The sequence below is a fragment of the Cupressus sempervirens genome, chromosome 10 (genome assembly GCF_028749045.1).
Source record: "Cupressus sempervirens isolate cs-2001-9-10 chromosome 10, ASM2874904v1, whole genome shotgun sequence".
Classification (NCBI taxonomy): domain Eukaryota; kingdom Viridiplantae; phylum Streptophyta; class Pinopsida; order Cupressales; family Cupressaceae; genus Cupressus; species Cupressus sempervirens.
Genome location: NC_143127.1, coordinates 881,007,122 through 881,079,210, shown reverse-complemented (window position 1 = coordinate 881,079,210; position 72,089 = coordinate 881,007,122).

Below are 72,089 nucleotides of genomic sequence, written 5' to 3'. Positions count from 1 at the left end.
ATTAAGATTAAGTTGCAAAATGGGAATCATTGGCTACTACATGAGGTAAGAAATGTTCCAAAGCTGAGTAGGAATTTAATTTCAGCAGGGCAACTCAGTGATGAGGGTTGTGTAGTTACTTTTAATGATAAAAATTGGAAGGTTTCAAAAGGTTCCCTTGTAGTAGAAAAAGGTGTGAAAGTAGGCACCTTATATCTTTGTATAGGTCATATTGTTCCTTCTACTTTGATTGTTTCAGAGAAAAATGAATGTTCAGGAACAATTGCTGCAGTTGAGTAGGGAGACCAAATAGCTGTTGTAGATTCTGATACAACATTTTGGCACAATAGACTTGGGAACATGAGTGAGAAAGGTATGAAAGTACTTCATTCAAAGAAAGTCTTACCAGGTCTAAAATGTGTGAATATGGATTTCTATGAAAGTTGTGTGTATGGAAAACAAAAGAGAGTGAGTTTTGTAAAGACTAGGAAGGAAAACAAAAAGGAGAAATTAGAGCTTGTGCATACAGATGTATGGGGACCAGCTCAGGTATCTTCCCTTGGTGGCTCTCACTATTATGTTACATTTATAGATGATGCAACTAGAAAAGTATGGGTTTATTTCCTTAGAAAAAAATTTGATGTATTTCCAACTTTCAAGAAATGGAAATGCTTGGTTGAAAATGAGACTGGTAAGAAATTAAAATGTCTTAGATCTGATAAAGGTGGTGAGTATTGCAGTCATGAATTTGAAGATTATTGCTCCACTAATGGTATTCATAGACAAAAAACTATTCCAAGGACTCCACAGGAAAATGGAGTGGCTAAACGTATGAACAGGACTATAATGGAGCGCGCAAGGTGCATGAGGTTGCATGCTGGGTTGCCCTTACACATGTGGGTGGAGGCTATCAATATTGTAGTATATTTGATTAATAGAGGTCCCTATACTCCTTTGGGCTGTGGTATTCCAGAGGAGGCATGGACTGGGAAGAAGGTGAGTTATTCTTTTCTCAAGACCTTTTGTTGTGAAGCTTTTGCTCATGTAGATGCTGAAAATAGAACCAAGCTGGAAGCTAAATCAAAGAAATGTGTCTTTTTTGGATATGGAATTAATGAATTTGGTTATAGGCTTTGGGATTTTGAAAATTTTAAAAGTGTTAGAAGCCAAGATGTCATATTCAATGAGAAAGTGTTGTACAAAGATCTATTGCAGCAACATGAGAAGAAAGAAGATGATTATGTAGTGCTGGATGATACTCCAAAAGATGATGTTCTAGCCATTCCTCATGATGTGCAACAACCACAACAACAAATATCACACACACCAGTGAATGGTAGATGGTCAATGAGGCAAATTAGAACTCCACAAAGGTTTTCTCCCTCTCTGCATTCTATTTTACTTACTAATGCTGGTGAACTTGAAAGTTATGATGAAGTTGTGCAAGTGGATACTAAGATTCAGCGGGAGTCTGCAATGAAAGATGAAATGGACTCTTTGCTGAAGAATAAGACATCAGATTTGTGCAAGTTTCCTGTAGGTAAAAAGGCTTTACAGAATAAGTGGGTTACAGGTTGAAAGAAGAGGAAGGAGGTCAGAAAAGATTTAAGGCCAGGTTAGTTGTAAAAAGATTTGCATAGAAAAATAGAATTGATTTTGATGAGATTATTTCTCCTGTTGTTAAAATGACTTCTATCTGTACTATTTTAAGTCTTGTGGCTACTGAAGATTTGCATTTAGAGCAGCTAGATGTTAAAACAACCTTTCTTCATGGTGATTTGGACGAAGAAATATATGTGGCTCAACTACAGGGTTTTGAGGTCAAAGGTAAGGAGAGCTTAGTGTGCAGATTGAAGAAAAGTTTATATGGCTTAAAGCAAGCACCTTGGCAATGGTATCTAAAATTTGATAGTTTTATGCATGAGCATGGATATAACAGGTGTCATTCAGATTATTGTATTTATTTTAAGAGATTGGATGATGATAGCTACATTATTTTATGTTTATATGTTGATGATATGCTTGTAGCTGGGTCTAACATGGATCATATTAAGTGGCTAAAATGCTAGTTAGCACATGCATTTGCTATGAAGGATTTGGGGGTAGCAAAAAAAATCTTTGGTATGAAGATTTGTAGAGATAGGAAGAATAGAACATTGACGCTATCTCAGGCTAATTATGTTGAGAAGGTGTTGCAATGTTTCTCTATAGAGAATGCTAAAGTTGTCAGCACACCTTTACCTGGTCATTTGAAATTGAGTAAGGAGATACATTGCCCTAAGACATAGGAAGATGAGGATGAGATGTCCAAGGTACCCTATGCTTCAGCTGTAGGAAGCTTGATGTATGCTATGGTATCCACTCAACCAGATATTGCACATGTAGTGAGAGTTGTTAGCAGGTATATGAGTCATCCAGGATTTGAGCATTGGAATGCTGTCAAGTGGATTCTTGGATATTTGAGAGGAACATCCAATAAGTGTTTACACTTTGGGGGCTCTACTACTGATTTACAAGGCTATGTTGACTCAAATTTGGTAGGGGATATTGATACCAGGTGGAGTACTATAGGTTATGTCTTTACTATTGGTGGAGCAGCTGTGAGATGGGTTTCTAGGTTACAGAAGATTAATGCTCTATCCACTACAGAGGTAGAGTATGTTGTTGCTACAGAGGCAGCCAAGGAGATGATATGGCTTTAGTTCTTCTTGGAAGAATTGGGACATCCTCAGAAGAATAATTATTTGTTCACAGATAGTCAGAGTGCCATTCATCTTGCCAAGAATTCTGCTCTACATTCTAAGACCAAACACATACAATTGCAGTAACATTTCATTCAGTCAGTTTTGGAGGATGGATAGTTAAAGCTGGAGAAGATACATACAAATGATAATCCAATAGATATGTTGACAAAGGTTGTAACAAGGGAGAAGTTGAACTCTTTTTCAACTTCAGTTGGTCTTTTAGACTGAACATGAATAAAAGAACAACAGAATCCAGGGTGGTTTGATCTAGTGGAAACCCCATGTGGTAGTGGTATTGCTACAAGATCAGTCTCCAAGTGGGAGATTGTTGTTTAGTGTGGAGCCTGATCAGTCCCCAAGTGGGAGATTATTAGATTATGGTGACTGATTAGGAAATTACTTTACATACTTCATAAATAGTGGGGTTTAGGGCATTGCCCCAAAAAAAAAATTTGGGCCGTGTCTGACATGATAGCCGACATAATATGACTGACATGTTGTAACCCTAAAATGAATAAAATACCTTCATAAAAGGGTTTAGGGTTAGGTATTTTTCATTATGTTGTGATGTGAAATTGGTTCTTGCAGCGGTATTGAGCTGTAAGGGATTGTGGATTGTAATTAGGTTGTAATCACTGGATTGTAATAAGATCAAACTTGCTATTTGGTGGATGTAGCCCAGGGATTGGGTGAACCACGTTAAATCTTTGTGCCTTGTGTTCATTTCTATGTGATCTATTATTTTCTATTATTGGTTATATTTGTATATAGTTTTATTTCTATCCATGGTTTATCCTAACAGATACAACTTTGGAGGATGGATTACAACAATGGATTGATGACCAAGAGGATGAAGGGGATGATGTCTTTTAGATGTCATATTTTAATTTTGTGCCAGTAGATACTAAGTTGGCAGGCGACAAGATAAGGGATACTCCAACAAATCAACCCCCACAAGATTATTGGATTCAATTTCCACCTTAGTCACTAGGACCTTTAAGTGCTCCACCATCATCAAGTCAAGATTTATCTTGCTTGGACAAAGGTTCAACTACTCCTCTTCCTCTGGATATTGAAGAATAGGTACAACCTGAATAGGAAGAAGAGCCACAACAAATACCCATTGATGAAGTGTCGAAGGAAGGGAAAATATATGAGGAACCTAAACAAACTTCCCAAGATACAGATTTGAGGACTATGGGCTCAAAAGAAATAGAGATGCCTGAGGTGGATCTCTCACAAAATGAGAATATTCCAAAAAAAAATGATAGGGGAAAAAGCCTAGAGGTACAAAATCCTTCTTCATCTAATGGAAAATATTTAATGGAAGATACTCTGAGATGGATGAGAAAAGAGGTGATGATTAGTGTAATGCCCCGCCCGGAGATCCTTGGAAATAAGGATTCAAATCAAGCCAAGATAATTCTTTTTTTACAAGTATGAATGCACATGTAAACATCATACAAGGATCACAAAGATCACAACAGAAGACTTCATCACAATCCTAACAACCAACAAATCTTCGAATGCCATTACCAAACTAACACATGCAAACAAAAGCCAACAACCACCACAAACAAGATAAGGGCATAAGAAACAACCACTCATCAACAAAATACCAAGCTGGAGTAAAATGCAAAATCCTAAAATTTGGGTAAGCCTAAAATCTTAAAGCCCTGAAAATTGGCTAAGTCTAGATTTTTGAAGCCTTGAAATTTCCTAGAATCTATAACTTATCTCCGAGAGGTCTGAAACCTATCTCAAAAGGTTCATCGCATATATTAAAATATATCTTAATTATAAGGAATTCTTATACTTAAACGATATATATTTTAAACCCCAAGAGACTAACTACAGAAACACACACAACAAAAAACAAAAAGCAACACCAAGGAATTGAAGAACACCTAAGAGGGTACCCCAAACCATCCCTAAAAAGCTCGAAACAGACCGAAAAGTGCCTGCTGCCCACCCACGCAAGTTTCATAAAAATCATGCAACACTTTATCAGCATTGTGCTATACTTTACCAGTGTCGTGCGATATTTCTCTAGGAGGGTGACACAATCAGGGGTTGGGCGATACTTCTCCAAAGGGTGTGTGATACTAGAAGTGTATCGTATGACATTTCTTCTAAGGGAGTGTGATACTGTAAAGTATTGCACAAAAAAACTCCAAGAGGAATGCGACACATACAGGGTGTGCACGAAAGAGTTCAAATGGGCATGAGGCACTTTATTGTATCGCACCATGCTGACACATGGTTGTCCAGGAAAAGACAAGAAGACTAAAAAGGAAGAATGTTAAGCCAAACAGAGTTATAACCTCCACACTGGGGAGTACCAAAACCACAATTCAAGGTAAGAACACAAGATAAAAGTTGAAAGATAGAAAGCTGGAATCTAACCATCTAAACAAACATCAAAGGAAATGACATAAAGAAACATCATAGAGAACATAAGCAACATCACAATAAAAAAACAACCAAATTAAGTACGTGGTTCCTCCCAAGTATCAATAGTATCATAAGACCATCATGGATCCTAGCCATCCCCTACGTGTAACATCCCAAGTCACCAATCGGATCATCGGTACTGCCATAATAGGGATGTCACTACTAAACATGCAAATAACCAAAAGCATAAGGAAATCTAACATGCTAGTAGAAATGCATAAGATAATCTTACAGTAGATAACATCACCCATCACATGCTAAACATCAATAAGCAATAGATATGCCACTACATCAATTCACATCATCGAATCATATGCTAAACATCATAATATGGGAATGCGTCAAATAAACTAACATCATCTAAACATGATATTCAAGCATTCCAATGAAAGTATAAATCACAAGAAAGCATACTCTAGAACTCGAAGTACCAAGTGAAAACATCCAACAATAGTCGCAGTAGGACAAAAGACCATCTTTGTACACTGGTCCCTAGTAGTGGTATAGGTAGCTATGCCTCCCAACCATGTGGCACCCATAAGTCCACACCTACCATGTTAAAAGAGATAAAGATCCAACCACAAACACACAAAAAGCACAACATCCAAGGCTAACACTCATGATAGATAGTATGATGGTTGTAACCAAGAACCTAAGACAATGCAAGGAGTACAGGTCCCGGTCAGACACTCAATAGGCTACTAAGTAGGGACTGACATCATTGAGAGCCACTTGGCATTGACAAGCCCAAGCTCAGATCATGCATTTCAACTCCTCAATGGAGGGCTCTACAAACATTTTATTATCTTAATTTTTATTACCAATCACACATTTTCTTTAATTATCACTTATTTAAAACTTCCTATCCTTTGCCAATCCTATGGGAGTAAGGTCACCAGGCTACGAGATAGAAGCCCCCTCCATATGCTACCCTACCCTACCCATGCTCATCCTATGACAAGTACCCATGGGCATGCATACTCCCATCCCAACCCCAATGATCATAACGTTCAAAAGTACCATGGAAGATCAAGCCTGACAAGTCACCCAAAAAATGTATGTGCACGTACTCGTGTGTGGTGCACCACCATCACAAAGATCACAACACAAGGATAGGATGAGAACATAATGCAAAACAAAACACCCAACCAAAAGCAGCTCAAGAGGATGGATTCTACATGAATCCCAAAGCCAATAAAACCATACATCATAAAATCACTCAATCGGCCTCAATCTGAGAGTATGGATTCTACACGAATCCTAATGATGTAACAAGACCAAAAGTCATGAACTTACTCAAATGATCTCAATTTGAGAGTATGGATTCTACATGAATCCTAGCATCCATGAAACAAAGCAAAGCTCTAAAATAAATAATAACAATAGGTATAAAATCACTCAACCGAACACAACATCGGGAGTACGGATGCAACATAAAAGTGCAGAAGTGGTCTGACTAATATCCAAATGGATCATCCAAGTCCATGACCCACATTGTGCCAAGAAAGCTCGAGAAAATAGGACAGCACGTAAAATGAGGTAAAAACCCCAAATTTTAGAAAAATTCCAAAATCAAAACCCATTTGGCCTTTGGGTTCAAAAACCCCAAATATCCAAAAATAAAAGGAATCGAACACCATATGCAAAAATGGCCAGCATAACGGCGTAAAATCTCAAACCCTCATCTCAAAAAATAGGAAAATTTTCATACTCGCCAAATCGGGTAGAACTAACATACAAAAATGAAAGGGAACACAAGTTCTCACCCTCCAAACAAATGGCTACTAAAAATAGTAGCAGAAACAGAGTAGAAACAATAAAACAAGAATGCCTGACCTCATAGCCAAGAGGGCAAAATGAGAATCTGAACCATAAAATAAATATCTCGCAGAAGTAGTTGAAAATAGTGGCAATCCAAGCTTTCCCTAAGCTGGATCCAACAAGCCCAACCTCACAATGATCCCATGCCCATAGCTCCCACAACGAACAAAACAATAAATCCTCATGAAGAGGATTTTGGGTTTTACTCTCCAACTTTCTAATTCAAAAGTGAGAAGTGAAGAATTAAATTCCTTTTTGGATATTTATTCACTTTTCAAGTGAATAATCGATTAGGGAAAATAACCAGCCAACCTAGTTAAACCTCAAATCAACCCAATCAAAAATAGGCTATTCCTATAAACAAGAATTCACCTATGGCAAAGCTGCCAGAAATTAAAATAAATCAATTAAAAAGCTCGAAAACCCAAAAATGTAAAAATCTCCTTAAGAACTTTTGCAACAATACAAACCTCTAAATGCACAGACATGCTTACTAGTCTAATCACATAATGCAAATGAGTTCAGATTTAACAATCACTGAAAGTTTTAATTTAAACATTAATAAAGGATACGTTGACCATATAAGGATGACATTGGTAAAATATAAATGGTTGAATCACTAACTCCATGTGCCACTGCCAAGGATATAATTCTTGCACACTAAACAACATGATCAAGTGCAATTACATATAACAACATAGCCGAAGAAATAAATGCATTAAATCACCTAATTAACCATTCATTTAATTATATTAAAGTAATCTATTTACATCACTCACATTCGCATAAAGCATAACAATGCAGGAATGAAGTAAATAACCATAGCATTAAATCCATCACCTAACAAAATCAGAGGTATGTCCAAATACCAGATAACCAGATATCATCATGCAATAAGATCATAACAAGGTAAATGTCAACAACGCATAACCAAAGAATCCAACATGAACAATCCATTCTAATTACTTAAGCATTTAATAATAATTGATTACTCTGCATTACAAAGGCATTTAAAACACATAAACAACCATAGTCATAAACATGGCTAACCACTACTATAGGAACCTAGTCTAGTGTAGCATGGTAATAGTACATATTGCAATCTCTTCACACATCTCAAGGTAATTAAGGAACAACCTCATGATACCACAACAATCTTGGTAACCACTGGCACAAACCTCATTGAACCATAAATCACATCATAATCTTATAGATCAATCAAAAGCATAATCAAAGAAACTGATATAGAAACATAAATCCAAACACCTCAATGGTGTAGACCACTCAGGGTCACAATCATGATCTCATCTCAATGAAAGATCAGCAAGATTGCATCCATCAGGATGACTTATAAAAGTCAAATGGGAGAGGCACTACATCATCCCCCCTAAAGACTAGGCTTACTCTTGGAAGCCTACAATCCAAGAATATAAACCAAAACACACAAGAACCAAAATCCAAAATTGAGCAAAAGGAATGACTCATCAAACTCTCCACAAGTCAAACTAGATAACTCCAACATTCTCAAACAATCATGTCAACCCCCAAATATGTTAACCACAAGAGAATGGGTGTCACACAGACACAAGGTCCTCCAACAAGGAGCCTTCTATGTGCTAGGAACACCCCATCTAGCCATAAAGTCAATAATACAAGGTAAGGAATAAGCCCCTCTACCTTGTCTACAGGTACCCAAAAAAAAACATGCACCTACCAAGCGACCGCAAAATCAGGTCAAAATAGTATGCACTTCGAACAAAAGTTGGAATCATGGGGAAAAACCATCCCAAAATTCCCAAGAATACTATCATGTCACACATGATCATTTTAGAATCCACATAAACTCACCCTTAGAACAAAGCGGATAAAAGTTTACCAAAAAAAGGACACACTCTAAAAGATTACTCACCACCAAGTGTAGGAGCACAATGCCTCTCCAAGGTACAAAAGCTCAACTATCACTGGGAACTAGGGTAACACAACCCAACTAGACAAGATATCACCTTTCCACAAGGTTGCACAGACTTTCATCAGTGGACACAATCATGAAATATCTGTATACCAACTCATAAGATGGTAACATGTGTCCAGTGATACCATGTCCCTCTAGCACCAAGCTAGGAATACCACCCCCAACCTACCGCTAAACTCAATTTCTAGCCTCAAGTCACTGGTCAAAGAGCAACTTGATAGAGGCAAACCACATGAAGATATAAGCTTAGGGAGAAGGATAGTACAAAGTATAGGACTGAGAGGGAGTAACTCTCAACCTCTGCACAAAATCAGCCTAAGATGCATTAGGGAACCTCACAATTCCACCAACCATCAACATACTCAATAGAAAAAACTAATTGAGCTTGTGGCATAACCACACTAGCTTACTCTCTCAAGAGAGAAAGATTACGGAGATGCACCAAAGACAACATCCAAAAAGGAGAATCTAAACTCATCAAAGAACCGAGTCACCCCCAAATGACAAGGCAACATCATCCATGAGAAAGGAATGCTCACAAACCCCACTTCACCTCACCAGGGTGGGTTAGTGCAAAAGGAAACACAAAAACCCAAGCATGAACTCCAACAAGTACCGAGTAGATTATGAAGACAAGATAGCTCTTCCATTATGAATAACATGAAGAGTTAAACTTCTCCAATGGCCATAAATATGATATGTCATGATTGAATTGGCCTCTACTCGAGAAGGTACTCAGAACATTGATTGGAAACTCCAGAAGCCAAGAGAGACCTAAGACCTACAATCTGAGTCACCACTCAAACAAAAACCACAAAGGAAAAAACAACAGTCTTGGCCACCAAGACAAATGGTAGACAAAATGTCCAAATCCACACAAGAGCACACATGCCCAAAACAACATAAGACATGGAATGAAAGACAGCTCACACATTGAAACCATCATTACTTATCTCCCAAAATTTCATTAATTAAACATAACATAAGCACTAATGCACAATGAAATTGAAAGATTTTTAAGCAAGGGTTCAAGAGTCACCATAAAACAAGTTCATACCTTTCAATAATTAACATTAAGTTTAATCACCATTTAAACCATTTAACTACTTTAACAACTTTAAATCTAACAAGGACACACTAGCATGTTCTCCTTGATATTATCCCTTGAATGTACTACCAGAAGTTTGAGATGAACATGATAGAGTCACAACACACAACTGGGTAGTAGTGAAACACATCTAGAATAGTCATCATGAAACAAAATCAAAGAGCCCAAATGGGGGAAATTTTTGATCCCAACAGTAAGTACCAAAAAGAGCTCATTTCAACAATAAGTCAAATGTGACAACTATCACAAAGAGAGCGATAGATAAAATTTGATGACTACTCCAAGAGAGGAAAATACTGAAAACTAATGCTAGCCCAACAACATGAGGAAAGCACCTCCAGCCAAATAAAATAAGGCATCAAACAAATCACATTACAGGTGATGACTGAGTACAGTCACACAAGAGGGATAAATCATCGTACAATGCTAAGGAATACATCATCCCAATAGTGTTAGAGAAAACACTCACACACATCAAGTAGTATACCATTAGTAACCTCATTAATATGAAAACAACATTAATTTCCTTAATTATTTTCCATGCAATGTAATATTTAAATATCCATCAAATTAATACAATTTTACATAAGCTTAAGAAGTAAACATATTGGGGACTTAAGTCATTAACCCAAGGATATAATGCAAATCTACTACTTTGCAATTATTCACAATAAACATTCATATTCAATGAAAGGAACCATTTCATCATTATAACAACAAAATAAAGAATCACAAATAAGATTCATCTATTTAGTTGCAATAGGAGAAAATAGGGAAATAATGCACCTTTCTCCACAAGGAGAAATGAGAAGAGGCACACAAGGCCAACATGGGGACACCATTTAGTGGTTCCATCCAAAAAGGGTCACACAAGCAACCAACCAACCAAACAAGGTACATCAATTATGCTTACAAAAATAAGAAGACTCACTTCCTTCTCCACACACTTCTCTAGTCATATATACTAGACAAGAAAATCCATCCCAAGTAGATAATGAAGAAACAAATATCATGAGTTCTCACCAAGACATTCACACTCAACCAACATAGCAACAATTACATGGGCAACATAAACATAGAGATCCCAATGTTTGAACTTGGCTCTGATACCAGATATAATGCCATGCCTGAAGATCCTTGGAAACAAGGATTCAAATCAAGCCAAGATAAAAAAAAAAATTTACAAGTATGAATGCACATGATAACATCAAATAGGGATCACAAAGATCACAAAAAAAGACTTCATCACAATCCTGGCAACCAATAGATCTCCAAACACCACTACCAAATTGACACACATGAACAAAAGCCAACAACCACCACAAACAAGATGAGGGCACAAGAAATGATCACTCATCAACAAAACACGAAGCTGGGGTAAAATGCAGAATCCTAAAATTTGGGTAAGCCTGAAATCTTGAAGCCTTGAAAATTGGCTAAGTCTGGATTTCTGAAGCCCTAAAATTTCCTAGAATCTATAACTTATCTCCGAGAGGTCTGAAACCTATCCCAAAAGAGTCATCTTATATATTAAAATATATCTTAAGTATAAGAAATTCTTATACTTAAATGATATATTTTAAACCCCAAGAGACTGACTACAAAAACAAAAACAACAAAAAACAAAAAGCAACACCAAGGAATTGAAGAACACTGAAGAGGGTACCCCGAACCATCCTTGAAAGGCTCATAATGAACCAAAAAGTGCCCGCTACCCACCTGCACAGGTTTCATAAAAATCATGTGACACTTTATCAGCATTGTGTGATACTTCACCAGTGTCGTGCAACATATTTCCAGAAGGAGGGTGACACAATTAGGGGTTGGGTGATACTTCTCCAAAGGGCGTACGATACTGGAAGTGTATCGTACGACATTTCTTCTAAGGGAGTGTGATACTATAAAGTATCACATGACAAAACTCTAAGAGGCATGTGACACATACAATGTGTGCATGAAAGAGTTCAAATGGGCATGTGACACTTTATTATATTGCACCATGCTGACACATAGTTGCCTAGGAAAAGACAAGAAGACTGCAAAGGAAGAACGTTAAGAAAAATAGAGTTAGAACCTCCACACCGGGGAGTACCGAAACCACAATTTGAGGTAAGAACACAAAATAAAAGCTAAAAGATAGAAAGCTGGAATCTAACCATCTAAACAAACATCAAAAGGAAATGAAAAAGAAAAATCATAGAGAACATTAGCAACATCGCAAGAACAAAACAACCAAATTAAGTTCGCGGTTCCTCCCAACCATCAATGACATCATAAGACCATCATGGATCCTAGCCATCCCCCAAGAGTAACATCCCAAGTCACCAATCAAATCATTAGTACTGTTGGAATAGGGATGTCACTACTAAATATGCAAATAACCAAAAGCATAAGGAAATCTAACATGCTAGTAGAAAAGCATAAGATAATCCTATAGTAGATAACATCACCTATCACATGCTAAACATCAATAAGAAATAGATATGCCACTACATAAATTCACATCATTTAATCATATGCTAAACATCATAATATGGGAATGTGTCAAATAAACTAACATCATCTAAACATGATATCCAAGCATTCCAATGAAAGCATAAATCACAAGAAAGCATACTCCGAAACCCGAAGTACCAAGTGAAAACATCCAGCAACAGTCACATTAGGACAAAAGACCATCTTTGTGTAACGCCCCACCAAGGGATCCAAAAAGAATTAACCTAGAGTTTCACTAAGTTTGCTAAACATTTTTCTTTTTTAAAAGGTAAGAATGTATAACATACACATCAAACACATAGTACCGGAAGCAATAACATGTAATCATCAACAAACATACATCACAAGTTACATTCCTTAAGGATCCCAAGACGTTGAGTCACATTTAAATTTAATTAATTCTAAGTCTAACAACTACGACATACATATGAAAGAATAATTAGAAAGTCCAATGTCCATAATATACATTTTCTCCGAATGCCTCTTGGCAAATTAATTCGGAATGCTCAATCATCCACTGTACATGTCACAGGGTATGAAAGGCTTAAAAGAATATACATATGTAAAGATAAAGATACATCATCCTCAAATCCATGATACAAAGTACAGTAGAATAAATGAAACTAATAACATACCTAATACATCCATACATCCATAATGATAAAACATCTATCATAAAATCTAACCATCCATCCTAATAATCCAAGAACATAGTGAAGGTAAATGCCAACCAAGAAAGCTCCAGCCACGGTGACCACGGACGCATCTCAATGGTAAGAGTAAAAAGCACTACCACCCGACCACATGGAACCTAAATGGTCCACTCCCACCGCGCTGAGGAGATAGTCTCAAGTCCCAAACAAGGTATCAAAACACAAAACACAAGTACTCTCTAAGTCTAGGAAATCCTAAAAGTATACTAACTCAAAGGTTCCAACATAGAACGACATCTAGACCCAGAGGCACCACAAAGACATGTAAGAAACCTACTATGCAAGCGGGAAAGTGTCATCACAAAAGTCACGTAGAAGTTACCCGAGCAATCCCTTAGGAATCCCGGGTCCCTAGTGATCCCTGCGGCCACTAGTATCTTTTTGTACTGATGAGGCATACTACAGAATGCAAGGTCGTAACCAAGCATTCTCTCTACCCCATCCTAGCCTGTACTAGCACTCAAGGCATGGGAGAGAACATACAATTATCTTATTAGGTTCATTTAAATCAGTATTTAGGTGAGATGTTTTCACTTGTTAAAACAACTTACAATGGGTTACTCCAGGCAGCCTCTTAGGGCCTCGATCCCCATTGCAAGCCACTTCTCGACACTACACATAGATAACCTACCCTAGGCTCATGAAATCACAAATCAAAGAATCATAATAAAATCACCTCAGTCCTATACAAGAAACTGAAAAACATCATAAAAGATAAGCCACAAAAATTACATCAGTTCTTCATGAGCAACAGTTAAGCATCAAATAATAATCATATGATCACAACAATTCTTTATCAGCAACTGAAAACATCAATGATAAATCACAATACTGATCAAAGACTCCAAAATGGTCAAGTCAACACATGACATCATCAAGAACATAACAAACACTTCAGTCCTCTCAAGCGACCGAAAGCAATCCAAGTGTAACTGATCGAGACTCAAAAATAGTTATCAAATATAACTGATCGATGACTCAAAAATGGTTATCCAATATAACTGATCGATGACTCAAAAATGGTTATCCAATATAACTGGTCGATGACTCAAAAATGGTTAAGTCAGGTATCTTATATACATACACTTCAGCTTCACACCAGGAAACTGGAAAGCAATAACAAACAATAAATACAATCATGTCATAGAGCACTCCATCACATTACCATGGTCGGGTTAAGAAAGATCAAGACCAAATCATCATGACATCACATTCACAACCTCGAGCCTCTAGTAACAACCTAAACTGGTCAATACTAGAACAAACCCCAAAACCTCAAAACATAGACAACAAAATAATCTCATAGAAAACAAGTCATCACATAGTTGGATCTGAACGATAATATACTGTTGAGTTAGGGTAAGATTTAAGTTCCAGTTTAACATCTATTTCAAGTAACTAAGTTTTCGCAACTACCCCTCACAATTAACCCATTTCTATAATAACCTCCATTAAATCAATAATCTAAATCTACAATTTAATCAAATAATATCTATTAATAATAACTTTAATTCAACTGATTCTAATTAAGTTAATAATTAAATTTTAAACGATATCAATAATATTTAATTTATTATTAATATATATTAATAAAATTTATTAATATTAATAATTAATAATTTTAATTCATTATAAACTAACTTTAATAGAATTACTAATTTATTTCTAGAAATTAAATACAATTTATTAATAATACTATTTTTAATAAATTGTATTAATTATAATCTATTTTTAATAATTTAAAAAAAAAATTCAAAGTCATATTACAAAAAAAACTAACCCCTAAATGTCTTTTTTTTTTATAAAAAAAAAAACGTATTATATAAAAAAAACGTTTTAGGCCCACCGGCCAATGTTTTAGGACCGTCGGCCGGCAAACTTCGGTCTGCCACAGCAAGGTACTGCTGCGTCAACAGTACCTGCTGCCATAGCAGTACTACTGTCGCGGCAGTACTTGTTGCGACGCGGCATCATAGGAAGGGGCGGTGGGGGGGTGATGGCCTCGCCTCCCCAAACAATTAATTAAAAAAATTTTTTTATAAATTTTTAAATTTAGAATTTAAAATATATATATATATATTTGCTTAAACGAATTTTTTTTTATATATATAAATTTTTGCTTAAAGATTAATTTTAAATAAATTAAATAAAAATTATATAATTATATATATATATATATAATTATAATTATTATTATTTTTTAAATTTATTATTATTATTATTATTATTTAAACATTAACAATTGCAATCTAATAGAGAAAATAATTCCAACCCTACGAATTTTCTTTTTAATCTCAAAACTCTCCCCAAATCAATTCTCTCTCTACTCCATTTTAATTCAATTCTAAATCTCGATTTAATTTTGTTGAAGGATGTTCCTAAATAGTTTTTCAATCTAGAATACAAATGAAATCGAATAGCAAAAGATCCAAAATGAAGAAATGATACATTCAAGAAGACAAGATTCTTACAATCACGAAGTAGACAGAACATATTAAATTTCTTAAATCATTTAGGGGTCAAAATACCGGACCCTACCTGAACCTGATGCTAATACACAATCCCCAAAATCTGTAAGAGAACTCGCTCCTCTTCAATAACTTTTTCCTGAAAATCTTTCCTAGAATTCTCCTTCTGAAATTTGCTTCCAAAAAACTCTCTCCAAAATTCCTATCTCCAAAATTCATGGTCCAAATTCGTGTTCCCCAAAAATGAACCCCAAAGTTGTGATAAGGAGTTTTCTCCTCAAATCGGGGCACTAATTATGCGTTCACCCGAGAGGACTCTTTGCTCAACTGAGTTAACTCCAAAATTAACTTTTATTAATCTTTTATTTTATTTTGCATTCATATTTTCATGCACATTAAGTTGAATTATTAAACAACTTTATTTAATATTCCACTTGACTTCTATTTTTAATCTTTATTACTTTCAATCCCATGCGCACTTTATGAAATTAAAATAACATTATAATTTCCTCTTATTTTATCTTTTTAATTAATTCCTTTATTTTCAACACATGCTCGCATCATGCAATCTTACAACTTTTAATAATTAATATATTTTCACTTTTTAATTTATTTTAGAAACTTAATTGATAAAATATTTAATTAACTTAAATAACAATAATATTTAGCATTTATTTAAAAAAATGAACTCTAAATATATTATTATTAAATTAAATAAATATTATAATGTTCTAAATTATCCTTAAACTTTTATCTCCAAATATAATTCTTTTTATTTAATTAATTTCTCAATTAATTAAATATAATTAAATATTAAAATATCATAATAATCTTCTATTAAATTAAATCATTAATTAATCATTTTAATTAATTTCTTTTATATTTAAACTCATACTTAGATCATGCGATCTAGAAACCTTTAATAATTTAATATCTTTTCCACTTTTAATTTATTTAAGAAACTTTAATTGATAAAATATTTATTAATTCAATTAATAATAATATTTAGCATTTATTTAAAAATGAATTCTAAATATATATTATTATTAAATTAAATAAATATTATCACATTCTAAAATTATACTTAAAATTTTTTTCTTCAAATTTAATTCTTTTTATTTAATTAATTAAATATAATTAAATATTAAAATATCATAATAATTTTCTATTAAATTAAATCATTAATTAATCCTTTTAATTAAATTTAATTAATAGAAAATACATCAAGGACTCATAAAGCAACATACAAAAACCCATCATAGAAAAATACATACTAAATCAAACAAAAGGGTTATAATAAAAAAATACCATCATTTGATGCATTCAGAGGGTACTTAACTCAGATACTTGCCCTAATTATCAATTAGGACAATTGGCTAAAGGGTTTAGGAATTGGACTTAAGAGTTTATCTCCCCTCTCTTACCATTGAGATAATGCGATAGGGTACGCTCATCTTGACAATTCAGGGAAGTCGATACCCGGTACTTGCAACCTGCATAAAATCCATGCATGTACAGACACAATATTCTAAGCTAAGCAGACAATGGAAGAAAGTGGTGCATCGTGTGGATCCCGACTAGCAGGTGACTATGACTCCCTTCCTTAACCACATCAGAAACACCATACATAAAGAAAACAAACACACACACCATACACATGTAGTATGGGGTAAGTATCCATAAGAAAGCACATGTGATAATAAACCATCTAACTAATCATCATCGATAATTGAAAACATTGAATAATCATCATACATGCATGAAATATAGAGTGCCAAGTCATCTCATCATATAATAAATTGAGTGTAAAACAACATCTGATAATCTGAAAGTAATGCTACTAAACATCAAGTATAAAACTGGCTTAAAAGAGTTTGGCAATTAAAACAAAATGTGAACTAGGGGCAGGCACTACATCCACCCCCCCCTAGACTTAAGCTTACTCCTGGAAGCGTACATGAATGATAAAACTAAGGGTCTTGTTGTGTGGGTCCAATGGAAACCTTTCCCCTGCAGGAGGATATGTCTCCACTGAGAACACTCTTTGGGATCTACCCATATCACCAACCGTAGGTTCTGAAGCTGCGGGTCTTTGATCCAAGGGTTGAGGTTTCCTTTGAGGAAAATGAGACACCTTGTGTCCACGTTGTCTACATATGAAACACTCTCCATCAAAGCTCCTCTGACCTTTAGGTGCACTAGACTACAAGAAACTACCCCCACTAGGATAAGGCTGAACACTCTGAGACGGTCAATCATACTGGTTGGGCTTGTTGTGATGAACCTTGTGATGCTTCCTAGCATTGGAACCATCGCCACCACTCTGTGCTAGAGGATAAGTACCTTCCTTCCGTTGGTTACCCCCAGAAGGAGGTTTCCTATCACCACCTACACCTTGATTACCTAGATATGGCTGTTAACGCTGGTGGTGCTTATTACGCCATGCATTACGAGCTTGACGAGAGTTCATGCTCTTAGGTCTATGCTCAGGTCCTGCCCAAGGTGCTCTATCATGGTCATGAATAGGAGGTAGGCGATCAATGATGGTCTGCAACATTTTCCTCAGATCATCCTCCTCAGAGACAACTTGTTTCTCTCTACAGTACCCTTCCTAATGCTCACTGACATGCTCTTCCCTATTCCCATCTTGGATAGGTTCTTCATGGATAGACTCATGGACACTAATAGCTCTATCTCGTCCATGGCCTTCACCATGGTCTGGGCTATGGCTTATAACAGAAGATCTTGCCCCAGCTATCATCCTACAATAATATCTAGATACAAGATGGTATCATAAGCATATATATATAACTTTAAATCACTTAGAACAATATAATTCTGGTTTAATAATAAACCGAAAACCATATTGATCCAACATGCATCCTTCCTAACAAATATTGAAATCGACCACCTAAACTCTCTAAACAAAATCAACATAATACTCCCAAGGATAATCAAAAGCACACTACTTTAAAACATAGACAACAGATACATGTTTTACAAACAAGCTAGTTTCAATTTCCAGTTATACTGTAATTTTGGTTTAAGTATAACTTTAGTTTTGAAGTCTAAGTGTTGAAGTATGAAAAATATGCAACTAACAATTTAAGTTATCTTTTAGTTCAACTAGTTTCAAGTTTCAGTTCGAAAGAGATACACATAATGGTTTAAAGTTTTCATTTTTGTTCAACTAATTAACACTAGTGGTGTTCCAATATACCCAGAGCTCCCAATGTAGAAACTTGGGCTCTGATACCAGATGTAACGCCTTGCCAAGGGATCCAAAAGAATTAATCTAGAGTTTCACTAAGTTTGCTAAACGGTTTTTTTTAAAAAAAGGTAAGAATGTATAACATACACATCAAACACATAGTAGCGGAAGCAATAACATGTAATCATCAACAAACATACATCACAAGTTACATTCCTTAAGGATCCCAAGACGTTGAGTCACATTTAAATTTAATTAATTCCAAGTCTAACAACTACCACATACATATGAAAGAATAATCAGAAAGTCCAATGTCCATAATATACATTTTCTCCGAATACCTCTTGGCAAATTAATTCGGAATGCTCAATCATCCACTGTACATGTCACAGGGTATGAAAGGCTTACAAGAATATACATAAGTAAAGATAAAGATACATCATCCTCAAATCCATGATACAAAGTATAGTAGAAGAAATGAAACTAATAACATACCTAATACATCCATACATCCATAATGATAAAACATCTATCATAAAATCTAACCATCCATCCTAATAATCCAAGAACATAGTGAAGGTAAATGCCAACCAAGAAAGCTCCAACAACAGTGACCACGAACGGATCTCAATGGTAAGAGTAAAAAGCACTACCACCCAACCACGTGGAACCTAAATGGTCCACTCCCACCGCGCTGAGGAGATAGTCTCAAGTCCCAAACAAGGTATCAAAACACAAAACACAAGTACTCTCTAAGTCTGGGAAATCCTAAAAGTATACTAACTCAAAGGTTCCAACATAGAATGACATCTAGACCAAGAGGCACCACAAAGACATGTAGGAAACCTACTATGCAAGCAGGAAAGTGTCATCGCAAAAGTCACGTAGAAGTTACCCAAGAAATCCCTTAGGAATCTCGGGTCCCTAGTGATCCCTGCGGCCACTAGTATCCTCTCGTACTGACGAGGCATACTGCGGAATGCAAGGTCGTAACCAAGCATTCTCTCTACCCCATCCTAGCCTGTACTAGCACTCAAGGCATGGGAGAGAACATACAATTATCTTATTAGGTTCATTTAAGTCAGTATTTAGGTGAGATGTTTTCACTTGTTAAAACAACTTACAATGGGTTACTCCAGGCAGCCTCTTAGGGCCCCGATCCCCATTGCAAGCCACTTCTCGACACTACACATAGATAACCTACCCTAGGCTCATGAAATCACAAATCAAAGAATCATAATAAAATCACCTCAGTCCTATACAAGCAACTGAAAAACATAATAAAAGATAAGCCACAAAAATTACATCAGTTCTTCATGAGCAACAGGTAAGCATCAAATAATAATCATATGATCACAACAGTTCTCTATCAGCAACTGAAGGCATCAATGATAAATCACAATACTGATCAAAGACTCCAAAATGGTCAAGTCAACACATGACATCATCAAGAACATAACAAACACTTCAGTCCTCTCAAGTGACCGAAAGCAATCCAAGTGTAACTGATCGAGACTCAAAAATGGTTATCAAATATAATTGATCGATGACTCAAAAATGGTTATCCAATATAACCGATCAATGACTCAAAAATGGTTATCCAATATAACTGATCGATGACTCAAAAATGGTTAAGTCAGGTATCTTATATACATACACTTCAGCTTCACACCAGGAAACTGGAAAGCAATAACAAACAGTAAATACAATCATGTCATAGAGCACTCCATCACATTACCATGGTCGGGTTAAGAAAGATCGAGACCAAATCATCATGACATCACATCCACAACCCCAAGCCTCTAGTAACAACCTAAACTAGTCAATACTAGAACAAACCCCAAAACCTCAAAACATAGACAACAAAATAATCTCATAGAAAACAAGTCATCACATAGTTGGATCTGAATGATAATATACTATTGAGTTAAGGTAAGATTTAAGTTCTAGTTTAACATCTATTTCAAGTAACTAAGTTTTCGCAACTACCCCTTACAATTAACCCATTTCTATAATAACCTCCATTAAATCAATAATGTAAATCTACAATTTAATCAAATAATATCTATTAATAATAACTTTAATTCAACTGATTCTAATTAAGTTAATAATTAAATTTTAAACGATATCAATAATATTTAATTAATTATTAATATATATTAATAAAATTTATTATTATTAATAATTAATAATTTTAATTCATTATAAACTAACTTTAATAGCATTACTAATTTATTTCTAGAAATTAAATACAATTTATTAATAATACTATTTTTAATAAATTGTATTAATTATAATCTATTTTTAATAAATTAAAAATAAAATTAAAAATCATATTACAAAAAAAACTAACCCCTAAATGTCTTTTTTTTTTATAAAAAAAAAACGTATTATATAAAAAAAATGTTTTAGGCTCGCCGGCCAATGTTTTAGGCCCGCCAGCCGGCAGACTTCGGTCTGCCGCAACAAGGTACTGCTGCCACAGCAGTACTGCTGTCGCAGCAGTACTTGCTATGACGCGACATCATAGGAAGGGGCGGTGGGGGGGTGATGGCCCCGCCTCCCCAAACAATTAATTTTAAAAAAAAAATTTTAAATTTTTAAATTTAGACTTTAAAATATATATATATATATATATATATATATATATATATATATATATATATATATATATATATATATATATATATATATATTTGCTTAAACGATTTTGTTTTTATATATATATATTTTTGCTTAAAGATTAATTTTAAATAAATTAAATAAAAATTATATATATATATATATATATATATATATATATATATATATAATTATTATTTATTGATTTAATTTATTTATTTTATTATTATTATTATTATTTAAACATTAACAATTGCAATCTAGTAGAGAAAATAATTCCAACCCTATGAATTTTCTTTTTAATCCCGAAACTCTCCCCAAATCAATTCTCTCTCTACTCCATTTTAATTCAATTCTAAATCCCGATTTAATTTTGTTGAAGGATGTTCCTAAACAGTTTTTCAATCTAGATTACAAATGAAATCGAATAGCAATAGATACAGAATGAAGAAATGATACATTCAAGAAGACAAGATTCTTACAATCACGAAGTAGATAGAACATATTAAATTTCTTAAATCATTTAGGGGTCAAAATACCAGACCCTACCTGACTGATGCTAATACGCAATCCCCAAAATCTGTAAGAGAACTCGCTCCTCTTCAATAACTTTCTCCTGAAAATCTTTCCTAGAATTCTCCTTCTGAAATTTGCTTCCAAAAAACTCTCTCCAAAATTCCTGTCTCCAAAATTCACGGTCCAAATTCGTGTTCCCCAAAAATGAACACCAAAGTTGTGATAAGGAGTTTTCTCCTCAAATCGGGGCACTAATTGTGCGTTCACCTGAGAGGACTCTTTTCTCAACTGAGTTAACTCCAAAATTAACTTTTATTAATGTTTTATTTTATTTTGCATTCATCTTTTCATGCACATTAAGTTGAATTATTAAACAACTTTATTTAATATTCCACTTGACTTCTATTTTTAATCTTTATTACTTTTAATCCCATGCGCACTTTATGAAATTAAAATAACATTATAATTTCCTCTTATTTATCTTTTTAATTAATTCCTTTATTTTCAACACATGCTCGCATCATGCAATCTTACAACTTTTAATAATTAATATATTTTCACTTTTTAATTTATTTTAGAAACTTAATTGATAAAATATTTAATTAACTTAAATAACAATAGTATTTAGCATTTATTTAAAAAAATGAACTCTAAATATATTATTATTAAATTAAATAAATATTATAATGTTCTAAATTATCCTTAAACTTTTATCTCCAAATATAATTCTTTTTATTTAATTAATTTCTCAATTAATTAAATATAATTAAATATAATTAAATATTAAAATATCATAATAATCTTCTATTAAATTAAATCATTAATTAATCATTTTAATTAATTTCTTTTATATTTAAACTCATGCTTAGATCATGCAATCTAGAAACCTTTAATAATTTAATATCTTTTCCACTTTTAATTTATTTAAGAAACTTTAATTGATAAAATATTTATTAATTCAATTAATAATAATATTTAGCATTTATTTAAAAATGAATTCTAAATATATATTATTATTAAATTAAATAAATATTATCACATTCTAAAATTATACGTAAAATTTTTATCTCCAAATTTAATTCTTTTTATTTAATTAATTTCTCAATTAATTAAATATAATTAAATATTAAAATATCATAATAATTTTCTATTAAATTAAATCATTAATTAATCATTTTAATTAAATTTAATTAATAGAAAATACATCAAGGACTCATAAAGCAACATACGAAAAGTCATCATAGAAAAATACATAATAAATCAAACAAAAGGGTTATGATCACGAAATACCATCATTTGATGCATTCGGAGGGTACTTAACTCAGATACTTGCCCTAATTATCAATTAGGACAATTGGCTAAAGGGTTTAGGAATTGGACTTAAAAGTTTATCTCCCCTCTCTTACCATTGAGATAATGCGATAGGGTACGCTCATCTTGGCAATTCAGGGAAGTCGATACCCGGTACCTACAACTTGCATAAAATCCACGCATGTATAGATACAATATTCTAAGCTAAGAAGACAATGGCAGAAAGTGGTGCATCGTGTAGATCCCGACTAGCGGGTGACTACGACTCCCTTCCTTAACCACATCAGAACCACCATACATAAAGAAAACAAACACACACACCATACACATGCAGTATGGGGTAAGTATCCATAAGAAAGCACATGTGATAATAAACCATCTAACTAATCATCATCAATAATTGAAAACATTGAATAATCATCATACATGCATGAAATATAGAGTACCAAGTCATCTCATCATATAATAAATTGAGTGTAAAACAACATCTGATAATCTAAAAGTAATGCTACGAAACATCAAGTATAAAACTGGCCTAAAAGAGTTTGGCAATTAAAAAAAAATGTGAACTAGGGGCAGGCACTACACTTTGTACACTGGTCCCTAGCAGTCATGTAGGTAGCTATGCCTCCCAACCATGTGGCACCCATAAGTCCACACCTGCCATGCTAATAGAGATAAAGATCCAACCACAAACACACAAAAAGCACAACATCCAAGGCTAACACTCATGCTAGATAGTATGATGGCTATAACCAAGAACCTAAGACAATGCAAGGAGTACAGGTCCTAGTCAAACACTCAATAGGCTACTAAGTAGGGACTGACATCATTGAGAGTCACTTGGCATTGACAAGCCCAAGCTCAAATCGTGCATTTCAACTCCTCAACAGAGGGCCCTACACACATTTTATTATCTTAAGTTTTATTACCAATCACACATTTTCTTTAATTATCACTTATTTAAAACTTCCTATCCTCTGCCAACCCTATGGGAGTAAGGTCACTAGGCTACAATATAGAAGCCCCCTCCATATGCTACCCTACCCTACCCATGCTCATCCTATGACAAGTTCCCATGGGCATGCATACTCCCATCCCAACCCTAATGATCATAACTTTCAAAAGTATCATGGAAGATTGAGCCTCACAAGTCACCTGACAAATGTACATGCACGTACTCGTTTGTGGTACACCACCATCACGAAGATCACAACACAAGGATAGGATGAGAACATAATGCAAAACAAAACACCCAACCAAAAGCAACTCAAGAGGACAGATTCTACATGAATCCCAAAGCCAATAAAACCATACATCATAAAATCACTCAACCAGCCTTAATCCGAGAGTATGGATTCTACACGAATCCTAGCGTCAATGAAACAAAGAAAAGGTCTAAAAATAATAATAACAATAGGTATAAAATCACTCAACTGAACACAACGTTGGGAGTATGGATGCAACACGCATCCCAATGCAACATAAAAGTGCAAAAGTGGTCTGATTGATATCCAAATGGATCATCCAAGTCCACGATCCACATTGTGCCAAGAAAGCCTAAGAAAATAGAGCAGTATGCAAAACGAGGTAAAAACCCCAAATTTTAAAAAAATTCTAAAATCAAAACCCATTTGGCCTTTGGGTTCAAAAACCCCAAAAATCCAAAAATAAAAGGAACCGAACACCGTATGCAAAAATTACTAGCATAATGGCATAAAATCCCAAACCCTCATCTCAAAAAATAGGAAAATTTTCCTACCCGCCCAACCAAGTAGAACTAATATACAGAAATGGAGGGAAACACTAGTTCTCAACCTCCAAACAAACGGCTACCAAAAATAGAAGCAAAAATAGAGCAAAAACAATAAAACAAGAAAGCCCTACCTCACAGCCAAAAGGGAAAAATGAGAATCTGAACCATAAAATAAATATCTCGTAGAAGTAGCTGAAAATTGCGACAATCCAAGGTTTCCCCGAGCTGGATCCAATGAGCCCAACCTCACAACAATCTCATGCCCATAGCTCTCACAATGAACAAAACAATAAATCCTCATGAAGAGGATTTTGGGTTTTACTCTCCAACTTTCTAATTCAAAAGTGAGAAGTGAGGAATTAAATTCCTCTTTGGATATTTATTCACTTTTCGAGTGAATAATCGATTAGGGAAAATAACCAGCCAACCTAGTTAAACCCCAAATCGACCCAAACAAAAATAGGCTATTCCTATAAACAGGAATTCATCTATGGAAAAGTTGCCAAAAATTAAAATAAATCAATTAAAAAGCTCGAAAACCCAAAAATGCAAAAATCTTCTTAACAACTTTTGCAACAATGCGAACCTCTAAATGCACAGACATGCTTACTGGTCTAATCACATAATGCAAATGAGTTCGGATTTAATAATCACCAAAAGGTTTAATTTAAACATTAATAAAGGATACGTCGACCATATAAGGATGACATTAGTAAAATACGAATGGTTGAATCACTAACTCCATGTGCCACTGCCAGGGATATAATTCTTGCACACTAAACAACATGATCAAGTGCAATTGCATATAACAACATAGCCGAAGCAATAAATAACCTAATTAACCATTCATTTAATTATATTAAAGTAATCTATTTACATCATTCACATTGACATAAAGCATAAAAATGTAGGAATGAAGTAAATAACCACAGCATTAAATCCATCACCTAACAAAATCAGAGGTATGTCCAAATACCAGATAACTAGATATCATCATGCAATAAAATCATAACAAGCTAAATGTTAGCAACACATAACCAAAGAATCCAACATGAACAATCCATTCTAATTAATTAAGAATTTAATAATGATTGATTACTCTGCATTACAAAGGCATTTAAAACACATAAACAACCATAGTCATAAACATGACTAACCACTACTACAGGAACCTAGTCCAGTGTAGCATGGTAATAGTACATAGTGCAATCTCTACACACATCTCCAAGTAATGATAGAACAACCTTATGATACCACATTGATCCTGGTAACCACTGGCACAAACCTCAATGAACCATAAATCACATCATAATCTCATAGATCAGTCAAAAGCATAATCAAAGCAACTGATACAGAAACATAAATCCAAACACCTTGACAGTGTAGACCACTCAGGGTCACAATCATGATCCCATCTCAACAAAAGATTAGCAAGGTTGCATCCATCAGGATGACTTACAGAAGTCAAATGAGAGAGGCACTACAATTAGACACAAAAGATCATTGTATTATATTGATGAAGAAGCGATGGGAGGATTAATTAAAGCTCTAAAGAAACCTAAGCCACCAATAGGTGATGCATGAACATTGGCCTTTTTCATGAGTGATCAAAATTGGGACTCGTTCTCCCATGTCGCTATCCCTCCTCCGCATGTAGATATTGAGGATTTAATTCCAAAATATTATTAAATCAAGGAGGTCATGCTTCGAAAACCCACTATAGATGCTACCAAATTAATGGTCACTTTGTGAATCAAAGAAGTGTTTAGGCACTTAAAATAGGATGAGACTGAATTGTTATACCTTCAGAAGTAGAATGAGATCCTAAGGGGATATCTAAACAAATTAGTTTTCTTGTTGGATCCTAAAAATCCCAAAGAGACTCTAAATGTGGCACTTGAGAAGAGGGATAAGGAGACTATACAACTAGATCCATTGTTGAAGGCTTGTCAGCAATGGCAGGAATATTTTGAAGAGAAACGTGTCCAGATTATACCAAAAAATCTTGAATAGCTACACAACATGCGTAATGATATAGATAAGCTAGTTGATATATTGAACTAGTATTTTGGGTTAATCGATGAAGTAAATACTTGGGCTAAAGACCTACAAGCATTAGAGCCAATAAAGGGTCAAAGGTATCAGATGTTGATGTATATATATATGGTAGATGAGTTAGATAGGATAGATGACTGGAAAGAGAAAATTGTAGATGGCAATAAATTAGTGGAAACATTACATGTGGATATTCATAAGCTCAAGGATCAAACCCAAGAGTAAATTTTGGAGTTAGAGAGACATTACAGTGATCCTTTCTTGGACATTTTTGAAGATGATTCAAGAGATAAATTAATGACAATACAAGTAGTTGTTGAACAATTTTGAAAGACTTTTGAAAATACTTTCACTGATGAGGATATTAGACAGGCATTTAAGACCGGAGAGGCATTGCTAGATTTGGATGTGACATTGGGAGATTTTGCAGAGAGACACAAAGAGGTGGTTAACTATAGGAAAAAAGTAAAGGATAAATATGATGCTTTGGATTTTTTGGAGGCAACCAAAGTGATGAAGATTATAGAGAAATTTAAGAGCAAATACCCAAACATAGCTCTAGTATGAAGGGGAACAAAAACAAGAAGCTAGAATTTTAATTTTGACACTTGGTAAAATTTTGTATTTTTTGGGCCTTCTTCAGAGGTGTGCTAGCTTCTGAGGTGCACTAGGTGCACAAGCTGAGCTTCTTTCAAGGTATCCTTCTCCCAAGGTGCACCAAATTTTTTTGAAGAATTCATAGGTGTGCTGATAATTAACTATTAGTTCCAAATTTAGAGCTTTCCATGCACCAAAAATGCATTTTGATGACAATTTAGCTGCTACAAACATCTAGTGAAGGTTGAGCTTCTATTTTTGGCACCTCCAAAGACTCCTAGATTATTTGATGGCTTTCTTCTTCTTATTTTCTCATGCCTTCTTTGTTTTAAGACATGTAAAGATTCATGCACCCATTAAATGATATAAATAAGGGTGGAGCCCTACTTAGCACCAATTAGAGAGTTAGTTTGTACATAAATAGATTTATTTTATTAGTTTAGAAGCATATGTTTGCATAAAGAGATCTCTCACTCTCAACACAAATTAAGGAGATGATTTCTTATAAATTCAGGAATGTAACACATATTCCAAGCTGCTATTTTGATGCAATAATATATTCTATTCGTGTTCACATTTTGAGTGTAGTTATTCTTGCCTAAATGTGTTACATGTTGTGAATGTATGTTCATGGAGTGTAATAGAGCCAATAGTTTTATTGCATTATTTTTATTGAGTAATCTTTTAATTTTTGTGTTCTCCACGTGTCTACAAATTCTATTGACATACTTAGTTCGAGAAGAGAGAACCTCCTTGTTCCTACATATCTTTTTGTCTCGAATGAGCCCACTTTCTATGGCCTTGAAATCTTATGAAAATTGAACCATCTTATGGTTATTGAATTCCCATTGATGACTACATCAATGAAATTAAGGAAGCATTGCTCCTATTTTCATTAGTTACCTACCAATCTTTTCAAAGGTTTAACTCATAGATTTGTTGTTTTCGTAGCTTATGTCTATTAGGGATTTATTTTTCAAGTCATTTTCTTAAACTTCTTGTTACCTTATCTTTGTTATTTTATTTTACAAACACTTGGTTAATTTAGGAATTCATGTAGTTTCATTGTTAGGCTAAATTCATTAAAGAATAAAAAAATACAAAAACTATATTACTTTTTGTGTGGTTTTTCTTTTGAGATGGCAAGAAAATTCAAAATCTTATATGAAATCAGTCCAAACTAGCAAAAGCCTCCCCATGAACACTCACATTTATCTTCTACTAAGCAGATTCTAGTAGGTTACAAGATCACCTAGAACCTTGGAGTTGATCCCAGATCAACTTTTCAAGAGAGGAATTCAAAAGGATTCTTGTCATTAAGCATCATGCAAAATGACGGATCAACAAGACCCCTCCTTGTATACACTTATTTAATTATGAATTTATTATTACAACCCTTTATAGGAGATTTGGATGGATATATGAGCACGACAATGTGATGTTATGAGAAACTTTCTTGGTTATTGCTTGAAACCATGTAGAGGACATTATGATAATTATGATTGACTTACACACAATGATTTGATGATTGCTACAATAAAAAAAACTTAATACTTGCCCTCTTTCGAATCATTAGGAATTCAAAGACAAATCTTATCAAATCACTAGAAGTGCTCTTAAGTAGCTTGGTTTTAAATATTATAATTATATTATGACATGTTAAGGTTGTTAGGGTGTCATGTACAAGAGGTTATACGTTCATGTTTTAATACCCCATGATTCAAGACTTGCTACATTGTTTGACTGTCTAAACATTGATTTGTACTAACAATGATATGAGGTGTTTAACTTTATGATGATAATGTTAATTACGGTACCTTGATGATTAGGTTATATGAACTTAGATAGTTCAGTATGCTCTATTGATGATGTTTATGATGTCTCAGTTATACATATATACATTGTGATAATTATTTTAGTATTTTAATTATAACTGATGAATATGTTATGATGATTCAATTACGAGATTTGCGATGTTAATCTATGTGCGTAAATGGGAAAAGTTCATTTAAATGAAGTTTAAATATTCTAATCAATTTGATCATGTACATTTGGTTTTTACACACACACACACACACACACACACACACACACACACACACACGTGTGATTTTATTGAGCTACTGATGTTCGCACTAACTGTGTAGGAAATTTAACCATGGAATTAATCAAAGAAATAGTAACTGACCCTATGTACAAAATGTAAGACCAATGTTGAATTAAATAAAGTGATTCGAAACTCACTATCAAGTGTTTAATTTGTATTGTAATATCAATGTATGTGTATCATTTTGTATTTTTTGACATGTTGAATGGTATGTAAAGGTAAATCTTATGATGTCACTTGACACTCCTTATATGCATACGTGTACTGACATGTCAATTATGGTTATCAATGTAACTTGTTAACCTAAGGCAGATTTAGTTAGCAATCTAAATTAGTTTCCCTTAATTAGGGCTTAGTGGAAAAGTTACATATTTAGGATTTTTGGAGATCAAATATTTTAAGCCACTTGTATAGGTCATAAAATGAACTTAGAAGCCAAATTCAATGTAATGCAAGTGCCCAAGTGGTATGTGTATCGATTAGGAACCTTGTCCACCCTTCTAGAACTTCTTAGCAACCTTTTCCATGCTTCTAGAACTTCCTAGCAATATTTAGAATACAATAGGATCTAGGCATATTTTAATGCCTCAGAATGGCTTAGTCTTCAAAATTATGCCTATCATTTGTGAAGAGCATTAATGGCTATAAGAAAATTTTTTCTCAATAAATTAGGCATTGGAATTTATTTAGGTATCTATTGATAATTTTGGAGGAAGATTATTAAAAAAAAACCATTTGGGTCATAATAATAGTCCTTTTATTCTCCACATAACTTCATTTCCCTTGACATCATATAAAAAAGGCATTGGAAAAATTATATATTCTTCTTCTTAATACTAGGAAAAAGAATCATATTTTAAAGTGTGTTATTCAAAATACCAAAGTTGATATGATCATTTTTCAAGAAATTAAGATGCAATAGTAGGGTTTTAATAAAATGACTACTATTGTGTGGTCTACTATGAACTAATTTCTAGTGGACTCCTTGGGTGTTTCAAGATGTCTACCAATCATTTGGAACATTAATAAATCTCTGGTGCTCTACTTCACTCTTCTCTTCATTCCCTTATTTTATCTTGTCATGACATTATAACTGGTTGGTCTTGAAATTTGTTGAACATATATGCTCCTAAAAATAAATGTTAGAGAAAATAGTTGTGGTCCTCTTTATCCAACAAAATGGGAAATAGCTAGAATATCAAATTGATGATAGTGAGATATTTTGATTCCTCCCTTTACCCTTCAAAAAAAGATAGAGGAACTAAAGATTACTCTTAAAGTATGATAGACTTGTTGGAAATATAAGGTAGGCAAGGTTACTGAGAGGGGAGGGGTGAATCAGGTGTTAGTGTTTGAAAACATTACTGGTTTCAAATTACCCCGATGAAAATATGGCACATCTAGGGGCAGCTAACTCCCATCTTCAACATACTATTTTAGACACCAGGCCAACTATAAGGCTAGACCCCTCTTCACTTCAGGCTCGGCAAAACCTAGGCTGGTGGACCTTAGATTCAATTAATATGGTACCAGTGCAATAAACATATTCTTGAATCTATTATAGTAGATTTAACCCTTATTTCTCCTAATGACTTGTGTAGTGACAAAGAAGTGTAGTAGAAAATTACAACTCTATTAAATGCACAAGATGAGTGAGGGTTAGACTATTCTAGTTGTTCAACATAAAATGTAAAGATTATTTGAATTTGATTTGATTTTACATGGATGGGGAAAGTAGATAAAAACTAGGTATAAAAAAAAAACTTATGATCCTGTAACAGATCAGTGCCTCATCCATTGGGCAATTCATGAATCTACCTCATGCATTTTGGATATCTAGAACACATATCTTATGCCAAGACTCCAGATCTATCCATTTACCTTGTAAATTGGATATCAAGGTTTGATTTAAATCCCATTCTTACCTGATATCCTCCTCAATAACCTGCAACCCTATTGATTTCCCTAAAGCATTTACATAATTCTTTGAATTAAAAAAAACAATGAAGCAACATACAACCTTAAGGGACTGCAACTATGCTCTAGGCTATTTGTTCAAAGATCATAAAACATTATAGCTCACTGAGAAAGGAGACACAATTTAAATTGAAAATGAACATTTTCTACTCACTATATTAATTTCCTTGAAATAATACATTAAAATGCATGAAATTAACTCATAAAGAACCTAATAAGCCAAACTATACAATGAACAAATGCTGTCATACAAGAGAGAAAATGGAAAGAATAAGAAACTGATGTGATGGGAACGGAATATCACAGCCAAAGCAAAGCTTCATGGTCTAGAACCAGCACATCCTAGATCTTCCATTCAAACTTCATCAATTCCAGGGCCAATTCTACTAAATGTCTTCATTCTAGAGAAACTTTCCAATATTTTCCAACCCTTATAAAAGAGAAGAAAAAAGTATAAATATCAAGAGGGCAATTCCCGGATTGAATTTGCAATTGACATGTGTCCCCTCAAAATTTCTTCCTAAGAAGTTGAAAAAGCCTCTCTCTACCTTCTCTCTATAATTGCAAATAAAATCCCCATAATTTGGGCCTCTACAAGCAAGAAATATTTGAGATATTTGATTCATCATCATAACTAATTTTGATGCCAATATGAATTCATGATGAAAGTGAAAAACCAATTACAACATGACCTCTAGAATAAAAGAAAACAATTTAAAGATGACTTTCTCCACATTTAGATCCCAACAAACCTTTAAAACTACCCTCCAACCAATTCTAATGCTCAATGGTAAATTTTGCTTGGTCTATTGAGAATACCCCAGATTTTACAAATTGGCTTATAACATGAAGTGGTGAATACCTATGTAGAATCTAACTCCATAATTAGAAAATTTAGTTTTTCCTAGTTCTGACAATATATAACATCACATATCTTGCCTACCAAAAACCCCCTAAAAGTCAGTTTGAAAAAATGTTACCCTATGCTAAAAACTCAGGTCTATAACTCCAATATTTTAAATTTTTCAAAAATTTAAAAATTTCTAAAGTCTGACTTTAGAAAATAAATTCCTTTTTGAAATTTAAAAACCTGACGTGCATTCATTTGAAAAAATAATAAAATATTATTTTTTATTATTTCCAAATTTTCCCCTATCCCGAATTTATGTTGTCGAACACAACATCACCATCTGAGTGGGCTTGGTGCCACATGTCAACTTACTGTATCCCTGCATTACTTAACTAGTGTGTATCTCTGGAATGTAGGCATGTGCTAGCCATTGGATCATGACACGTAGTGACATCTCGTGAATCCATCTTGAACTGCTCCTTTGGTGCCACCTCATCGCTAGCTGGGACCTGTGCCACATGTCAATTTTTTGCATGCTCACACTTTTTGCCCTCCAAGCAACTTCCCCAAGTGGAGAAGTGCCAACCACATGATCAGGACACGTGGTGAGATCTTAGCGCATCTCACCACATCATCATCTTTTCTTTTTTGTTTAAAATTTGACCTTGTCTAGTGCCAACTAGACAGCCAAGTAGGCCCCTCATCATCTCCTTTCAACACACAAGGCTTACAAAAGCCTTTGTTTCTAACACACTAGAGCTTATGTGTGATTTTGTATTTAAAATCTTAGAAAGGCCCTCCCATGGGAAATGTGGGATAATGGCCTTTACAAGAGTCTCACTTTGCATGGACTGTGGGCTTCTCTTCCATGTGGTTTCTCTACAATAAGGTGTGTCCATTTCATATGCCATGTGGGTACCCTGTTGCAACTTAGTCTTTTGATCCCATGTTGCCTTTATTTTGTAGGCTTCCTCCTTGTCTTTTAATGTGCCTTCCTCTATTTCTTGCTGATGAAATAGAGATGAATTGTGAGTGGGTGCTCTTTTTTTAATGCTACATTCTTCATTTTTATATGTTCTCTCTCTTTTTTAATGTGGGCTTTGCCCCTATTTACTTAGCATGAACCTTTGTTGTCGGGTGGCTTGATCCTCTTAAGCTATGGACTACCTCTTTTCTTACTGGCTTCTGGCTCCCCTACATTTTGGCGTGTTCTTGACTACTCTGATTTTCTACTTTTTTTTGTTGCATGTGGCATTTGTTTAACTGTGAACATTTTTTCTCATGTTGGCTCCCTTTTCTAAGGGTGTGATCTTCTTCTATTTACCTACTTATGCTATGCATGCTTCCCTGCTTTGGTGTGAGGCTGGGTCTTGGTTGGCTCTTCTTTTTTACTACGTTGGTGGGCTGCTATGTGTGGAAATCTCTCAATGTTTGGCATGAGCATCTTTGCCTATGGGTTTTTTAACTCCTTGTCTTTCTAAACCTGTGGCTTCCTCTTTTATTTACCCACGTGGTTTAGCCTTTGAAACTGATTACTTCATCTGCATGGGCTTCATTATTGATTGGGTTCTTTTGTGGCATAGATCTTTGTCTTTTTTAATGTGTGGTAGTCTTAATTGACTTTCCTATGCATGAGTTCCTTTTTAAAATGTTGTGTGGGTTATGGTGTACTCTATTCTCATTATGCAAGTACCTTTCTTAACATTACATGAGTTTTATTTTCTTTGCATTTATCTAACAAACTTGATTTTAATCCATGGCACTCAAGAGTGATTTTAGCAACATGCATTCAAAGACAAGTGATTAAATATTCAAGTTTTCTCCTTTGAGCATTCAAGATTGAGATCTTGTGTGTTGTTTTAAGAACTTTGAAGTGCTTTTTTTTAACCTTAGATCATTCAAGATTGTTTTTGACTCAAAAGTGAAAATAAATTCTTTGTACTTTGGTTTTCATTCAAGATGTTGTGTTCTAGTTTGCATGTTTTAAGCCCAAAAATAATATTCTTAGATTGTTTTGATGCATGAAAAACCTAAGAAACATTCAAGATTTTGCAACAAGACATTTATTTGGAACAAATAACAAAGCTTTTAGGAAAATTTTGGCAACCATTTAGGACTCTTAGTTTTCATGAGATTTTTAAAAGAACTTTAAAATATTTGCAAATGAGGTTCATTTTATCCTTGATTGATGCTTTGAGTTTGATTTAGATTTTAGTGTGCACTTAGTGTTGATTTTGAACCTTTTGAAATGGAAACTTGAAGTTCTTTTTAAATTCCCAAAAATGAAGTGTTCCTAACTTTGCATGAATGCATCTAAAACCTTGATGTTGCAAGGATGCAAATGATTGGATTGGTTTAGTTTCACTTGTTAAAAGATTTTTTTTTTCCAAATTTTTAGTTTTTAATGGATTTAAGTATGATTTAGGGGTTCATTTTAAGCACTAAAAAGAAGTGTGTATGATTTTGCTTCCTTAAAAAAAATGGCCAAGATCTCCCACAAGAAGAAGAAGAAGAAGTAGATGGAATAAGAATAATATAGACAAGAAGAGGAAGAAGAATTCCAAGTGCTTTGTCCACCTATAAGCTTGAAAAATCTGCAAACACTATGAGATAGACTATGAGTTCCTTTGTCTTTTTCATGCTCATGTGGACCTACAAAACCAATTTATACTATCCTAACAATCACAAAAACAAGCAAAATTAGCCAAAATTAGCAAATGAAATACAAAACTTGACTAAAAAAGCTAATGAAGATGACCCATGCGGGGTCCCACTAGGCATGCCAAAATGTATATAAGCAACGTTAGTATGCTAATAGAAACCAAATTTAAATAAAGCTTCTACAAAATAAACAAAATTCATAAACTTCAAGATAGACTAAGATGATCTCTCAATTGAGAATATGAGCCATTAATGGGCTCTCTCAATGAGAAGCTCTCTTGTTCAGTGGCTTTGTCTAAATAGATAGGATGCATGCTCAAGCTTATGCTTCAAAAAGGGCTTCAAATGGAGTTGGAATTTGGGTGTGAGTGTATGGTTTTGATGTAAAATGGCTTCTTAAAATGGCATTATGACTTTACTTCATGGATTTTGTTCTTTTGAAAAGGGGAAGGATCCAATTTATAGTCAAGAGGCTTGAGGGATTGAGGGCTAAGATGCAAGGATGGGAAAAAGCTCATGGAGGGTTCAGATTGCATGAGAGGAGAGTACATGGATTGTGCTTCCTTACAGCCAATTAGGGAGTGACACATGTCACAAGGTGAGAGGATGGAGGAAAGGGGAAGGATGATTCAACAAAGGAGGCTCAAGGGATAAAATCTTCATAAAGACCCTCATAATGGCTTGTAAGAGCAATGAAAGGGCTTGGAAGAGCCATTTATGGCCTAGTGGGCTTCATAAAGTTTTATGGTTGGGATATTTTGAGGGAGATGAGAGGAATTTTGACTTGGACTTGATTAGGAAGGTTTTAAGCTTGATTAGGATTGTGAAAATGATTAGAGGATGGATTAGGATGGTTTAGGATTAGCTTAGGAATAGGCAAGTGGATGGCATTTAATGAGGGTGGGTGAAGGAGGAGATATTTGTTAACTTTGGCTTAGGTTAGTAAGTCTTAACCTATGTTTAGGGAATGTGACAAGGTTAGGAGGGGATTAGGATTAGGTTTAAAGACATCTTCTAGAAGAGTCTAGACTTTGGATGAGGATAAAGACTTTATAGAATAGTCTAGAACTTCCTAGGATGAGGATGAAGACTTTCTAAAAGAGTCTAGAACTTCTTAGGATGAGGATAAATTAGATTTTTAAGAAATAAATAAAGTTTTATTTATTTCAAGGGTGTGGGTTGAGGAGATATTTATTAAAACTTTTTTAATAAAGATGAGGATTAATATTTAATCTTAATTAAATATTTTGAGTTGGGATTAGGGGTAGGAAATGATGGGATTAGCCTTTAATCAAAATTAAAGAAGGATTAGAAGATTTTGAAAGAGGTTAGTGGTCTTAAGGAAATTGGCCAAGTTTTGGGCAAAAAAAATTTTATTTATTTATTTTGAGTTTTTTGGTCAATTTATTAATTAAATAATTAATAAATAAGGAAATAATGTTTAAATAAGATTTAAACATTTTTGGGAGGGATTCCTGAATTAAATATTTTTAATCAAGATAAAGGGATTTAATGGAATAAAAATTAATTAATTAATTAATTAATAAATGATGATGTCGTCAGGAATTTTTTCAGAAAATAAAAAAAACTTTACTTTCTAAAGGATTTAGGTGTCTACACATTGAACCTTTTGCCTTGCTTGTATTATAATTCAGGGTGAGAAGCTCCCACACATCCATTTGGTTTTGCATGAGAATAAGCATACATCAGGACCATATAAAAATCCACGTCATTGTAATTAGTCCTCTTAAAACACATTAATCCTTTTCAAGTGTAACAAATCTGATGAATTTTAGCTAGGCCCCAAAGTGGGTCCGTCTAAAAAATAATTCATTTCTAAACAACTAAAATCTCATATTGATCTATTGATCATCTTGAACTGATTAGAATCAAGTTCGATCACTAAACCAACATTTGAAACTATAATTCACCTCTTTCTGTAAATTGTCAATTTCGTACAATAAGGTCCTTTGACTAGCCTTAAAAACTAACTAGAACACCTTATTAGGCTCTAAAAACTAGCACACTGATTCTTTTCTCCACACTCTTGTACCCTATCAAATCTCGTCTCATAATGAGTTTGGGGTCAAAAGATATTAACCATCAAAGTTGACCTCTCAGAATTACCTGCACATAAACATGTCAGAAAACAATAAATTGGGTTCCAATTTGGCTTTAAAAATAGGACAAATTGATACTTGGGAGGACGAAAACTAGGATGTTGGTTCACTGTCACGAGGAGAGTATGGATCTATCATTTGGGCTCATGACAAATAATAGGACACATTTGGCAAGTGGTCAAAATGAGCTACTCATAATTGCAGATTGGAAACACTTGACAGAAAAGCGATTTTTGCAAATGAAATGACCCTCGAAAAGTGTGTAGATGGATTCATCAAGACTTGAAAATTGGCATACTTGTAGTATTTTCTAAGGAAAACATAGTGGTACAATCCATTTGATCCTACCTATCATAGATTTCAAGATATGACATCACGAATAGGGGTACTAATCAATCTGCACTTACTGACACCAGTGAAAAGATAGAAATTGTGTTTGGAATTGCGTTTGAAAACTAATCAAATGGATTTGTCATGAGTTGAAACTTGAAACATAACAAGTCTCTAATATCTAAAATGTAACACAAAAGGAAATCTAGCATTTGAGTCAACTGGGTCAAAATTATAACATGTCAAACAGGGCTTCCCAAAATTTTGTGCAATGGGCATCAACATGACAACAACAAATGATCAAATTTGAGGGATTCAAAATCTAGTCAAATGGACTCAAAATGACTCAAAATTTGAAGAATAGACTCTTGGATATGGACACTAGACATTCCCAAAGTGGTATGTCATCAAACATTTCTGGGGATGAGATATTCACTTAAAAACACAGCCTCATGTCACTGTTTGACATGGTGAAAATGCAGAATTGACAATTTCTCAAAATGAGACTTCACGAAATGGCTCAAAATCTCAATTTAACTTCATGGAACACTTAGACAAGCTGAATGGAAGGTCTTAGAAGCATTGAACACTTTATGGGGCTCAAAGGTATAGCCAGGTACAAACTCACTTAAAAAACATTTAAAGGACTTGATTTCTCAAAATTTTCAATATGCGACTCAAAATTAACCAAGCAATTTTTAGTCCCAACTTCAAGAACCATTAAAAATTTAAGTTACTTTACCAATTAATCCTTCATATAATATTTTGATCTATTGCATGTATTAAATAATGAAAGAAAATAAACATTCATAACACTTTGACACATGATACGATGACCCAGAAACCTTCCAAAAAGAAAGTAAAACTAGGGCGGGGATGATGCCAACAAGCTTTAGTACTGTAGTATAAAGTTAACCTGTTAGGGCTTACAATTGACCACTTCTGGTGATCTTCCCTATTAGGAGCAATAAGGACTATGAGATCCACCTTGTTAAAGGATTTACAAACATACAATGAAGTATGCACTTAGTTAAGAGATTTAACAAAGATTATTAAGTCTACCCTATTAAAGAATTTTACTGATGCACTTGTTAGAATGAACCAGTGGCTGATCTCTAATCTACAACTTTGATTTGCTGATTGAGATTTATTGTATTACAATGATCACTTGACTGTGATAGATAAATTTTTGTTGTCCCGTATACTACTTATATCCTTCTTTAATTCACACTTCTTCTCATCATATCCTCTTCACATACTTTCTTGGATATGATACAATGTATTACATATATATCAATCCAAATCATAACTTACTAGAGTTAGTTATAATACCAATTTCATAATAATACAAAAAGTTGACCCAACTACTATAACTTAGGTTCTAAAGACAAACTCGATGATGTTATGATACACGATAAACACTGTCAACACTCAAAGAAATTTGGGACTCCGTTGAACTTGAAGCTTGGTCCATACTAATAAATTCCAAGTAGCTTGAGCTTGGTCAACACTATGTGACTTGTGAACTCTAAGAAACTCAGTAGCAACTAGATCACTTAGTTGACACTATATAACTTCATCAACACTAGATCCAATTTGTTAACCCTATGAGCTTGGTAGACACTACTAGACTTGGTTAACACTAAGAACTTAGTTAACACTATGATCTTCTTTACTTTCATTGAATAGCTTGGTAGCCTCTGTTGTGCTCAATTTGAACCAAACTTTGTCTCTGAAGCTTGGTAAACACTGCAAACCAACTCAAGTGCTTAATAGACACTATATTCTGACTACTTGGCTTGGGAATAAATAAATCACTTGGTTAACACTACAAATTGAATGATAAGCTCAGTAGCAACTATAGAGCTTAGTAGCAATATAACCAATTGACTAAGTGTTTAATCATTGATAGAAAAATTGACCTTTATGTCAACAATCTCCCACTTTGGCATTAGTGACAAAAAAAATTATCAAAAAAAAAAAAGGATCTTTAAAACTATAAGTCAAAAACTTTCTTTTCCATCATCTTGTGTCTTCAACTCAGTTTTGACTTCCATCTACTATTACTCGATAACATACTTTGTTTTTTTTTATTTTTCAAAATTGCTTTTGTAACAGTATATTTTTTCTTATTCATACTTATACTACTCACTCATACATATATCTCTCCTATATATATACAAATAGAGTGTAGTATACTTCTCCTCCTTTACATATTACTTCTCCCCCATTCTTGTTCATATAATATTCACTTCTCCCCCTTTTTGACATAAATTCCAAAGGTGTATAATAACTATATGATAATAGAAAAATGTGACAAGAATTTAGAATGTACCTTCAGAATAAGTACCATTGTCTTGTCCAAATTTTCCTATAGTACCTTTCTTGCATGCAATGCAATCTAAACTTCTACTAATAAATCCATCATGTGATCAGCTATGGAGAAGTTGTTATCATGGATGAGTGTCTTTGCATGTATAATGTGTTTCTGTAATGCATCCATGTTTGGAAGAATCATACCATGGAATTCTACAAGTGTTTCCCTAAACTTGGCTTCTTCCTTCAATAATTTTCCTACAAGTTTGTCAAATATCTAATCTTTGTGTAATGTGTAGAATTATAGCTTGGGTCAAGTGACAATTGGTGTGCACTTGTTCATGTCTTCATCTATCTTGGACAATTTCTCCTTGATATCCTTTTTAAAGATAGATGTGTCACTTGACAAATAATGATACACCATTATTAATAAAGGTTTCTAATGAACCAAGAATAGTAGCTAACTCTACTTGATCTATTGCAATTCTTTGTGCAACTTGTTCTAACACTCTATTCTCAAATTTCCTTTCTACTCTTTCAAGTAGCTTCTCTTGTCTATTCAAGTATTCATTGAATTTGTGGACAATTTATGCTAATTGATCAAGAATGGGTTGAGTACTATCAACCTCAATACTTAGAGCATCAACAAATATGCCCTTGATGTCTTCAAAAACTTGATTTTATTTCTTCTTTTCTTCTTTGAGATTTTCCTTCTTAGCTCTCTTCTTTAGTAATCCACTTATGGTGTCCATTTTATTAGGAGTTATGGTAGATATATCCCAATTTGGAAAAACAATATCCTCATCTAAATTAATAACTTCTGCTTCTTTATCCTTTTCTTTCAGAATGGTGGAAACAATTTGTTTTTCCTTGTCTAAGATTTTAGTACTCAGTTGAGATTGGCTCTTAAATGTCATTGTTCTTGCTATGGATACATTTGGAATGAAAATAATTGTGGAAAATGATGGACTAGAAACAAATGTTGAAACATAAATATCTTGTTGCTGATTGGTCAAGTCTGATGATGGAGGGACTTGTTGCTCGGTAGATGAAGTGTTGGGGACTTCAGTCAATGAAATATCCAGCTAAATAGATTTAGAGCTTGGTTGGGTACTTCGTATAGAAGTTGTATCCACAACCAACTTGGTAGAAGCTATCTCTGAGCAAGATTGCACTTAGGTTTTTCTCAGAGAGTGAGGAAATGAGGCCATGACCACTACTGCAATTTTCTCTACATCAATTTCCTCAATACCTTGTATTTCTAGAAGGCTTCCTCTAGTAGCTTATTGTTCCTCCTCCTCATCATCTATATTTACATCATCTAACTCATCATATTTTATTTCTATATCTTCTTCCTCCTCCTCATCATCTTTTTCATTAAGATGAACAAAAAAGTCACTGGGTTGATGCAATTGATAGATGTTTTTCCATGTAGTTGTAGCTACCTTGGCCACACATTCAATGTCTTTCATCAATATCATACATGTGTTGAACTTAAGATCGAACTTCTCTTCATTTTTCTTCAAGGATTCCTTTACCTCCTTTTTACTCAGATTTGGCATGAATTTCTTCAAGATCTACTCAAAGATGTCCTTAACAGTCTTTGTTGCACTTTTCCATCTAGGTTTGATTACCTGTAGAAGCTCATTATGAATTTATTGTACAAGCTAATTTTGTGACTACTTCCATTTGCCCAATTTTGACACAAGCATATCCTCAATCTTCTTTTTCTCATTTACATTCCTCATTTCATACATAAGAGATTTGAAACTTTCCATGCCAACTCCTTCTTCCATTTTCTTTAATCTTTCTTGAAGTGTAGGTAGATCTCTTTTGAAGATTATCTGCTCAACTTCATCTTCCCGTAACTTCAATTTCTTCCATGACTTGGCTACCCTTCTACTAAACATAGCAGGGGATGACTAAGTAGGTCTAGTTATGATAAAATTACCTTTCTTTCATAGAGGCTCTTCTTCCTCACATTTGGCTTCTTCTTCTTCATCCTTTACATTTTCATCTTTTATATCATCACCTTTTCCCTTGATAAGAATAAGAGTAGAACTTTCTTTATTTGTGATTTTTCATATCTTCTCCACTCTTTTCCTTCCTTTATTCACTTCTTGAGGTGGCTTGATCTCAAGCTCAATTCTTTCCTTAGTCTTATCATATGTTTCAAAGTATGTAGCTTTAGGATCCACATGCTCATTCAACAAAGCCTCTATGATATCCTTATTGTCATCAATGTTAACCTCATACTCTAGAGACTTAACCCATGCCACTCTAGGTCTGATTGCTTGAATGCATACTTTATCACAATCCACCATAAAATAGATATCATTCTTGTAGCCTTCTACAAGTTTCTTAGGAATCCTAAATCTATTATTCATCTTCTCTTTGAATGTTTGAAAGTAGTTATCCATGATGCTTTCAAAATTTTCACCCATCTCTACTATATACTCATCAATCTGATATAAAACAGGATAAGCTTTCTTCCATAATACTATGCCTTTGAAAGGGAAAAAATTATGAACAAAGAAGAATAAACATGTTGAAAGAGATCCAAACTTACATGGACTATTCTTTGATCCTCTAATGCTCTTCATGTTTTTGTTGAACTGGTTCAATAGTAACTCAACAAGGTCAAAGGATAGGTTATTATTCACAACCTTGTATGCAAGATCAATGACTTTACATGATATGTTTTTTAACCAACTAGAGCTATAAATCTTCTATGCAATTACATGAATGCTGAACTTTAGCTCCATGTTTGTTACACCACTAATCTTCATACCTTTTCCATCCCACTTAGCAAGATTTCTCTTTTCCAATTTGACCCAACCTAGGGTTTTGGTTGTCTTCTCTTTATTAAGAATCTGAAGCCCAATGATTCTATGAATCATTTTGTTCATTAGCTAAATAGGTTGTTCCAACCATAATTGCCCATTGTGTACAAAATTTAGAATATATCTCATGCACTTGAACTGAAAGTCTCTTGGCATATGAGAGATATGCATCAAGCCCTTGGTTTCCAAATAATGATGATTAGGTTTCAATACACCATCCACACACAATATCTTGAATGTTTCATTCATCTCTAGGGTTTTGAGTTCCTAGATAGAATAGTGATAAAATGAATAGACTGTTGGAAATATAGATGAAGTAACTAAGAGGGGAGGGGTGAATCAGTTACCACAAAAACAATTCCAAAAATTCCTTTGATGTCTTTACTTACTGCTAATACACGGTAAATAGTGCAAAAATACTGTAACTCAATAGGTTAACTAGTTATTAATCATCTAGCATTCATAGTTATTAATATGAATGTAAAGGTTAAATAAATGAACACAAGAGACACCAGATTTAACGTGAAAACCCAATATGGGGAAAACCACTAAGTAACTAGTTACCAATTTTCACTCTTCTAAAGTGAGCCCTATTAGAAGCCAACCCTGTTAAAGGTTACAATACATACTGTTAGGTGTGACCTTGTTAGAGGATTTAATCACCCTGTTAGGAGTGGCCTGGTTAGAGGTCTTTAGAACAATTCAACTGAATTGTCACCTTGTTAGAGGATTTACAAAATGGCTGTTAAACCAACTCTATAAAGAGATTCTAGGTTCACTGTTACAATGCTTAGAAAGAAACAATGAGATGACCTGAATGATATGCAACTTATCTTTTGCTGATTACATATCTCTGCTCAGCTTCATTAGATCCTTACTGATCGAATACAACTTTGCATCTCCTCCAGGATATCTAATCCTTCATCAAAATTCGCTCAATATTCACTTATGCCATCCTCATCCATATATTCACATTCACACTTAAATTCACAACTTGAACATCTATATATATACCTTTCAGATTATGAAGTCCGCTCAAATATAGGTTACAACAACTGAAAAAAATCATTACATTAGTCGACTGCATGAAACAATTGAACTTAATATCAAAACAATAAAATCTTTTCCTGGCCGACCCAACTTGGTAACCACTACTCTAGAATGGTTTCTAGGGTTAACCAAGTGAGGCTCGGTAAACACTGCAAACCCTGAAAAAATCCTTTGATGCCCAAGTGAGGTTGGTAAACATTAACTTTTCTTCATTAACCTTGGGAGCTTGGTTAACGCTAACTTTCTGCTACAAAATCCTTTGATGCCTGACTAAGCTCAGTAAACATTAACTTTTCTTCGTTAACCTTGGGAGCTCGGTTAACACTACTTTAGAACTGACTTTACTAAGTAATGTTCAAGAATGTTTGATAGACACTGTAAATTGCTTTGTTGATCATCTGAGCTTGGTAGACTCTGTCTGATGACTGATATGGCATTTGTGTAACATCAAAGACAATACATAATTAACAATTGTATCCAACAATCTCCCTCTTTGGCATTGATGGCAATACAACATGTCATAGCAGAATGAAATTTGAAAACAAGTTTAACAAGTCTTTTCCTGTTAGAACAACTTTCTCTATTAGATAGAAAACTCTCCCTCTTTTAGTAATCTCTCTCTGTAAAGGAATTCTATAGCAAACTCTTCTTGTCAAACAAATTTTAGAAAGATATGACAGTAAAACGCTCCCTCTTTGACAACACATGCCAAAGACAACACAACTCAAATGGATTTTAATGTACCTTTAGTACTAATTCATATGCAATATTACTAGATTATGCTGCATCAACTGATAGATCTTCAACTTGGTATGTGTTGATGCTTCACTAAAACTTAATGTTGGAATATTCAAATATGGAAAGAGTACTTATGAGAGGGGGGGGTGAATCATAAGTATCATACTTTAGCTAATAAAAATTTTAATTGAAAGTAAATTGCATGAATGTAAATACATCAAATAAACATGTAACAAAACACATGCATCAATAACACTTAACACTAGAATTTGGTAACCCAGAAACCCTCCAAGAATAAGAAGGTAAAACTGGGGTGGGGATGATACCCAAAAAAATTATTGCAGTAATATTGTTCAATCACTTATGATGGTTTGCCCTGTTAAAGGCTTTACACTGTGTCAATAGTGACCTGGTTAGAGGCTTTCAAACACTTAACATGAAGTGTTACCCTATTAAAGGATTTTATCACCTAGTTAAAGGATTTATCGAAATAGCTGTTAAGCTAACCTATCACCATAGGATTTTTATTCTAATACAATTGCTAGAAAGTATTAGGTACAATAAACCTGACTGATTACAATCCTTGATTGCTGATTGCATGCACTTGTTCTACTTTCTCTGATCTGGATCCTTTTGTGATCTGATAATCCTCACTTCTGAAAATAGAATTCCTTGTGAACCCTTGTATATCTTCTCATACCTCTCATCTCTTGCATTTTACAATGAAGTTTTATCTTCCTTATAAAGACATTTGAAGATTTAGGGTTAGGTATGGATCTACGATCCATATTCAATCTTCATTTTCTACTCAATACTTATCTTTTGCTGATTGGTTGCATGCCTTTAGCATTTTTCTTATTGGCTACATGCAAATTACATAGGAAAAATAAAAGATTCGATCTCATCATTAAATCCTTTGAGATTTACCTTATGTCGGCTGTAAAAACTGTTTGCATCATAGTTTGTACAATTACAAACTTTTATGCTGATCTACTAAATTATTTGGCTCCTAAACTATTTTTGATACTCAACACATGTTGTTTCCTGGATAGCTCGACACCTTATGTTACTCGGCACTTGTTACCACTCGGCGCTTATTAACACTCAGCACCTTGTATTGCTCGACACTTATACTTCACTTGGTAACTAATCTTTACTTGGTATCTGATTTTCACTTGGCAGCTAATCTTCACTCAGTATTTGATTTTCACTCGGTAGCTGATCTTCACTCGGTATCTGATTTTCACTCGGCAGCTGATCTTCACTCGCCATGCATGATGTACTCGACATCTAATGTGGAATATGATTAAGTGTGTTGGCACTCAAGTGTCCAAAACATTATGATGTTAACAGTTAATTTTAGTGAACTTTAGATAGGGGAGTAACCCCTAACTTACCTCTTAGATACAAGAATGCATCCTTAGGTAATGGCTTTGTGAATATGTCAGCAATTTGTTCCTTTGTATGATCATATTTCAATCTGATCTCCTTATCTTGCACCAATTCTCTGACAAAAGGATATTTTATTGCAATGTGCTTGGTTTTGGAATGCATCACTAGATTCTTAGATATGTTTATTGCACTTGTATTATCACAGAACACAACAAATGGTTCTTTGATTTCCACCTTCATGCCTTCCAACAACTATTTAAACCAAACAATATTAAAACAGTTTACTGCTGCAACAACATACTCTGCCACTGCTACAGATTGAGATGTATAATTCTACTTTTTGCTTGTCCAAGAAACCAACCTCTTTCCAAGAAAGAATGCTCCTCCACTTGTACTTTTTCTATCATCAAGGTTTCTTGCCCAATCAGCTTCAGTAAACACTTTCAAATCCAGATTACCTCCAAATTTGTACCATAAACCATAATCTTCGGTTCCTTTCAAATATCTCATTATTCTTTTGATTACCATCATGTGATTTTCTCTTGGTTTAGCTAAAAATCTTGCTACAATACCAACTGCAAGGGCAATATCTGGCCTAGTTTGAACTACATACTACAACTTTCCAATCATAGATCTATATAATGTTTGATCGACTTCTCTTGATTCATCTTCCTTGGTAAGTTTTAATCCACTACACATAGGAGTCCCAACTAGTTTACAATCTTCCATACCAAACCTTTTCAATATCTCCTTGATGTATTTTGATTGAGTGATGTAGATACCATTGTTATTTTGCTGAATTTGAAGACCAACAAAGAATTTGATATCTCCAAACATAGACATTTCAAATTCCTTGTTCATTTGTTCTGAAAATTCTTTGCAAAGATCATCATTCCCTATGAAAACAATATCATCTACAAATATTTTTGCCAAGACAATCTTATTATCTAGTCCTTCCTTTATATACAAGCTACTGTTATCATTAGTTCTTTGAAAACCAATCTGAATAAGATAGTTATGCAATCTTTCATACCATGCTCTAGGGGCTTGTTTCAGACCATACAATGCCTTGTGTAATTTGCAGACCATGTTCTTCTTATCTAGATCAACAAAACCTTCAAGTTGTTCAATGTAAACCTCTTCATCCAGTATACCATTGAGGAATGCTAACTTGACATCCATCTGATAGACTTTGAATCTTTTGTGAGCAGCATATGCTAGTAAAGTTTTGACTCCTTCCAATCTTGCAATAGGAGAAAAAGTTTCTCCATAGTCTATTCCTTCTTCTTGAGCATATCCTTTGCATACTAGTCTAGCTTTGTTTCTTGATACCTTACCATCTTCATCCAACTTGTTTTTGAATACCCAATTAGTTCCAATCACATTTTTATCTTTAGGCCTGGGTACAAGAGTCCATGTCTTGTTTTTCTCTATATGTTCTATCTCTTCATACATAGCCTCAATCCAACTATCATTTCCCAATGCATCATTGATATTTTTAGGTTCAAAATCAGCAAGTAAACAAGTACCTTTCAACTTACTTCTTGTCATGGTTCCTTTAGATTTGTCTCCAATGATCTGATCTGCTAAATGATGTCTCCTCACATATTTTTCTAATACAGGTTCCTTTCCTTTTGAATGAATTTCATTGTTATTCTCTTGCACTTCAACTTCAGGTTCTGGCTATTCTGGCTTAGTAGATATTTTCTTGGGTCATTTAGACTTGGTAGACACTTGTTTAGTAGCATCAGAATGTAACTCAGGTTGTTGTAGCTCAGTTTGAACTTCTTGTAACTCGGTTACTAATGACTTGGGAGTAGAAGATTCCTGATTGACTGATACTATATCAGGTTCAATGAAAAAAAATCTTCTATAATCTTATGGTTCCCTTTTGCTTTCTTCTTTATTCCTTTTTGCAAACTCATCAACTTTCACATGTGCACTTTCTATGACTTTGTAAGTAGACAAGTTCAAACATCTATATGCTTTACTTTTGCAAGAGTATCCCAAAAATATTCCTTCATCACTTTTCACATCAAATTTTCCTTTTCTAGATTCTTTCAAAATGTAACATTTACTTCCAAATATTTTTAGATAACTTATATTAGGTTTGTAGCCATACTATAGCTCATAGGGAGTTTTGAGTGAGTCCTTTTTTTAGCTGTACTTGGTTCAAGGTATGAACTGTAGTGCTAATAGCTTCCTTCCAGTATTTGATAGAAATGTTATTTTCAATCATTAAAGTTCTTGCACAATCCATGATAGATCTATTCCTCCTTTCAGCTATTCCATTTTGTTTAGGAGTTCTAGGGGTTGATACCTATCTTTTGATTCCTCTTTCAATGCAAAAGTTATTGAACTCATGTGAAATGAATTCTCCACCTCTATTTGACCTTAGGCATTTCAATCTTTTCCCTGTTTCCTTTTCTACTTTGGTCGAATACTATTTGAATTTCTCAAATGCTTCTAATTTGTTCCTTAGATATATGACAATCATCATTCTTGAGTAGTCATCAACAAAAAGAATGAAGAACTTTTCTCTAGTATAGCTTTCAATTCCAATGGGTCCACATAAATCAGTATGCACAATTTCTAATATATCTTCAAACTAATAGTTTTTTTACTTTTAAAACTAGTCTTTCCCATTTTACCAATCTGACAATTCTTGCATAGACTGACCTCAGGTTTCTTTATATTAGGAATGCCTCTTACTTTCTTGAATTTTCTTATCTTCACCAAGTTATCAAAATTGACATGACACAATCTTTTATTCCACAACCAAATTTCTTCAACTTGAGCAATAAAACATGAACATTCACCTAGTTCAAGATAGAACAAGTTACCTTTTTTTTGAGTGCCTGAACCAATCAGTTTTCCTTTTCCATCTAACAGTCTTGCTTTTCCATGCATGAATTCTACTTTGAATCCATTATTGAGTAGTTGTGCTACACTCAACAGATTATGCTTTAATCCTTCTACCCAATAGGCATTATCACATATAAGTTCTTTGGTTAGAGAGATTCTTCCTCTTCCTTTTATACAACAAGGTTCAATGTTACCAAATCTTACCACCATCATAGTCTTCAAAGGACTCAAACTTAGTTTTATCACCAATCATGTGATGAGAACAACCACTATCTATGATCCATGTATCATTTTTGCTCATATGAGAAATGAGTGCCATTTCCTCATCATTATCAGACTCATCTTTCACAGCAATGTAGACAATTTCATCTTCTTCTTCATCATTAGAATCATTAGAATCTTTAGCCATAAAACATATTTTCTTACCTTTATCCTTGAATTATTTGAAGGCTTTCTTGCCATTGTACCTAATTTTTTACTTCTTGCCATTGTACTTGTAACCTTTCTTCTCATCTTTATTCTACTTGTTTGGGCACCTAGCAGCAATATGACCAACTTCTTCACATGAAAAGTAGATTAGAGGAGCTTTACCTTTATATTTTTCTCTGCCTCTAGAATATTTCCTTGATAGTAGAGCTTCAATCACTTCAAGATCACTGTCTGAACTTTGGTCTGATTCATCTTCACTTCCTGACTGAGATTTTTTCTTTTTGCTTTTCTCCTTGAGTTAAAGCTTGGCTTCAAATTCTGATTCAATGTTCTTGGAAGTTGGAACATAGTTATCAAAGTTGTCTAGTTCAAATGTAGTTAATCTTCCAACTATGGCCTCTAGATTTATCTTGTGATTTGCTTCACATCTTTTTTCTTCAATTGCAAAAACTCTGATTACATAAATGGGAAGTAGAGTTCTAAGAACTTTACTTATTATTGTCTCCTCCTTGATATCTCCTCTAGATGATTTGATTGCACTGACACATGCTTTGACTCTTTCAACATATTTTGCAATGTTTTCATCCTCTCTCATCCTCATCTGATCAAATTGTCCTCTCAGACTTTCTGCTTTGGCTCTTCTTACATTATCATCTCCTCCATAGATTTCTTTTAGCTTTTCTCACATTTCAAAAGTAGATTTGAAATCCTTGATGTCATCAAATTCTTCATAACTTAGAGCATATGCTATATCTATCATCATAATATTGTGGGTTTTCTTTTCAGCAATATCATTGACAGATAGTGTACCAGCTGGTTTTGCATATTTTTCATCAAGGTATTTTAGTCCTGTATCTCTAATAGAAGCTAGATGAAGTCTCATCAACCCTTGCCATGCTAAGAAGTTGTCTCTATTATGTCTTGGAATTTCCCTCTTATAAGACATCCTGATCTTTGGCTTAGATCCTTGAAATCTTATTCTACAAGCACCAAAAGCTCTGATACCAATTGTTGGAAATATAGATGAAGTAACTAAGAGGGGAGGGGTGAATCAATTACCACAAAAAAAATTCCAAAAATTTCTTTGATGTCTTTACTTATTGCTGATACATGGTAAATAGTGCAAAAATACTATAACTCGGTAGGTTAGCTAGTTATTAATCATCTAGAATTCATAGTTATTAATATGCATGTAAAGGTTAAATAAATAAACACAAGAGACACCAGATTTAACATGGAAACCCAATATGGAAAAAACCACCAAGTAACTGGTTACCAATTTTCACTCTTCTGAAGTGAGCCCTATTAGGAGCCAACCCTGTTAAAGGTTACAGTACACACTATTAGGTGTGACCTTGTTAGAGGATTTAATCACCCTATTAGGAGTGGCCTGCTTAGAGGTATTTTGAACAATTCAACTGAACTATCACCTTGTTAGAGGATTTACAAAATGGCTATTAAACCAACTCTGTAAAGAGATTCTAGGTTCACTATTACAATGATTAGAAAGCAACAATGAGATGACCTGAATGATATGTAGCTTATCTTTTACTGATTAAAGATCTCTGCTCAGCTTCATTAGATCCTTACTAATCAAATACAACTTTGTATCTCCTCTAGGATATTTAATCCTTCATCAAAATTTTCTCAATATTTTCTTATGTCATCATCATCCATATATTCACATTCACACTTAAATTCACAACTTGAAAATCTATATATATACCTTTCAGATTATCAAGTCAGCTCAAATATAGGTTACAACAACTGAAAAAAAACCATTACATTAGTTAGCTGCATGAAAAAATTGAACTTAATATCAAAAATAAAAAATCTATAGCTAGCTGACCCAGCTTGGTAACCACTACTCCAGAATGGTTTCTAGTGTTAACCAAGTGAGGCTCGGTAAACACTATGAACCTTGCAAAAATCCTTTGATGCCCTAGTGAGCTTGGTAAACATTAACCTTGGGAGCTCGGTTAACACTAAATTTCTATTACAAAATCCTTTGATGCCCGAGTGGGCTCGGTAAGAACTAACTTTACTGAGTAATGTTCAGGAACGTTTGGTAGACACTGTAAATTGCTTTGTTGATCATCTGAGCTTGGTGGACTCTGTCTAATGACTGATATGACATTTTTGTAACATCAAAGGTAATACACAATTAACAATTGTATTCAACATAGATGCCATATATGAGTAATATATTAGGAGGAATTTGTGATTGTGCATGAACTAGGTTGAGCACCTCTGCAATTTCTAGACTCAACTTGAAATTAGTTGCCTTGCTTTTTACTCCATGAACCAAAATTTTAGAACCTTTCTTCACTTTGCTACTTGAAGATGCCATGCTCGACAGGGTTTCTAGAAAATCCAAAAAGTCTTCAACAAAAAATACTCAAATCAATTATGGGATCTAAATTCATTCTTCACAAATAGCTCTAGAAACTTATGGTGAAATAATGCCTTTGATCTTTTTCTTTTAACAAATTTCCTCCTTTTAATCATCATTAATGCCTCATACTTCACACTCACTCAGTGAGAGGTTGTCCTCCACTTGGCTTAATCTTTAAGGTGCAGGAGATATCTACAACTTGGTAGAATCACCACCACTTGGTAGGAACTACCAATTTGTGTCTACAGTAATGTGCAACCCGACCTTGCTTGGTAAGGTTTTGAGACCTAACCTTTCTCTATAAGGTCTCCTACTTTTCATTATTTTTGGTGATCCCTGTGCATCTCAAATGCAAATTAGATCATTCTACTTGCTGACTAGAACTAATGTTAGATTAATTCCTATAAATCACAGTTTCAATGATCTTCATAAGGAACTAAGTTGAAATAATTGAACCACCCAACTCATTGACTTGGGTATCTTTCACTTCATGATCTTGGTTTACATTCTCTAGAGATTTTGGTACCCTTTGTTGCCTCAATTATTTTGTGATATTGTCAACTTTGACTTTCTTTTTATCTTCAATTCTACCTATGTTCAGACAATTCTTGGCAAGATGTCCAAGTTCTATAAAAATAAAATACCTTTTTGTAGTATCTCTTTTCCTCATATGATGTTTCGCTCAATTTGGTCCAATGTGCCCAAATTCACCATAGTAGTGACATCTACACCATGTATTGTAATCCCATCCAAATATCACTTTTACAATTTGTTCTTTTAGTTTCTACTACTTGCCTTTGCACTTTTATGATTTGTGTCCTTGTTTCTTGAAATTGTGACATTTACCTTCAAACTTAGGTTTCTCTTTACACACACTTGCTCTCTGACCATGCTTATTGCAACTGTAACACTTTCAATTAAATTTTTATTTACCATTACTCCAACATTTATTTTATGTATGACCTATCTTCCCATAATGATTACAAGTATGTCTTTGATTCTTTTGAGCTTCTTAATAAGATGATTCACATTCTTCTTTGTATCCTATTCCAGCTTTGCCTTTGTGTCTATACTAACTTTCCTCATTCAATTGATTCATGCTTTCCTTAGATTTTATCATTCTTTCATAGGTTTTCTTTTCAATGTTGAGATCATTATGGAATCTTTCATTCTTTGATCTTAGATTCATAAGTTCTTCATTAGAATTTGTGAGTTGATCAATGAAGTCTTCTTGTTGAAGGGATAGATCTTGAATTGCATTGTTCTTTTCTTCTATCTCTTCTTTGGCTTTGTCTATTTCTTCCATGACTTCACATAATCTGACTGATTAGATTTCTTGTTCTCTTTTTAGCTTTCTAACTTCTTGAAGATTGGAATTCTTTTCTAATAGGTCTTTGATTGCTTCATCAACTTCATTTGAATTTATTTCTAGATAAATATCTCCAATTCTTTCTTTAGTGTAGAGATTTTCATTCATTTGTATTGCAAGATAGTTCCTTCTTTCCAATGATTGGGAGAGTTGCTCCTTTTCCTTCTTGATTTTGCCAATGGAAAATTCAAGATCCAACTTTTCATTGCCAATAGCCTTATCTAGCCTATATACCTCCATTGCCTCTAATCTTTTCTCAAGCTATTAAAATTTTGATGTGGGAACCTAATGAGCTTTGATACCAATTGTTGGAAATATAAGGTAGGCAAGGCTGCTAAGAGGGGAGGGGTGAATCAAGAACCAATAAAACTTTAACTTACCTCACCAATTAATCCTTCATATAATATTCTGATCTAATTGCATGCATGAAAGAATGAAAAAAAATAAACATTCATAACACTTTGACACAATATATGGTGACCTTTAAACATTCCAAAGATAAAGTAAAACTAGGGTAGGGATGATACCCACAAGCTTTAGTACTGCAATATAAAGTTAACTTGTTAAGGCCTACAATTGACCACTTCTGGTGATCTACCCTGTTAGGAGCAATAAGGACTATGAAATCCACCTATTGGACTAACTACTAGCCATACCCTTTGATATTTGTGACATGGTTTAACCACCTCCTATGTTCTATAAGTCTAGTGGTTGTATCAGGCATTAACAGGTCAATCTTTTGGTGCAATAGCAACTCTAGCTTGTAACAAGTAGTATTAGAGCTTGGTCATAGGTTTGAATCTCCTTAGGTAATGATGAGGGGGGAATTTTTGGCCTAACCACTAGCCTTCCCCTTCAAGATTTGTGACATGGTTTAACCACCTCCTGTGTTATATAAGTCTAGTGGTTGTATCTGACATTATCAGGTCAATCTTTTGGTGCAACAACAACTCTAGCTTGTGACACCACCTTGTTAAATGATTTACAAACATACAATGAAGTATGTACTCAGTTAAGAGATTTAGAAAAGACTATTAATCCTACCATATTAAAGGATTTGGATGATGTACCTATTAGGATGAACTAATGGTTGATCTCGGATCTATAACTATGATTTTCTAGTTGAGATTTCTTGTATTGTAATGATCACCTGACTGTGATAGATAAATCTTTATTGTCCCTTATACTGCTTGTAGCCTTCTTTAATTTACACTTCTTCTTATCATATGCTCTCCACATGCTTTCTTGGATATGATACAATGTATTACATATATAGCAATCCAAATCATAACTTATTGGAGTCAACTACAATGCCAATTTTATCATAATACACAAAGTCAACCCAACTACTATAACTTAGGTTTGGAAGACAAATTCAGTGATGTTCTGATATGCAAAAAATACTATCAATGCTTGGAAAAATTTGGGACCAGGTTGAACTTGAAGCTCTGTCCATACTAATCACTTCCATGTAGCAGCTTGAACTTAGTCAACACTGTGTGACTTGGTAAACTCTAAGAAACTTGGTAGCAACTAGATCACTTGGTTAACACTATATGACTCGGTCAACACTAGATCCACTTTGTTAACCATACAATCTCAATAGACACTATTGGACTTGGTTAGCACTATAGAATTTAGTTAATACTATGATCTTCTTTACTTCCACTAAATAGCTTGATAGCCTTTGCTATGCTTGATTTGCACTAAAATTTGTCTCTAAAGCTTAGTAAACACTGTGTAGCTTGACAAACACTACAAACTGACTCAACTGCTTGGTAGACACTATATTCTGACTACTTAGCTTGGGAACAAGTGAATCACTTGGTTAACATTGCAAACTAAATGATAAGCTTGGTAGCAACTATAGAGCTCAATAGCAATGTAACCAATTGACTAAGTGTTGAGTCATTGATAGACAAATTGTCCTTTATGTCAACAAGAGCTCAAGGAGTTTTTACTATAATAGGGGATTATCGATCTTGATCTTGAAGGATCTAAGTAAATATTTGGACCAACCAAAGACAAGGCACTAGACTTATTCAAGTGAGATTTGATAGATTTACTGTATCCACTAGCTAGAACAATCTTGATGATTTCCTTCACATAGCCAAAACCAAAACTAGATTTGATCATAATGTTATAATGCTAGAATGGAAAACTTGTAAAAGGTGGCTTCTCCCTTCATATTTGAAGGTATCTAGCTATCCTGTCATGGCCTAATAATTCTTTTCAATGGGTGGTGGTACCCTTGCTATGAGCTCTCTTATGATTAATCTGTGCACTAAAAGGAGAGAGATCAAAGTTAAAGGTAAAGGATTGAATAAAAACACTTTGGAAACATATTTGAAAGAGAAAAAAAAATTGGGTGGGGAAAATGGAGAGAGTTCAAAGTTAGATGGAAATAGATCATGAAGATGAAGAGATGGGTATCTCGAAAAGGAACCTAATAGAAGAATGGTTGAATCTTTCAAAACAAAAGAAGTTTTCTATAAGCAAAAACCTAGAGTCCAATGGCTTACTGAGGGCGATAGAAATACTTAGTTTTTGCACCATGCCACACTTAAACATCAATGTAGAAACATAATTAGATCTTTAACTATGGAAGATGGGAGCATGGTGAATCAGGGAGATGACATCAATATTGATTTGCAGCCAACTACTTTATGAATAGAGAAATCCTTATTTACAATCTTGAGGACCCATGGGACCTTCTGAGTTGCATTCACCTCTAAATTTGTAGGAGGACAACTTTACTCTCATGGATAGAGTTAGTAAAGAGGAAAAAATAAATGCTACCTTTTCCTTCTAGGATTTTAATTCTTTTGATATAGATGGTTTCTCCCCTTCTTTCTTTGAAGAGTATTGGGAAATAGTGGGAGAAGAGGTTTTTAAAGTTGTTTGTCATTTCTTTAGAACTAGAAAGCTTGCCAAAGACTTGAATAACACTTATATTGACTTTATACCCAAGAAGGATAACCCTCCTTCTATGGCTGATTACAAACCCATAAGCTTTTGCAACACTACTTATAAAATCATCTCAAAGCTCATGGTTAGTAAATAAAGCCTATATTGGATAAGTTAGTCTCTAAAGAACAAAAATATTTTTGTCTCTGGAATGAATATCATGGATGCAGTTATCACTATTCATGAATTAATTCATTCTATGGATTCAAAAGGAAAAGAAACTACAACTCTTAAACTTGAGAGCTCTAAATCTCATGACAAATTTAATTGGAATTTCCTAGAAGAAGTATTGAAGAAGTTTGGTTTTAAAGGGAAATTCCTAAACATGAAGTATATTTTGTTGATTAATGAAGACCTTGTTAGTTTCATTTCTATAAGAATAAGCCTTAGAAAAGGAGATATCTTTCCCCTTATCCTTTTATCATGGTGGAAAATGTTTTACGAAGAAAATCTAAACAAAATAAACTCAAATTCCTAGATTCCTACCCTTCATTCATCAACAATTTCTTGATGACAAACTTCTATTTGGTGAAACCCTTATTTATGAAGTTGAAATATGGAAAACCCTCTTAAATGATTATGCTAGGGTCTTGGGGCAATACATTAACCTTCAAAAAAGTAAATTTTTCTTTTTAATTGAAATATTTTAAAATAAACTTGTTGGTTTAAAAGGGAGCTCCTTAGTCTTAGAGGAAAACTTCAACTTCTTAAGGCCTTTCTTCTAAGCACTACTATATTTTTCATGTCTATGGTAGTTATTCCAAGTAAAGTAGTTGACACTTTGGAAAAAATACAAAGTACCTTTTTGTGGGTGGGCACAATAGGAAAAAGGAAAATGTCCCTCATTTTTTGGGCAAAAGAGTGCAAACCCATTGATCAGGGAGGCCTTGGCATTAAAAGATTCAGATAAATTAATAGAGCCTTTAAAAAAATAAAAATTATCTGGTACTTTATTGAAGGATAAAAAGATTGGGCCAATATTTTAAGAGCTAAATGATAACCTCATGAACCTTCTAATTCCTTTATTGAAAATAAAAATACTAATGGAAACTCCTTCCTTTGGAAATCCAATCCCAGGAATGGTGACCATAAAACTCATAAGAAATGGTAGAAACACATCCTTTTGGTTGGAATTATGGAAAGAGGAAAGACAATGAAGGAGACATTTCTTCAATACCGTATGCAAGAATGGTTAAAAAGAACTTTATGGGAGAAGGTAGAGGATTACTTAATTTGGGAAAGGTAAACTACTAGATAGATGGGTCAACCTAATTAATATTTGGGATAAGCATAGAGCTATAAGAATAATTCCCAACATAAGAAAAGAAGATGTTGAAGCTATATCAAAGATTCTTCCAAATCATTAGATGTTCTCTCCAAGAAAGGAAAATGGATTTGGAAATATACCAAGAATGGTTTCTTTTTGGTGAAATCCTCTTTCTTATCTCAAGATTTGAATTTGGAACTTGACCCTATCTATAAAATGGTTTGGATCCCAAAGATTATGCCAAAGATCAACTATTTCTAGTGGGTGGTGGCACATAATTAAATTGTCAACCTAGACAAGTTATGAAAAAGAGGTTTCAACCTCCCTAACAAGCATGTCCTATGTGAAAATGATGAGTCAATTGATCACATTTTAAAAAAATGTATTTGCGATAATGATATTTTGAGTCTTTTTTTCCAATCTCTTAAGACTATGTGGGTTATATCGAATACCGTTAAATAAATGCTCTGTCTCTAGAAAAAATCTCCCTTAATTCACCATGCTATGTATAACCTACATGGCTTCAAAATCATTCCAGTATCATGTGGAATTTTAAGAAGGATAAGAATAATATGAATTTCTGAAAGGAGAGAAAACATGTTCTCTCTTTATTTCATGTTGTCAAAATATCTATTAGAGATAGTGTTAATGCTTCCACTTATCCTACATCCAATTCCTTCCATAATCTTATTGATTCTAGAGTAAATCAGAACTGGCATATCAACCAAATCCTAATGAATCTAAATTGGACTAGCATATGGAAGAGGATGGAGAAAAAATGGCACCCTCATGATTCATACTGGTCCAAGGGGAAATGATTCAAGGTTTTTCTAGGGACACAAAGGTAAATTCAAATAACTATATAAAGGGAATGACTATGTGGCAAGGAATTAAATTCCTCCAAGAGCGAGGTGAAGATAATAATATAATGGATGTGGACTCTAAGCTCATTGTTTATATTTTACTTGATAAGGTGACTAGTTGTTGGAAAATTATAAGTCTTATGGAGGACTTTAAAAAAAGTCCATCAACATTCAAGAATGTTAAGATCAGAGATAGTTTGAGAGAGGGCAATGGAGCCATAGACTACTTAAAGAATTTGGGTCTTGGTTACTCATAAGGAAGGTATTTATTGATTATGATCTTCCTTGAGGAACATTAGATTATATTGATTAATGATGATATATAAATCTTTGGGTACAAGCATGAGAAAGGGAAAGGGTATCTCTTATTTTTCTTTTATGAAAGTTAAAGATACGAATCTAAGTTCCAAGTGGAAAGAGTAAAAAATAATACCTTGGGCCTATAGGAGGCTAAGTTTGTAAAAAGGAGGGGAAAATAAATGTAAAGGGTCCAAAAATTTATTATTAAATATGATAAAGGCCTCTTCTAAACTTAGAGTGGGTATCCCAAAAACAAATTATATATCTAAGTTTAGATATTTACTTTTTTTTTCTTCTAAAAATGCTATCATTTATGAGAGATTTGACAAGTGCTAGAGGGAAAGAAAGTACAAATTCTCATTGTAAAAGATTAACTCCTTAAATGATATTAATTGTACGATGGAAGCTAATGATGACATATGTCATGGTATTCAACCCAAAGACATCCATTTTCTAAGGGAGGTTTTAATAATGATGAAACTTGATCATTTCTAGACACACTTAAAAAATATTCTTGATTTTTGTTTTCTTGAAGTAACTCTGAGAAACTGTTCTTAAGAAAACAAAGCTATTAGAGAGAATATACATAAAGTTTCTTAAAATCTAGTAGATATTTTTGGAGAAATGAAAGATACTGAGGAAGTGTTAGAGTAATTGGGTAAAATCAAAATTATGGGAGGTCCATTGAAGAAGGTGGAGCCAAGGAAGAATCATGAACTAAAGAAAAACTTAGAAATATGGAACTATTTCCACAATGTAGGGTTAATTTTCTACATTAACACCATGTGACATTTCAACTGTGAATTATCTTCTAGATTTTCCAATTCTTGGCACAAGGGTATGTTGTGATTGGAAGGATCTAGTTTGTGGTAATAGTTAAATTAATAGCTAAAGCTACTGGAATAAAGTATGAAGGACCTTGTATTGAATGTAAGAGATTGACAAGATACAACCATTGTAGGAAAAAATCATCAAGGAGAATGAGAAAGTTGAAAGGGTCAAATACAAAATGGATATGATAGATTTGTTCTTTCTCCCCTATTTGCTATTGTCTATATTTGGGTTATGAAATACTTTACCTATGAGGGGCATTCCAACCCTTACCATGCTTACCATTTTCCTTTTCTAAATTTTATCATAATGGGAAAAATATAAATGTGCCATCTTTTCTGTTGTCCTCTCTAAGAAATCGTATTTCTAGTGGTGAGGATTACTCACTCCATTAGGGGCTTATTTTAGTGCTCTACCATCATATTTTCTCTCACTACCTTACTTTTAGGAGAAGTTTTAACTTTAAAAAAGAGGATGTAGGTACTAGCTCCCCTGTTAAAATTGAGGAAATCTTCTCTACTCCCTTCAAAGATATCCCCTTGGTTCAAAATGTCAACAATGTGGAACATAACCCCTATGTTAAAAAGGATACCAATGTAGAACCTTCAAGCCCTAGAGATGAGAATCCTAAAGCTCTTTCCCAAGATGAATCCCTTCCATAAGAAACCACACCCAAATAGAAGAATAAGCCTCAGAAAACTACCTAGGGTCCTACCCCTAAATACAATAAAATTATTAGAGAAATTATCAACATTGATAAAAAGGGATTTAAGTTAGAGGTTGGCAAAGAGAATATCCCAACATGTCACGAAAGAACCAAGATTCCATCTATGAGGAAATAGGGTCTTAATAATTACATAGGAGGAAGGGATTGAACATGAGGAAGGACAACAAAAAAAACATGAAATTTTTTTGAACATGAAAGAAAATTCTTGGAAGTAGAAACTGAGGTGTTAAAGGATAGTGAGGACATGGAATCTAAATATGAAGAGTATGGAGAAGAAGAGGAGGAGATATATGATGGGGAGGAGCAAGATATTAAATAGAAGAGAAAGAGGTGTATATAGAGGTCATTTTGGGTATGGAAAACCCAAGTCAAATTCATTTCACCAAGGAAGAGAACTAGAAACAAGAGAATCTAAACAAATGAGGAGGATTTAGACAAGTGGAAGATCAATATGGAAATGATGTATGGAAGGGTTAATGAGATAGGAAATAGCCTCACCAGTCATATTGAGACTCTAAAAAGTAGATTTACTTCTCTAGATAAAATGTACATGGAGGGAATTTTCAACATTGAATTGGGTGTTATGGTCTTGACCCTCTACAAAATCTAGTGCAAGATTATGGAGAAAGAAGTTCTTAGTATCATCACTGGTAGGAGAAAAATTAAAAGGGAAAGGGAAGTGACCCATGACAAAAAGGAGGAGGACTTGGGGATGGGAGGGGGGAAGATATCACCGACTTGAAGAATATTGAGATCTAGTAATTGGAGAAAAAATAGAATGCTATCAAGAAGGCTTGATAGTGATGTTGTTAGTAAGGTTCTTCTCTTTTCATTTCTCACTGGTTTTAGAGTTGTTTATGTTTTTAAGACTAATTTGAACTTAAGTGATATTATTATGTTTAATAGTTGATACAACAATGCCTTTTGTTGTCTAAATATTTTGATCCTTTGTCTAAAGTCTTCATCTAATTATTGTCCTAGAAAGATGTTGGGTTGGCTTAGATCTATGATGACCTTGAATTATTTATTCTCTAATCATATTATGAAGGTAGTATAGCTATGTTTTTTGAGATCTTGGTTCGTTTTGATAAAAAAAATCCTGAAGGTATGGGTTACTATGCTGGTTTATGACACTCTATCCCACATCTTGACTCTTATGGCCAAGGGAAGTGCTAAAAATATGTAACTTATTTGTTCTTTAGGTTCAAGGCCCTTTCTCTTCCTTCATTATCAAAAATATTTTTTCATTTCTAAATATTGAAGGAAGATTTATTTTTAAATTAATTTCTAGTCAATAATTTATTTTTTTGATGGGTTGGTTTAATTTTCTTAGGGCTTTATTCCTTTTATTAATTCAAAAATACCAATAGTAAAATGTGTGATAGTTTATGGAAAGTTTTAGGAATGTCTAGAACTAGTCATGTAAAGCTCTTCTATGGTCAAAGTTGGATATTAAAATAACATGTCAATACAAAAAAACACCTTGGAAACTAGAATCTACACTCAGTGGGGTGAAGATAAATGTTTCCAAGTTGAAGATACTTTCTCTATTAAATCTATTCTCTTTAATGTTATGTTTATCATAATAGGAACATTAAAAATATATTTACAAGGAGACTGACATAAAAAAAATCATATCAATACAAGGTTGCTAAAGACCTAAGAGTCATTAAAAAACCCTAATCCTACAAAATTTCTCAAAGGCCTTTTTCATTAAACCCTAATCGTCTTAGGTGCTTTGGATCTCGAAGAGAAAAGTAGAGAACTGATCCTTTTTATTTTCCCCTCCCTTTGAGGAAGCATAATCTACTTTCTCTAATCTTTGGTAGATACAAAGTGAGGGGCACTACTAGAATAAACCCTAAGGGAAGTATATTCTTTCTTTCAAGGATCTTTCTTCTCCATTTCCTTAAGATCCAAGAGGATCACTTATACTCATTGGGGAGTGACATGTTGCAATGTAAAATTAAAAGTGTATAAAAGTAAACTATAGTACTAGGAGGGCATATGTATTCCCCCTACTTATGATGACTATGTAGACATAGACATCATAAGGAAGAGTACTAAGAACAAATAATTATAGCAAGAAGGATATATTCTAAAATAATAATGTATTCTAAAAAATTATTGAAGAGCATTAGCTCTTATAAGATAAGAAAATAGATAGTTATGAAAGGATATATCACCTATGGGAAGAGACCCTTGAAAGGAAGAGGCCATTTTAGCAAGGAATCTAGCTTCAAGATGAATTTCTACAAAGATGATAACAAGTTCAAGACAAAAGAGGGGGAGGGGGGCATGGAATACATCTATTTATCCCCTTGTGTCTAGAGGAAAATAGGGATCCTTGGATGAATGATGATACATATTAAAACAAAATGTAAGGGTAAATATTTGTGATGAATATAGTTTTGCAAATAAAGAAGAGGTAATGATCAAGGACTCTTTTAGGAGACAGTCCAAAAAAAGAAAATAATTCCCTATAGGAAAATAATATGACATTATAAATAAATTATATTATACTAAGGAAAGACGATCCTTCAAGAAATTAATAAAGAATGTACATAGAATAATGTCCCCCAAGTATAGAGGCAAGAAACCACAAATGAGAAATGAGAAGAATGAGATGCCCATGGTGGATTATAAAGTGATCAAAAGGATCTTGTAAGGTATAATAAATAATTCTAAGCATCAACCATAGGATCCTTATACAAAAAAAATCACCATATATCAGAAAAGATGTATCATAGAATAATGAAACACTATGGATGGAGAAAAGATGAGATAAAAATAAGATATGAAATTCCAAACAACATAATGTGTAAAATATATGTTAGAATCGATATGATACAAGGAAAGGCTAGGTGTACCCCCAGTGGAGGTGATAAAGCCCCCCCAAAAAAGCTAGACAATGGAAAATGAATAATAACACATAGATTTAGATTAAGAATACAAAAGTCTCTCATATATAAGAATAATAAGATTTACATCCAAAATGTAGGGATGTAAGGCCTTCTTAGTTATAACCATTATAAATAAGATAAAAAATCAATCCTCATATGCAAACACTAATCTCCTAGCTATCATCCCTTGAGATCGTCCTAGCTACTCCATGTTTAACCACTTATGACTCTAGACAACACAAGACTATATACTTATACTTTGCAAGCCACAAGTTGATCTTAAAGATAACATTAAATAAAAATTTAGGATTGACCTAAAATGTACATACATAGATAATTCATATGATATAATACATATATAAAACCTTAGATATAGGTCCACATGTCATCCAAAGATCTAGATCTAAGATTACATAAACTAATTCTGAACAATCAAAGCTTACAAGTATAATCTCCAAAGCTTGTCTAGAAAAATAAGAACATGCTATGAGAAACCACTAAAAGTGCTCTAACTTGAACAAAAAAAGCTAATAGTTATAAAAAAATAGGAAATGGTATGCAAATATACACCAAACATATCCCTAAGGTTATAGATATAGGGTCCACTCAAAACCATGCTCCATGCTCTTACATGAGACACCTAAGGTAAATATAGAAGTATGTCTCACTGATGTAGGAGCAATCTGGGTATAAGAGAAATCTTGCATTACCCAAAAATATTTTTGTTTTCAACCTTTTCTATTTTAATAAGGACTAGTAGATAGAGTGGTTACTGTTTATGGGAACTTGCTATTTTTTAATAAGTTTGTCATATGATCTTGGAATGTTCTCATTTTCTACATGAAGGTTCACTTTAGAGTATAAGCGTACAATAAAAATTTCATTGCTCCAGCTTAAGCATTAGAGAAGTTATTATAGATTTTTGGTGGAAATTTTAGGAGAAAAATATTCAAGCTCATTGTTGGAGGCCTTAGAGTGCCTAGATGAGGTCCAAAAACTTGATGGAAGGGTGCTTGACCCATTACGAGTTTGTAGATCAAGAGTTGACGTTTATGAAAACTAGTTATAATAGAAAATCAGACCAATAGTTCAAGAGTTATGGCCTTCCAAAGTTGGGCTACCCAAAATTTCTAAAGTAATTCTCAAAGATGTATTTGGCTGACTCTATATGTATTGTTAGGGTCTATCAGCCCTAGGTATTAAGTTTGAGTACCTAGAACCTTCCCAAGTAGCATAAAATTGCCTATTTAAGAAAGGCTTGAACATTGTCTAGAACAACTCTGGGTGATAGTTCGCAGCTTCTATAATGAAGGGGCCCATGTAGGTTAGCATATTGTATTTGTGGATTTTGTAATTTTGAATTTACAGTGATAATAAGAAGTCCATTTTTTGTTCTCGCATTCATTGTTGTTTCTTTATGTCTATTATGGTTTATGGTATTAAGGGGAGCACCCTTCATCAAGTGGTATTAGAGCTGGAGTTCTTGAGTGTGTGGAAAAATTTCCAAATGTAAGGTAGTTCACAACCAAGACCATGGTTTGGGCTGAGCATGTAGATAGATTGCCGATTGTGAGGTAGTTTGCACTATGGTTTCCGTAAAGTGTGAAAATGCCTCTATGGAGAGAGTGTGGCAAAAGAGATATAAGTGTTACACCTAAGGGTTTAAGATCCCTCCAAATCAAAATGCAAGCATTGGAAGAAAAAATTCATAGAGGAATAAATATTCTTATAAGAGATGAAAGCGAGGATGATGACAAAGTACCCAATTTGGGAAAAACCACAAGTAACATGCTACTCTTTTTCACTCTTTTGAAGTGATGCCCTGTAGAATAGCCTAGGGATATACCTTCTTCACTTTTTGCATCTAGTTTACCATTCCTGAAGTCTTTGAGAATATAGCATTTGCTTCAAAATACTTCCAAATATTTTACATTGGGTGAGTATCCATACCATAGTTCAAAAGGTGTTGAATGAGTACCTTTCTTAACTTGTACACAGTTCAAGGTATAGATAGTTGTACTTGCAGCTTCTCTCCAATATTTTAAAGCAACATTTTTCTCCATCACGAGTGTTCTAGGATAGTCTATTACAGACCTATTTCTTCTTTTAGCAATTCCATTTTGTGGAGGGGTTCTAGGGGCACATGCCTTTCTTTTGATTCCTTTATCATTACAGAACATCTCAAACTCATTTGATGTAAATTCTCCTCCTCTATCAGATCTCAAACACTTCACACTTTTACCTGTTTTCTTCTCAACTCTTGCTAAGTACCACTTAAACATTTGGAAAGCATTAGATTTCTGTTTCAGAAACATAATAGTCATCATTCTAGAATAATCATCAACAAACAACATAATGTACTTATATCCTTGGTATATTTGCACTTCAATTGGTCCACACAAGTCAGTATGAACAATCTCTAGTATTTCTTTAGAGGTATGAGTTTTACTCTTGAAACTTGACTTTGTCATTTTGCCTAACTGACATTGTTTGCACATTATATTATCAGGATTCTTGAACTTAGGAAAACCTCTACCTTTTCTCATATTATTGATACTAACCAAGTTATCAAAATTAACATGACATAACCTTTTGTGCCATAGCCATACATCATCAAATTTTATAACTAGACAAGTAGCATCCTCTATGTCAAGATAGAATAGATTACTCCTAGTATGATCACCTTTTCCAATCAGTTTTCCATTTGTGTCATATATCTTAGAAATCTTGTTTTCAAACTCAACCTTATATCTTGAATTATTTAGTTGTGATACACTCAAGAGATTATAGTTAAGTCCTTCAACATAGTAAGAATTTTTATATAAAACGTTATCTATAAGTTTGATAGAACCCTTTCCTTTTATCAAACATGGTGCATAATTACCAAATCTTACACTATTTTTGTCATAAAAATTTAACGTAATGAACTTACTTTTGTCTCCAGTCATGTGATGTGAACACCCATTGTCAATGATCCATTTGTCATACTTGTTCACACAAGTCACAAGTGTAGTTGCCTCATTCTCATCAGATTTTTCCTTCATTGCAACATACTCCACTTCATCATCATGTTCATCAAATTCATCTTTTGTTTCCTCTTCATCAATGTAGCATGAATTTTTGCCTTTGTCTTTGTATTCATTGTTGTCTTCATCTCTTCTACTTTTGTACTCATCACCACCTCTATAGTTCTTCTTTTCTAGACATCTAGTAATAATATGACTAACCTCATTGCAATTGAAATAAATGATAGGTAATTTACCTTTGAACTTGACTTTACCTCTATGGAATATTCTTTCCAGTAGTGCTTCAAGTTGTTCTATATCTTCCTCATCTATATCATTGTCATTGGACACATCCTTTATCTTTTTCTTCTTCTTCTTCTCATTAGATTCCTTCAATGACACCTTAGCTTTGAAAGAAAATTCAATATTCTCAGTTTTGTAATTATTAAAGCTAGACAGCTCAAAAGTATTGAGCCTACCAACCAAACCTTCAAGTGATAGATTATTCTCTAGTATACATCTCAGTTCTTGAATTGTAGAAAATCTAATAGCATATATAGGCAGTAGTGTTCTTAAAACTTTTCTTAGTACAATATCATCATCTATTGTGTTAGTAGCTCCTCTTATTGCATTAACAACTTCTTTTATCCTTGCAACATATTGAGCAATAGCTTCACCTTTTTCCATTCTGATATCATCAAAATTACCTCTAAGAGTTTTAGCTTTGACTCTTAGAAAATTAGTATCTCCTCCATAGATTGTGGTTAAGGCATCCCACATTTTCTTTACACTATCAGGACCTTTGATATCATCAAATTTGACATAGCTTAGGGTAGAAGCAATATCAAGCATTGCCTAGTTATGTTCTTTCTTCTTTTTCATATCCTCAGTAGTTGGAGCTCTAGTAGGATCAAGATGCTCTATAGTAATTGTTGACTATGCATGATCTTGAAGTCCTCCAAGGTGTAGCTTCTTTAAAAAAATTCATGCAAGAAAGTTATCTCTATTAAACTTGGGTACTTCTCTTTTTGACGTCTTGATCTTTGTGCTTCTAGTACCTTCAAACTAGTCCTCTTAAGTAGATGGGTTTGATTCTAACTGTTGGAATACTTTAGAATAATTGAGAGGGAGGGAGGGGGGGTGAATTAGTTATCCAAGGTCTAGATGTATAAATAAAAATTTTTGTATCTTAGTGAACCCATAAAACATTTATCATCATGCATGCATCCATAAGATTATGCAATCACTTAAAACTTGTAGGTTATTGTCAAATCAATTTACAAAAATGTAAACATGAAACATAATAGATTAAACAACACATTTGAGACAATAATTTATGTGGGAACCCAATTTGAGAAAAACCACCAGTAACATGCTACTCTTTTTCACTCTTCTGAAGTGATGCCTTATGAAAGGCCAACCCTGTTAAAGGTTACAATACACACTATTAAATGTGACCCTATTAAAAGATTTCAATCACCCTATTAGGAGTGAGCCTTGTTAGAGGACTTCAGACCATTCACTTGGAATGTCACCTAGTTAAAGGATTTAAAAATGACTATTAGGTCAATCTTAATCCAAAGGATTTACCCTACAATTATTAGAGAGTAACAATAAGGCTTGATCTGATAACAACTTACAACTTCATTTGCAGATTATAGATCTCTATTTTAGTCCTCCATTCTACTTGGCCTTCACACATTTCAGCTCTGATAGCTTGTTCACCCTTCAAGCATTGATACCCTTAAGCCTTCTTTCTTAACATGCCAATGCAAAATATTTTCTTAGGTCACTTTTCTTCCTTAGGTTCTCACACATGACAACACTTGTTGCTGACCAACCATCCCTATAAATAGGAAATTAATATCTTTTGTCACCCATTCTCCATCATCCAATTTAGAGTTAGGATAGATAATGTAGGATTCAATGAATCTACCCCTTATTTCATATCTCTTATAGAAACATCTCATTGAATCCTCTTTGAATTCACCTCAAAATGGTTTACCTTGAATTCTTATGCTACTAGCTCATCAATCTTATCTTCCACCTAGTTTACACAATCCAAGAAAATAAACTTGTCTATTCAGATCTATTGAATTCATGATCTTTCAAGTAATGCAGCCACTTGGTATCAACTTTCTTCTAATGCTTGACACACATTGCATTGCTCGACATCCTCTATAGAATCACTCAGTACAAACAAAAGTTTACTATTGCTCGTCATCAACTAAACTTTACTTGGCATCCATTGTTTTGCTTGGCATACACTAGAATATTCTTTTACTAGGTTCCAACTTATTTTTTGCTCAGCTTGTGCTAAATTTGATCGACACCTACTATCCACTCAGTCAAGCTTTACAGACAAATTTTATTTAACTTGTTTTTTGAACTTGCTTAGTGTAACCAACCTTTGTAACTTTAAGTAGATTATCAATTCATCATGTTATCATTGTCTTCATTAATTATTGTACTCCTTTACATAACATAACTCAACCTTTCCTCTATGTGCTATTGTTACATCTTTTGATCAAATCCTCTCCATCAATCAAATAAGTTATAGTACTTAAATCTTGTAAGAAGTTTTCTTGCCAACAAATAGAAAGTTTGACATCAATGACAAAATAATGATTGAAACATATTGATCATACTTGCATCAATCTAATTTCAACAATATGCTTCTTTCAACAAAATCTAGAGGAAGAGAGGCTTTTTAGGTCCATCTCCAAGATTGGAAAAAGACCTAAGTTTGAGGTTCCCACAATTTTGAGAAATCTTACTTGAGAGGAGCTGATCAATTGGATCAATGAATTAGAGGAGTACTTTGAGTATGAAGATATTGATGATCATGATAAGATCAAGTTTTTGAAGGTGAAACTGAAGGGACATGCAAAGATCTAGTGGCAGGAAGTTTAGTTGGAGCAAAACCGAAAAAGGAAAGGACAATATCACCAGATGGTATTGGATGATAGGTAAACTAAAGCAACAATTCATTCCCATGGATTATGAGCTTGATATATTGAATAAAATGCAAGGGTTGAAGAAAATAGGAAAATATGTTCAAGAATATATTGAAGAGTTCTATTGAGTTCTCATTAGAACTAAATATTAAGGAGAAAGTGACTTGTTATCTTAATGGGTTAAGGCCAATTATTCATGATGATTTGAGCCTAGTTTGAATGAACAACATTGAGGAGGCATACTAATTTTCCATAAGAGTTGAGGAGAAACTAAGAAAAAAAGTTTGATAACAAGAATAGTGGAAGAGGTTGTGATGGAAGATCTGGTTGACAATCTTACAAAGGTCATAATGATGATCAAAAGAATAAGAATGAGGTTGGGAGTAGTAGTCAGAACTAGAGTTCCATGATTAGGACAATAGAGATCAGAGAGGAAAAGACAGAGGACAAGGATCTAGGAGACAAGGCTTCCGTGGGAAATGTTTTCACTCTAGAGAAGAAAGGCACAGAGAATTTGAATGTTCCTAATGCCAAGGAAGGACATATTGAAGAACAAAAGGCCAAGCTAGAGTTAAACATGTTGATGAACATGCCAGATCCTCACATTCTAAACATGTTGAAAGAGGAGAAGTCCTAGTTAACTAAAGAGTCCTATTGAGTGGTGAGAATGAACCTAATTAAAGAAGGAGCTTGTTTTGTACAAGGTATAGATATGAAGATAAATGTTGTGATGTGATCATTTATGGTGGAAGTACTAACAATCTGGTGGAAGAAATGATGGTCCAAAAGTTGAAGCTAAAGAGATGGAAACACCTATGTCCATACCATATTGCTTGGATGCAAGATGACCACAAGGTCATGGTCAATGAGTACTACTTAGTGAAGTTCAAGATTGGAAGTTACTAGGATGAGGTACTTAGTGATATCATACCTATGGACATATGTCATATGTTGCTAGGTAGGTTGTGATAGTTTGATAGGCAAGTTGTACATGATGGGCTAGCAAATACCTACACTTTGACCAAGGATGGAGTGAAACATAAGTTGAAGTCGTTGAAGGAGAAAGAAGAAAAGGTATGTAGTAATGCTAGAATAAGTTTTGTTGATAGAAAAGAGTTTCTCAAAGGTATGAAGCATGAGCATATGTGTTTTTCTATAATTTCAAAAGATAGTAAAGAAGAGGTAGAGGAGATACTTGCAAAAGTTGTAGATATGTTGGGAGGGTTTTCTGATATTGTATCAGATAATGTACCTGATGGATTTCCCCTAATAAGGACTATTAGTCACTATATGGATTTGGTTCTAGGATCCAATTTTCCAAATAAGGTAGCACACAAAATGACACCAACAAAATGTAAAGAATTGAACACACAAGTTCATGAGTTGTTGCAGAAGGGGTTGATTTGAGTGAGTTTGAGTCCATGTGTTGTACTAGTTGTATTAGCACAAAAGAAGAATGGAGAATGGAGGATCTTCACAGATTCTTACACTATCAACAAGATCATGATCAAGTACCAATTTTCATTTCCAAGGATGGATGATATTATAGACTGTTTGAGTGGAGCTAAGTATTTCACAAAGATAGATCTAAAGAGTGGGTACCATCAAATTCATATCAGAGACGGTGATGAGTGGAAGACTTCTTTAAAGATAAGGGAAGGACTGTATGACTGGTTAGTCATGCCTTTTGGGCTAACCAATGCACTGAGCACTTTCGTGTGGCTCATGAATGAGGTACTAAAGGAGTTTTTGGGTAAGTTTTTCATTGTTTACCTAGATGATATTTTGATCTTTAGTAAGACATTGGAGAAACATTTGATTCATATTTGAAAGGTGTTTGATAAGTTGAGGGAAGAAAAGTTGCTGATAAACCTAAAGAAGTGCAATTTTGTAAAGGAGTTGGTGTACTTGGGATTTTTAGTCTCAACAGAAGGTTTGAAAATAGACTCAGAGAAAGTGAAGGCCATCCTTTAATGGCCTACTCCAAAGAGTGTGAAAGAGGTAAGATCTTTTCATGGACTAGCTACTTTTACATAAATTTTATAAGAGATTTTAGCAGTATTTGTGTACCCTTGACTGAAATAATTAGAGGGGATAGGAAAGAATTTAAGTGGACTATAGGAGCAGATAAGAGTTTTAATCTATTGAAACTGAAAGTTACTAAGAAAACTATATTAGGACTTCCTAATTTTAACAAGGTGTTTCAAGTAGACTATGATTCTAGTGCTACTACAATAGGAGCTATTTTGAGCCAAGAAAGGATACTTGTTGTGTATTTCAGTGAGAAATTGAATAATGCAAAAGGAAAATATTCTATTTACGATCAGGAATTTTATGCTATAGTTCAAGCATTGAAGAAGTGGAGACACTATCTTCTTCCTAAGGAGTTTGTTTTGTATATTGATCATCAAGCTTTGCAATATTTAAATAGTCAAAGAAAATTGAACCAAAGGCATTCAAACTGGGTTGAGTTTTTGTAGAGTTATACATTTTTTTTGAAACACAGGAGTGGGAAGTATAATAAAGTTGCAAATGCTCCTAGTAGAAGACAACTTTTGCTAACAGAAATGCAGATAGAGGTGGTTGGGTTTTAGGAACTCAATACTTTGTATCCAAATGATCCTGATTTTGGTGAGGCATGGAAGGCTTGTACAAAACCTATTATACTTGACATGAAAAAATGGTTGGATTTCATTATCCAAGATAGTATGTTGCACAGCCATTTGTGCAAACTAGAATATGCAAACCATTAACCTATGAGAAAATAAGGGGTTTTCCAGAAACAATGTCCATATGATGAACAATCTCCCCAACTACAAACTCAACCTGCACCTAGGGAATTAGTGTAAAATGACCTTGAGACCCATCCATATTTAAGGGAATAACCTAAACATGATTGGTCTTAGGATCGGAAACCTTCATTCCTACTAGTTCTAAACTCCTCTAAGTCCCTTCTAACCTATCTTCATTAATGGTTGCAACCAGGGGAACTTCATCAACTTGT